This window comes from Pristiophorus japonicus, chromosome 7 (assembly GCF_044704955.1).
Source record: "Pristiophorus japonicus isolate sPriJap1 chromosome 7, sPriJap1.hap1, whole genome shotgun sequence".
Lineage (NCBI taxonomy): Eukaryota > Metazoa > Chordata > Chondrichthyes > Pristiophoridae > Pristiophorus > Pristiophorus japonicus.
In genome coordinates, this window is record NC_091983.1 from 190,900,630 (window position 1) to 190,972,718 (window position 72,089).

Below are 72,089 nucleotides of genomic sequence, written 5' to 3' on the forward strand. Positions count from 1 at the left end.
CCAACAACCACTACTTGTATTTATACAGCGCCTTTAACATAGTGAAACATCCCAAGAGGAGTATTATGCGATAAAAATTTGACACCGAGCCACATAACGAGAAATTAGCGCAGGTGACCAAAAGCTTGGTCAAAGAGGTAGGTTTTAAGGAGCGGCTTGAAGGAGGAAAGAGAGGTGGAGAGGTTAAGGCAGGGAGTTCCAGAGTTTGGGGCCTAGGCAACAGAAGGCATAGCCACCAATGGTTGAGCGATTATAATCAGGGATGCTCAGGAAGGCAGAATTAGGGGATCGATACTACCCCAGGGAGCAGCACGAGCTGGCGCAGGAGGGCTACGGCAGCAAAGAGGGACATCATCAAGGTCCAGGTCAGTGATTGGAGCATTGTCAGATACAGCAAGAGCGGTGAGAGACTGTGGAGGGATGTAATCGGGGTCCAGGGGAAGCGTGAGTTTGGGGCCAGGGGCCCAGGGACAGCACGGGCCAACCCACAGTGCGATATGTGAGTGCACTAGGTCCGTGCAGTCTAGCAGAGCAGGTTTCCAGTCGTCTTGGGTAATCCTTGCCACTGGACCAAGACCTAGCTCTGTCAAGCCCGTGTGGTGGCTGGTGTGCAACGGCCACCACACATTTTTAAAAAATCCACGCACAGGCATCTTCCACCCTTGAGGATGTAGTTCGGGTCCTTCATTGAAACACCTGTGAACTTATCCTTTTTTGGCGAGGAAGCAAGTCATCCTCATTTCGAAGGAGCGCCTATGACTGATTGATGGGTGAGCGGGACTTGGTGCGAGTTAGGACACAGACAGCCGAGTATTGGATCAACTCTAGTTTATGTAGGGTAGAATGTGGGAGGCCAGCCAGGAGTGCATTGGAATAGTCAAGTCTAGAGGTAATAAAGGCATGGATGAGGGCTTCAGCAGCAGATGAGCTGATGCAAGGGCTGAGATGGGCGATGTTACGGAGGTGGAAATAGGCATTCTTAGTTTTCCTTTTTCTCTCCAAAATCCTTGAACATGTTATCGCCTCACAAACCCTTTCCCATCTTTCCCGTAACTCCATGTTTGAACCTTTCAAATCAGGTTTCCATCCCCGACACTGTCACTGAAACAGCTCTAATCAAAGTAACAGATGACATCCTGTTACTGTGACCATGGTAAACTATCGATCCTCATCCTTCTCGATCTGTCTGCAGCCTTCGACATGGTTGACCACACCATCCTCTTCCAATGCCTTTTCTCCATTGTCCAGCTAGGTGGGACTGCCCTTGCCTGATTCCACTCATACCTTTCCAGTCGTAGCCAGAGAAATTTCTGCAATGACTTCTCTTCCCGTAACTCACCGTTGCTTCTAGAGTCCCCTATGGATCTATTCTTGGCCCCCTCCTATTTCTCATCTACATGCAGCCCCTCAAAGACATCATTCAAAAACATGTCAGGTTCAACATGCAGGCTGATAATATTCAGCTCTACCTTACAACCGCCTGTTCCAACCCCTCCATGACCTTTGTGTTATCAAGACTGATTGACCGACATCCAGTCCTGGATGAGCTGAAATTTCCTCCATTTAAATGTTGGGAAGACCAAAGCCATTGATTTCGGCCCCCACACAAACTCCCAGGCCACTGTTTGAGGCTGAACCAGACTATTCACAACCTTGGTGTTATACTTGATCCTAAGTTGACCATATAACCCTATATTTTTTCCATTACCAAGACGGCCTATTTCCACCTCGAACATTGCCTGTCTTCGCCCTGACCTCAGCCAATCTGCCGCTGATTCTATCATCCATGTTTTTGTTACTATTGTGTTCCTAACACAGATGAGGCTGCACACAGGGAGGTTAAAGTAACAGTGACCTCAGTCTTTAGTAAGACACTCCAGAGTGAGGAACAGGCTTTAGGGGCCGGCTTATATACAGTGCGCCCAAGGGATGCTCGGATCCCTTGGGACTTCAGGGGATGAGCTCCCTGGTGGCGGAACATGGGAGTGCATGCTTTACAGATACACAACATCACCCCACCCCACCGCCAAAGTCAAAATGAAAACTATTTACAAGGTGAGGCGGTCGGGAGCCTTTCTTTCCCTGGTGGACCGCCTCGGTACAAATGTCTGTTCTGGTGTGTTGGCTGTGCCCTCGCTGGACTGCCGTGTTGTTGGCCCTGCAGGGCTGCTGGGTGAGCCTGGCCTTGCTGGGCTGTTGGGCATGATGGGTTCGATTTCCTGGTCCGGCGTGGTGTCGTTGATCCTTTGGGTGTGTGTTGTGCGCTCGAAAAAGGTGGTGTCTGCTGTGGGTTGTTCAGGGCAGTCTGTGAACCGCAGCCTCGTTTGGTCCAGGTGCTTTCTGCAAATTTGTCCATTGTCTAGTTTGACTACAAACACCCTACTCCCTTCTTTAGCTATCACTGTGCCCGCGATCCACTTAGGACCATGTCCATAGTTTAGCACATACACAGGGTCATTCAGATCAATTTTCCATGACACAGTGGCGCGACCATCGTTTACATTTTGTTGCTGCCGCCTGCTCTCTACCTGATCGTGCAGGTTGGGGTAAACCAGCGAGAGTCTGGTTTTAAGTGTTCTTTTCATGAGTAGCTCAGCCGGGGGCACCCCTGTGAGTGAGTGGGGTCTCGTACGGTAGCTGAGCAGTACTTGGGACAGGCGAGTTTGGAGTGAGCCTTCTGGTGACTCGTTTAAGGCTCTGTTTGATGGTTTGTACTGCCCGCTTTGCCTTCCCATTGGAGGCTGGTTTAAACAGGGCCGAGGTGACATGTTTGATCCCATTGCGGGTCATGAATTCTTTAAATTCAGCACTGGTGAAACATGGCCCGTTGTCACTGACCAGTATGTCAGGCAGGCCGTGGGTGGCAAACATGGCCCTCAGGCTTTCAATGGTGGCAGTGCTTCCCGACATTATTTCACATTCAATCCATTTTGAAAAAGCATCCACCATCACCAAGAAAATTTTATCGAGATACGGGCCCGCATAGTCGACATGGATCCTCGACCATGGTCTGGAGGACCAGGCCCACAAACCTAGTGGTGCCTCTCTGGGCGTTGCTCAACTGAGCACATACACTGCATTGCCATATACAGGACTCTAAGTCAGAGTCGATACGGGGCCACCACATGTGGGATCTGCCTATCGCTTTCATCATTACTATACCCGGGTGTGTGCAGTGGAGATCTGAGATGAATGTCTCCCATGCCCTTTTTTGGTAGCACTATGCGGTTACCCCACAACAGGCAGTCTGCCTGAATGAACAGCTCGTCCTTTCACCACTGGAACAGCTTGATTGGCTCTTGCATTTCAACAGGGATGCTGGCCCAGCTCCCATGCAGTACACAGTTTTTTACTCGGGACAGAAGAAGATCTTGGCTGGTCCAAGTCCTAATCTGGCAGGCTGTGACAGGTGATTTATTATTTTCAAATGCTTCCATGACCATCAACAAATCTGGGGGCTGCACCACCATCAACAAGTGTGCAGGCTGCGCCATTTCCACCGCCGTGGTGGGCAATGGTAGCCGACAGAGCATCTGCACAGTTTTCGGTGCCTGGCCTGTGGCAGATGGTATAGTTATACGCTGATAGCACGAGTGCCCACCTTTGTATGCGGGCTGAGGCATTAGTATTTATCCCCTTGTTTTCAGCGAACAGGGATGTGAGGGGCTTGTGATCGGTTTCCAGCTCAAATTTGAGGTCAAACAGATACGGATGCATTTTCTTTACCCCAAACACACACGCTAATGCCTCTTTCTCAATCATGATGTAGGCCCTCTCGGCCTTAGACAAGCTCCTGGAAGCATAGGCAACAGGTTACAACTTCCCCGCAACGTTGTCCGGTTTGTATTACAACAAGCTTCCGTACGACGACGCGTCACATGCTAGCACAAGTCTTTTACACGGGTTATACAATACAAGCAGCTTGTTGGAGCATAAAATGTTTCTGGCTTTCTCAAAAGCAATTACTTGCTTTTTTCCCCATTCCCAGTTCTCACCGTTGCGCAATAACACATGTAGGGGCTCAAAAAGGGTGCTTAAACCCGGTAGGATGTTATCAAAATAGTTGAGGAGTCCAAGGAACGACCGCAGCTCCGTGATGTTCTGTGGCCTGGGTGCGTTCCTGATAGCCTCTGTCTTGGCGTCTGTGGGCCGAATGCTGTCCGCCGCGATCTTTCTCCCGAAAAACTCCACTTCTGTTGCCATGAAGACGCATTTCGACCACTTCAGCCGTCTAGTCGCTGGAGGGCCTCCTTCAGGTTTTGTAGGTGCTCGGCCGTGTCCCGACCCGTGACCAATATGTCGTCCTGAAAGACCACCGTGTGTGGTACCGACTTGAGTAGGCTCTCCATGTTTCTCTGGAAGATCGCTGCAGCTGACCAAATTCCAAACGGGCATCTGTTGTAGATGAACAGTCCCTTGTGCATGTTGATGCAGGTGAGGCCCTTCGAAGACTCCTCCAACTCCTGCATCATGTAGGCCGAAGTCAGGTCAAGCTTGGTGAATGTCACAAATAGGTCGTCTGCCTTAAGTAGAGGGTATTGATCCTGTAGCGAGAAACGATTAATACTAACTTTATAATTGCCACAAATCCTGACCGTGCCATCACTTTTGAGTACTGGAACAATCGGGCTGGCCCACTCGCTGAATTCCACTGGGGAGATGATGCCCTCGCATTCCAGCCTGTCCAGCTCGATTTCCACTCTCTCCCTCATCATGTGAGGTACCGCTCGCGCCTTGTGGTGAATGCGTCGTGCCTCTGGGACCAAGGGGATCTGCACTTTCGCCCCGGAAAAGTTTCCAATACCTGGCTCAAAAAGGGAAAGAAATTTGTTAAAAAGCTGGGTACATGAGGCCTCATCGACATGTGATAGCGCTTGGATGTCATCCCAGTTCCAGTGGATTTTGCCCAGCCAGCTCCTTCCAAGCAGTGTGGGGCCATCGCCCGGGACAATCCAGAATGGCAGTTCGTGCACCGTGCCCTCGTAGGTGACCTTGATCATGGCGTTGCCCAGGACAGTGATAAGCTCTTTGGTGTACGTTCTCAGTTTCGTGTGGATGGGGCTCAGGGCTGGTCTGAATGCCTTGTTGCACCACAGTCTCTCAAACATCTTTTTACTCATGATGGATTGGCTAGCGCCAGTGTCCAGTGCCATGGCTACAGGTAAGCCATTAAATTTTACATTTAGCATTATAGGTGGACATTTCGTCGAAAATGTGTGCACCCTATATACTTCAGCATCTGCCTCCTCTGCGGCTCGAAATTGCTTTGATCCACCATGGACCGATCTTCCTCTGCCACGTGGTGGTTAGCAGGTTTTGCAGAGCTTGCAGCTCGTTTGCAACCTCATTGGAGGTGCCCCATTGTTCCACAGCTCTTGCAAACATACGCTTTGAAGCAGCATGAATAGCCTGAATGGAAGCCTCCACAATGCCAACAAGGTGTGAATTGCCTTGCATTCATCCTTTGTTGGGGACTCTGAGTCATCTGGGTTACCTGAGGCCTGCTGGCAGTTGCAGACTCGTGGGTTCTGCCCTGGACATTTCTGCTTGCAAACACAGTTCCAGTTAATTTATGAACATTGCTAACGCTTGTGTGCTGAGAGATTTGTTTGATGTTATCACTGGTGGACATAAACGCCTGTGCTGTCGCAATGGCCTTACTGAGGGTCAGTGTCTCTAGTCAAAAGTTTTCGTAGGATGGTCACGTGGCCAATGCCCAGTACAAAAATGTCTCTGAGCATTTGTTCCTGGTAGCCATCAAACTCACATTGTCCTGCAAGTCGCCTTAGCTCGGCGACGTAGCTCGCCACTTCCTGACCTTCAGATCGCTGGCACGTGTAGAACCGATACCTCGCCATCAGCACGCTCTCCCTCGGGTTAAGATGCTCCCAAACCAGTGTACACAGCTCCTCATACGACTTATCTGTGGGTTTCACTGGAGCCAGAAGATTCTTCATGACGCTGTAGGTTGGTGCCCCGCAGACTGTGAGGAGGACTGCTCTCCTTTTTGCAGCGCTTCCTTCTCCATCCAGCTCATTGGCTACAAAATACTGGTCTAGCCATTCGACATAGGCTTCCCAGTCCTCACCCTCCGAGAACTTCTCCAGGATGCCCACAGTTTGCTGCATCTTTGCGTTGGATTCATATTCTCGTTGCCAGTTAGTTTTCCTAACACAGATGAAGCTGCACACAGGGAGGTTAAAGTAACAGTGACCTCAGTCTTTAATAAGAAACTTCAGAGTGAGGAACAGGCCTTAGGGGTTGGCTTATATACAGTGCTCCCAAGGGATGCTGGAATCCCTTGGGACTTCAGGGGATGAGCTCCTTGGTGGCAGAACATGCTTTACAGATACACAACAGTTACCTCCAGACTTGACTATTCCAAAGCTCTGTGGGCCACCCTCCCATCTTTCACCCTCCATAAATTTGAACTCATCCAAAAACTCTGCTCCCCCCCACCTAACTTGCACCAAGTCCCGTTCACCCATCACCCCTTTGCTCACTGACCTGTATTGGCTCCCAGACCGGCAACATCTTGATTTTAAATAGTAATTTCTCAGTCTGGAAGGAAATTATAGGGGAACAAACATTAGCGATTGGTCCTGGGATCAATCACTCTCCATAAAATACAAAATGGGTAATGTGTGCAAAATCTCCATGATATCAAAATGAGAGGTTGCTCAAATAATGGGGAACTATATAACCAGATTCAGAAGGATTTAGAGGGATAATCCCAGCAGGTCAAAGCTCCCTACTGGGAGTGTGGCATTACCTGGTAAATCTCAGAGAATCACAGCACAGAAAAAGACCTGTGTCAGTGCTTGTTCTTCAACTGCGCCTGACTCCTCCAGTCACATTCCCCAAAGAAATGACAGTGCAGAGGTAACTGATAACCTTTATGTAACTGGGCCGGTTGAGGACAGATGGAATTCAATTCGAGCATGTTTAAAATAATTAGCAACTAAGCATTAGCCAAATCCCATCTGGAGTGCAGTTACATAATCATTCATTCGTTTGTCCTTCCACATCGAAGAACAGAGCCAGAATATCATTTCATTTGCTGCAGTGAGATCTTTGATGTCTGATGAAACCGATTTTTGCTAGCAATGAGTATGCACAGAGTGCGCAGTGGATTCCAGATATACCAGGTTGGGGATCTTGATTTTTTTTACGCGAGACCTCCTCAGCAATGCAATGGGCCGCATAGTAAGGGGGTGCCTTCGTGGATGGGTTTTCATCATGCTTTCTTATTTTGAGCAATTTGTTCCCACTTATGGACGTCTATTTTGCAGTTTCAGACTACGCTTTTACGTAGTCTTTATATCTCTTTTGTTGACCACCACAAAATTGCTTCCCAGCTGTCAATGCGCATTAAAGATCTTGGGGATTCATTCATTAGACATAATCATACAAAGGATATTACTGCTCTTGAGCAGGTACAGAGACAGCAACAAAGTTGGGTTAATTTTTGGGGGAAAAATGGAAACTTTCAGATGATCTAATTAGAGTTTACACGATTAATAAGGGAACTGATGAAACTGATCTGGGCAAATTCTTTGCCATGCTGAAGTTCAAACACCAAGTTAAAAATGAGATCGTTAAGAATGAGAAGGGAAGTTAGGTGGTAATATTTAACCCAAAGGGTGATAAGAGTTGTAGAATAAATTGCCAAGAAGGATCACTGAAGCACATCATATAAAGGCGTTCAAAAGATAATTGGATGGATTTCTGGAGAGAGAAGGGATCGAAGGATTATGCTGAGAAGGTGGGTTGATGGGGTGTGCCCAGGTTTTACTGTAAAACAATGCAAAATACAAATTGTAGCCTACCACACAAATTGCAAAGAATGTCATCAACATTACAAGAGTTTAATCATTTCTATAAAGGAAAGTCATTCAATTTGACGTCAAGTTGAATGTGTTGTACTTTCGTACTGACACAACCATGAGGGACTTTGGCAGTAATATGTTCACAGTTCCAAGAGAAAGCATACAAATAAAACTTGTCCATTTTCAATACAAGTGGCTTTGTTAATGTAGGAAATAAATCTATTTAAAATATTATGTACATGAGTTGACAATAGATAATTAACTTATACACAAATATGCTGAAACAAGATACAGTATATCCAAGTCTCAAGTGATAATAAACCATAAAACTCGGGCTGGGTCCAGCAGTCAAATGCACAAACTAAAATGAATACAATTTGATTCAGATTACAAGTTTTTTTAAAGCACTAAAATCGAGAGTTCTTTCAGTATAAAATCTTTCAACTTGTCTCACAGATGTTGGCTTATCACTAGTAGCTTTGGTATATAATCATTTTTGTGTTTTTAATTGTTTCTAATACTCCTTCTGAGTAAAACCACTGCCACAAACCGAAGGACTATCAACTTGGAAAACATTCAAGTATCTCAGTAATTAGTTTCTTTCTCAAAATATTAGTTTTCCTACATTAGATATTGCATTTCAATGACAACGGTTAGGCAACATATAGGTGTCATCGACTAGTGATCAGTTAGATAGTTCATGAGAGACCAGTTCCAGTACTCATGGTTCTGACACCTAATGGTAAAGGAGTGGGATATTAAAATGGTTTTCAGCATAATGTCACCTCACCTTAGCCTCCAGGAGACTCGCATTTGCTTTGCAAAGCTACAACTTTTGAGTTGTACACTCCCAGTAGGGGAAAAGGTCATGCCTCTTGTTGTCTGCATGCAATTGAGAAGCTTTGACCAGCTTCTCTTACTGTTGTCTCCATAGAAACGAGCATTGCCAGACTAGCCTCTCATACTCACTATCATCTCCACGGAAACGAGCATTCCCAGACCAGCTAGCCACACTTATTCTCATGTCTCCACAGAAACAAGACTCTGTAAGCACATACATACAATCACATCACCGCTCACCATCAAAAACTGTTCTCCTATGAAAGAAGCTGTTTTTAAAAAAAAATTCTGCACTACAATAACAGACTGCATGTGCTGGGAGTGAAGAGCTGTTATTCCCTCAGCCTGTGCACAATGAGACAGCAGTCTGGGCAGAGGAGCAGCACCACTATTCCACATACAGTACATTAACCACAGGCTTTTATTTCTGGATGTGTTGGTCACTAACACACTGTGCCTCAGAGAGGTAAGCTACGTGCGATCCAGGTCTCAGTTTTTCCCATAGATTGAGCTGCAGTGTGGAAGCCCGTTCTCTTCCCCAGGGATAGTCAACCTCAGGCCGCTCTTGTGCAACCCATTCAGCAGCAGTCGCAAGGTTAGAGACCCGGGAGCTGGTCACTGGCCCACCTGCCCACACTCCTGGGGAGTAGGAAGTTTCATTTCATCTCTCTGGCATGGATTTGAAGCAAGACCTCGGAAATGAAACATCAATGCAACAAAAACATGACCACAGCCCATCCTACCATGTTGTGTGATATTCATTTTGCACACTTTAGGACCAACTTTACTACCCCACCCAGTCCCCATCCCATCCCAGCGAGAATAGTGTGGGTGGAGGGTTAAGATGGCAGGGGATTCACACCGTTTTCCCGAAGCATTCCTGCCACCCGCCATTTTTATTTGGCACAGGATGGCCGCCCGGCCCGAATGAATGGAGGCCTAATTTAAATGGAGGTGCCGTGTTCTTATGATGCCATTTTAACTGCAGGCCTGACTAATGCCCACATGGTCTTCGACCCGCCACTAAAGCATCCTAGCCATAGGAAGCCCAAATACGTAACTTTTTTTTTAAGTGCTATGCCTGGTCCCACAATGATACCTTGGGTCTCGCTAACCCTAAGGTACAATCTAAAGTAGTACTTCTAAATTGGAAGAGGGCTAACTTCAATGAGATACATGTTAGGTGAATTCTTCAAGTGAGAACTTGGCCAAATACAGTAAGTTGGGAGGGGCAGTGAAGAGGAAAATAAGACTGGCAAAGAAAGAATGAGAGAATAGAATGGCAGTTAACATAAAAGAGAATCCAAAAATCTTCTACTAGCATGTAAATAGTAAGCGGGTAGTAAGAGGCGGGGTGGGGACTATTAGGGACAAAGAAGGTGATATATGCTTAGAGGCGTAGGGCAAGGCTAGAATACTTAATGAGTACTTTGTATCGGTGTTTACTAAGGAAAAGGATGTTGACAAACTATCAGTAGAAGTAGAGATAGTAGAGATAATGGATGAGGTGAAAATTGGTAGGCAGGATGTACTGGAAAGGCTGGATATGGAGTGGATAAGTGGCCTGGTCCGGATTGCTTGCATCCCAAGTTGCTAAGGGAAGTGGGGGTGGAAATAGCGGAAAGGCTTGCCATAATCTTCCCTAGATGCGGGGGAGGTGCCAGAGGATTGGAAAGTGGCAAATATGATACCCATGTTCAAGAAAGGGTGCAAGCACAATCCTAGTAACTAAAGGCCGGTCAGTTTAACATCAGTGGTGGGTAAGGTTTTAGAAACAATAAGCAGAGAAAAAATTAACAGGCACTCAGAGGTTTAAGTTAATTAATGAGAGTCAGCATGGATTTGTAAAAGGCAGATCGTGTTTGACTAATCTAATTGAATTTTTTGATGAAGTAACAGAAAAGGTTGATGAAGGGAAGGCAGTGGATTTTGTCTATATGGATTTTAAGAAAGCGTTTGACAAAGTACCACATAAAATGCTGATTAACAAAATTGAGGCTCATGGAATAGGAGGGTCAGTGTCAGCTTGGATAAAAAATTGGCTTGACAGAAAACAGTGAGTCATAGTAAATGGTTGGTTTTCAGATGGAGGATGGTAGACAGTAGTGTTCCCCAAGGGTGAGTGCTAGGACCACTGCTTTTTTTGATATATATATAAATGACTTGGATATTGGAAGAGTAAAATTTCTAAATTTGCTGATACCAAACTTGTAAGTGTGGCAAACAGTGAGGATAAAACCAATCGACTGCAACAGGACATAGATAGGCTAGCAGAATGGGCAGACAAGTGTAGGAATTTAATACAGAGAAGTGTGAAATTATGCATTTTGGCAGAAGGGAGAGGCAATATAGACTTAATGGCACAGTTCTAAAGAGTGTGCAGGGAGAGAGGGACCTGGGGGGTGGTCATGTGCATATATCTTTGAAAATGGCAGGACATACTGAGAAAATAGTTAGCAAAGCATATGGGATCTTGGGCTTCATAAATAGAGGTATTGAGTACAAAAGCAGGGAAGCTATGCTGAACCTTTATAAAGCTCTTGTTAAGCAACAACTCGAGTATTGCATCCAGTTCTGGTCACCACACTTTTGGAAGGATGTGAAGGTCCTTTAGAGGGTGCAGAGGAGATTTACCAGAATGGTTTCAATAGCTACAAGGTTAGGTTGGAGAAGCTGTGGTTGTTCTCCTTGGAGCAAAAGAGGTCGAGAGGAGATTTGATTGAGGTGCACAGGATTATGACAGCTTGGATAAAGTAGACAGAGAAAGGCTGCTCCCATTAGCTGATGGTACAAGGACTAGGGGAAATAGATTTAAGGTTTTGGGCAAGAGATTTGGGGGGGATGTGAGGAAGAACTTTTGTACGCAGCGAGTAGTAATGACCTGGAACTCACTGCCGACAAGGGTGATGGAAGCAGAGACGATCAATGATTTCAAAAGGAAGTTGGATAGGCACTTGAGGGAAATAAACTTGCAGGGCTATGGGGATAAAGCTGGGGGATGGAATTGACTGGATTGCTCTACAGAGAGTCGGCATGGACTCGATGGGCCGAATGGCCTCCTTCTGTGCAGTAATGGTTCTATGACCTCCCACATCCTTGAACGAAAACTTGTCAAACCTCCACCCTGCACCCCCTCCCCTCCCCCCCCCGCTTCCAAATCCTAATTTATCTCGTTGGGGACCATTTTCATGAGTCCCCGGTGATGACCTGACCCCACTCATCAATCTTGACATCATTCATGCCGGCTTCAGACAAGAGTCAGTGTTGGGTTTAAAACTCCCGGGCATCAAGCCTCAGGTTAAAATTGTTCCTTGTTTAGAAGTTCACTACACATAGGGAAGGGCACAGAGGAAATCATTCCTCCTTGCGACAGAAACACAAAGTAGCAGGGCAGATTTTATTTCCTTTACATTTATGTTTTTTTCTCCAGTAGCAACATTATGGAGACTCTGCATGCTATCAAATAATTCATTCATTTGTTGTTAGGAATCGGAATTGCACGTGAAATATATAAGTGGTGAGAACTCCAAGGGGGTGTTCTTTTCTGAGCTGGCACTTTTGACTCTGTAAATTTTAAAACATATTTTTAGCTTATCTGTGCCTGTGGTACGCTTTACATATTCGCAACGACTTTGTGGTAAACCTCCTTAAAACCTAATTTAATGTTTCTAATGACATAAGAACGTAAGAAATAGGAGCAGGCCATTTGGCCCCTCGAGCCTGCTCCGTCATTCAATAAGATCATGGCTGATCTGATCATGGACTCAGCTCCACTTCCCTGCCCGCTCCCCATAACCCTTTATCCTTTATTCCCTTATCGCTCAAAAACCTGTCCATTTCCACCTGAAATATATTCAATGACCCAGCCTCCACAGCTCTCTGGGGCAGAGAATTCCATAGATTTACAACCCTCTGAGAAAAAATTCCTCCTCATCTCAGTTTTAAATAGCAGTTTTAAATGGGTGGCCCCTTATTCTGAGACTATGCCCCCTAGTTTTGGTTTCCCCCATTAGTGGAAATATCCTCTCTGCATCCACCTTGTCGAGCCCCCTCATTATCTTATAAGTTTCGATAAGATCACCTCTCATTCTTCTGAACTCCAATGAGTATAGGCCCAACCTACTCAACCTATCTTCGTAAGTCAACCCCCTCATTTCCGGAATCAACCTAGTGAACCTTCTCTGAACTGCCTCCAATGCAAGTATATCCTTCCTTAAATACCGAGCCTAAAACTGTACACAGTACTCCAGGTGTGGTCTCACCAATACCCGGTACAGTTGTAGCAGGACTTCTCTGCATTTATACTCTATCCCCCTTGCAATAAAGGCCAACATTCCATTTGTCTCCTGATTGCTTGCTGTACCTGCATATAACTTTTTGTGTTTCATGCACAAGGACCCCCAGGTCCCTCTGTACTGCAGCATTTTGCATTTTTTCTCCATTTAAATTATAATTTGCTTTTCTATTTTTCCTGCCAAAGTGGATAACCTCACATTTTCCCACATTATAATCCAGCTGCCAAATTTTTGCCCACTTACATAGCCTGTCTATATCCCTTTGCAGATTTTTTGTGTCCTCCTCACAATTTGCTTTCCCACCCATCTTTGTATCATCAGCAAACTTGGCCACATTACACTCAGTCCCTTCATCCAAGTCATTAATATAGATTGTAAATAGTTGAGGACCCAGCACCGATCCCTGCGGCACCCCACTAGTTACTGTTTGCCAACCGGAAAATGACCCATTTATCCCGAATCTCTGTTTTCTGTTAGTTAGCCAATCCTCTGTCCATGCTAATATATTACCCCCAACCCCGTGAACATTTATCTTGTGCAATAACCTTTTATGTGGCACCTTATCAAATGCCATCTGGAAATCCAAACACACCACATTCACTGGTTCCCCCTTTATCCACCCTGCCCGTTACATCCTCAAAGAACTCCAGTAAATTTGTCAAACATGATTTTCCTTTCATAAAACCACGTTGACTCTGCCTGATTGAATGACGGCGAAGAGAACGTTTCACTTTTCTCATCCTTGGCCCTGCCCACCATCTTGGACTTCCTCCTGTCTGGCCGCCTGCACCTCTCATCAATGCTCGGTATGCACTCGAGGTGCCAGACCTGATCGCTTCTGGCCCGAGGATAAACCGCTTCTACGTAGTGCCGAATGAGCCTTAAGCGGACTGGATCCAGTTGCTTCTTGTTACACGCGCCTGAATGGTTGTACTGTAGCCGGAGACTTTCAGATGTAAATAGCTCTGGGAAGATCCTGACGAGAAGTCGGGCAGCAAAGTTCCCAATTGACAGACTGTCCTGCACTATTTCTTTTAACTCCTTAGTGGACAGCAGGTGCTTATTCGGGACTGAGAAATCAAGAGCAGGGACGGTTAGTTCATCGAGTGCCACTTTGCAAAAATTCCTATTGTACCGGTCAGTTCTCTCCGGTGCTAGCAGTACTGCTTCCTTTTTGACTTGCTCTGGCTGCACTGCTGAAGTTGTAGGCTCTTCCCTCTCAGTGCCGATGATAGTTTTCTTTCTCTGTTGTTGATAAACACGCCTTTGCTCGGTGTCTCTGCGGCGGCACCTCTCGTCCAGCTTCGATACGAACTCCTGGTTCCACACCTTGTCGCACTTGGCTCTGGGGTACATCAGCTGCACATAGTGCCTGATGAGCTTGATCCGGACTGGGTCCAGCTGCTTTTTGCCCAGGGAGCCACTGCAGTTGTACTGCTTCCTCAGGTTCTCCGGCGTAAAGAGCTCTGGAAACAACCTCACTAACAGCCGAGAGGCAAAGTTTCCAATGGACAGGCTGCTTTCGTAAATGTTTTTTAACTGGTGTTTGCTGAGCACGTGGTCAGGGCAAGGTACTTCAAAATCTGGAGGGGGTATCACGAGGCTGTTAAAATCGATCGGCATGAGCCAGATCTTTTTGGGCTTCTGCGTGGATTTATCAAGCTCGAAGCTATCGTTGCTTCCGACCATGGAGACATTCGAAGAACAGTGACTTTCATTTCTGAGCATATCGCACTCGCTTCCGTCGGAATTGATACTCGCTAGTTCTTCATCCATCTTGTGGATGACCTGCTGCAGCCACACCTCGTCTTCTTGCACATCGGGAAAATAGAGTTCAGTGTACTTGCGGACAATCTTCAGCCTCTGCAGATCAAGGGCCTGCTTTTCAGACGAACCGTAACAGCTGGATTGTGACGCCAAACTTCTTAAGTCAAAGAGCTCTGGGAACAGTCGGTGGACTAGCAAAATGGCAAACTCTCCAGGAGACGAAGCTTCATCCAAGTACTCGCTTATCTCCTGGGGTTCCAAAATCAAGTCCGAGGTCACACTGCTGGAGGAATCCAAGGACAGTCCTTCATCTTGCGTGTTGTCGTCGGCGTAGCAGTTAGACTGCGACTGCTCCACTGCCCGCTCTGCCTCACAAAAGCTGGTCACCTTGGCGTTCTGCTGACTGCTCTCCATTTCTCTCTGCGCCCAAAACCTGTTGAAAAAGTCGCTTACTTGTGGCAGGCATTCTAGCTGCCAGATGTTGCCATTTCTGGCCGATGGATAACAGACCTCGACGTAGTTTCTGATGAGCTGGAGATGGAGTGAGTCCAGCTTCTGCTCCGACGTGGAGCCGCAAGCATTGCAACCCCTGCTGACCTCGTCTTCAGTGAAGAGCTCCGGAAAGAGCTGCACGAGTAACCGGCAGGCAAAGTCTCCAGGAGAGGAGCTCTGATCTAGGACCTGCTTCAGTTCTGCGTTGTTGAGCTGGTACTCTGCTGGTGGCAAGAACTCCACCACCGACCCACCGGGGTTCACGTGCTTTTTAATTCTGCTCACCTCCAATGACAGCAAATCGATTTTACTGTGCAGTTGGGTCATTGTAGAGTTCAAAGTGTTGAGAGTGAAAAACATTTTATGGATTAACGAGTATAGGGTTGACTCGCCCTCGACCGTATGGGCCGGCAAGGGGCAAGAGTAATTCTTGTGGGCGTCAGTAAGGTTTCGCTGTTGTAAGAGATTGTTGAGGTAAACTCTCTCCGAAGCCTCAGCTGACGTGTGCTGGTCCACAGCTTGTACGTTTCGACGGTCTGATATTTTGTGTGTGATGCTATACAGTGGCTTCCTATATGAGGGCTTGTCCTGAGAAGCTTCTTCATTTTCCATCAACAAAGCTGTACTGTCATCCTTGACTTTGCTTGCACCATCCGAGTTTGTGTGGTAAGATACTACAGAGTTCGTGCCCTTCAGACTTGCAAGCATGTCCTTAAAATACAAAGTGACACATTTTTAGTGAATATTGCGCAATGGAAGGAAGACTTACATAAGAATACAAGAAATAGGAGCAGGAGTAGGCCATATGGGCCCTTGAACCTGCTCCGCCATTTAATACGGTCATGGCTGATCCGATCCCCCTGCCCGCTCCCCATAGCCCCTTATTCCCTTATCAGTTAAGACTTGCATTTATATAGTGCCTTTCACAACCACTGGACATCTCAAAGCGCTTTCCAGCCAATGAAGTACTTTTTGGAGTGTTGTCACTGTTGTAATGTGTGAAGTCCAGCAGCCAATTTGCGCACAGCAAGCTCCCATAAACAGCAATGTGATAATGACCGGATAATTTGTTTTTAGTATGTTGACTGAGGGATAAATATCGGCCAGGATACCGGGGAGAACTCCCCTGTTCTTCTTCGAAATAGTGCTATGGGATCTTTTACGTCCACCTGAGAGAGCAGAAGGGCCTCGGTTTATCGTCTCATCCAAAAGATGGCACCTCCAACAGTGCAGTATTCCCTCAGCACGCACTAGAATGTCAGCCTATATTTATGTGCTCTAGACCCTGGAGTGGGACTTGAACCCACATCCTTCTGACTCAGAGGCGAGGGGGCTATCCACTGGGTCACAGATGACACTACAATGAGATTACAAGCAAATGTAACTGCTCTCCATAAAACTGAACATAGATTTTAGACCAGCTCTATAACGTAGACCAAATGTTTTCATACATTTTTTCCACTTACTTTCTTTAAATGATACTCATAGCATAGTTTGAATAGATTGGGTGCAAGCTCTGCCATTGCTAAATTGGTATGATTCACGCCCACTTTATGCCTGAAGAAAGGGCACAACGTGTACCAATTTCTATCCCATTGAATAACAATCCAATTACACTAATCACAAAGAGGGAACGAACTTTGTAGCTCGCTCAGTATTTCTCTAAAATAACTTAGCCAACATGTACTCTTTCAGGGTTGAGACAGAGTAGTGGAAGCTGCACCTGACCTATGACTACTGAAATGGGAAGAGTTCCATTTCCACAATGAACATTCTCCACCTTGATGAGAACAAAAATAAAAGAGGAATTGATATTGGATGGGAGTGTTAGCATTTATTTTGAATAAAATGCAATCCCTCTGTTTTCCCAGTGTCTCACTGATGCTGGGCAACCTGTCCAGTAGTGTTGCTCTGAGCCAGCCGCTGAGAGGTGCATAACAGTGGCCCATGAAAACCAGAGCTGGGTTGTCCAATTCCAGTCTGTATTTGCCCACACTCAGTGACAGCAACACAACTGAGATCAAGAACTTAGTAAAGAGGGGAATCAAACCTGCGTTCTACCACAGCACATTGCAGGGCATCAAGGGGCCAAAGTTGCCCCTTCCCTTAAGGCCCGTTACCGTCGGAAATCAGCAGCCACGCTGTGGAGTGCCATGCTCTGCTGCTGCCGATCCATCCTAAGTGCATCATCAGAGTGTGCACCACCCATGATCCCCCCCCCCCCCCCCCACCCTCCCCGGATCGTGAAATTCCACCGAAAAAAATCTTGTTCCCGCCGTGCGGTGCCAAAAGCTGCTTTTTTCTGTCGGTGCAGGGAGGTTGTAATCCTTGCAAAATGGCGGTGTGGCTCCCATTAAAGGGGAGGACCTACTGTCGCTGCCGCCATGTTTTTTTGTCTGTCGGCCGACTGCCATGTTGGGTCGACAATTATGCCCCTGGATCCGGCCGGGCCACCAACAGGCAACTCGGCACCCCCTCTTCGGTGGCAGGCCGCTGGCCCGGCCGAAACCCTCCCTGGACCGAAACAATCGCGCAGGCTCTCCCCTTTAAGTGAAGGGGAGAGCGGTGGTGACACCGCCCCCATTATGACCGACTTCCGGTCCGCCAAAAAAAAAGGCAAAGAGCAGAATTTTGCTCAAGAGGCCACTGCATCCACTGCGCCGGTAAAGTCAACAGAAACGGGGTAGGTGCGCTCCGTTTCCAGCGGTGGGCAATTTCGGCCCCCAGTACTCTAAAGCACAGCCCTACCAAACCCCCAGTGGCCCTAGTTAAAGCACATTAAAATATAACTGCATATAGACCAGTAACATTTGAACAGTGTATTTCTTTGTAGTAAAAAATGACAAGGCATTATTCCAAACAAAGACTAAAAGATCTTTGTTCAGTTGGAATACACTGCAGTGCCGGCGATATTTACCTCACAGATAACCCTTCTCCTTTTAAGGATGATGGGACTCTTGTGTTCTGTAGTCATCTCATCAGAACCATTCTGTAACTGTTTTCGTTTTGCTACATCCTGTACACTGCTGGTCTCTGCAGCTCTCTCTGGACTGGAGCCGCCCACATCATCATCTTTGGCGCTTATTTCTGCTTTGACCCCATCAATATTGACCTTTGTCTCTGTGAGGGGAGAACAAAACATAAAGCGATCAAATTATTTTTTTCCCACAATACGATAATAGCATTCATTGATTTCTCACAGTTGTATTTATTCTTGAATTCAAACTTTATTTTGCTGTAGCTCTTTCCTGTGAACAAAATTGTAGCTGACTTGGACACCAGAGCTAAAGCAGAAAGATGTCCAGAGAGTTTCAGTACCTTAGATATTTCCGGATTTAGCCAACTGATAACTATGGCTCTTTAGTCTGACAGGAAAGCAAACACTAGGTTTCAAATAGGATACGGCTTATACAAACTCTGTTTGATAATGAACCTAAGGCTGTAAGAATGGCAAGGTGCACTGACCAAGGATACAGTTTTGAATGCATGAGATGAAGGTAGGTCTGTGCTGCTGTGTTAAGGGCTACACTCCTCCAGTTCAAAATCCTTGGAAAGTTTTAATGTTCACACAGAATATCTTAGATTGGGGCTAAGAACTTGCTCAGTCTCTGGAAAAACAGTGATTCCGAAGGAACTCTTGAGATTGCCCTTGATTATGATCAATCTGGTTTGATGTATTGGACTTCCTTAAAGTGCATATTTGAGCCAGACCTGCATGGTATTTACTGGGGGACGCCCACACCCCCACAACCAGTGTGTGGCTTCTCAACAGCCTAAAAGTGGATTTCGGAGGACCTCCAAAATTAGTTTTCAGATAATGGAAGTGCTAGATCAGATTTTCGAAGTCTTATTTACAGATGTAGGGGCCATCCTGATAGCTGAATGGCTAAATACCCCACAAGTGGTGGTACTGAGCCAAGCAGAGCAGGAGGATTTCAAGTTCCATCGCTGCCTGTGCTGAGTTAGCTGATCTCGGCTGGGACAGCACTAAACTTTTGTTCCCAGAATGGGAAGGAAAAGTCCTGACAGCTATCAGGTGACTCCAGCTGGAGTTAGCTCCATGGCTGAATATCCTACACACTGTCTACGCTCATATGAGAAGAACATCTAAACAGGTGAGGTACTGAAGCCAAAAATACCCATGGGAATGTAATCGACGAGTCACTGTTTTCTATTGGTATTGCAACAATGACACCAACTTGCACTTACATAGCACGATAATCCAAATGAGCTCCACAGAGGCAAAGGAGACTGCACATCAACCTATGCAGGGAGAAGGGTTGGGGTAGTGACCGAAGGTAAAATTAAAGAAGTAGGTTTTGAGGACATTTTTGAAAGAGGGGAGACAGGAAGAAAGAGACAGCTTTGGGGAGAACTTTTTTTCCAGAATGTGGGATTGAAAAGACTGAAGGCTGTGGCTGAAAGTGGATGCAAGTAAAGAGCAGAAAGCATATTGATGGAGGGTGCAGAAGTAGGGAGAGACTTGGATCTTACGGATGTTGAATTGAAGGAAGTGCTTACTCATCCAGGCTGTGGTATCAACTTGACTGTCAGACAATGGAGTGCAGCGTCAGAGAAGAGGAGCTAGGCATTACCATGCCAGCAGACACGTGAAAGCTGACCCCATGCTTACAAGTGATGCTACTGAAGGGGTGCATGTAGATGAAGAAAAGAGCACCAAGGATGGAGCTGGAAAATGCACCTCTGGTAACCAAGTGGGGGTGGGAGCAAAAGCCATCATAGGAGATGGGATGTTTTCTGTCTTACAGGTAGGAATGGAACCATGCAGAGCAGTGCAATGGAGGTAGATCACAGTGAAGAGTTGGTGATGCCAATTGCATTGAATGCTGTGCAGAGGTCAAGGAGGGGTCACCTACCGGGATCAGCATCACAAAAGTTTTTATTGGTAACTTACCAGAGTGGAAACAGATTGAAGGGATTGAACAATAGTAATGGGAGAGGAGTTTGAGGAATTAGTTTGTCACTGAGAAGGATAGCCTGGCATTGTCGATAACCTCCAGGATAAACCTGACCACTGGGAGGATTTGGACTTTGTGAAGGAAGCATTTTTTTTTTTTACAGAGAGGGGAAAGGGAAACAAAACAAGAATTTAAAAAAATGCAAAAACCTTACAACCAATAAAAACCTCCTGAGGTCACCTTAGCGAGGCTGTGATAAAGTCGGGCTTTCCTACTGTACAGGTACTTAGTGTAGCATTACTTCTCTTGTTTTGTTCAGGAGAGGGAGTATGTTTCTACATTTCCAGGATTGATTTTTATACAGTTCTTTTAACACGACTATTTAACAACAGTGGGATTCATCCTACCACTGACTGATTTACGAAAGGGAAATCATGTTGAGAGTTTTTTTGAGGTTGGAACTAGCAGAATAGATAAGTGGATGTGGTGTATTTAGGTTTTTAGAAGACATTCGATAAGGTGCAACACAAGAGGTTATTAAACAATATTAGGGCTCATTGGATTGGTGTTAATATACTAACATGGATTGAGGATTGGTTAACGGACAGAAAAGAGAGAGTAGGAATAAACGGGTCATTTTCAGGTTGGCAGGCTGTAACTAGTGGGGACCGCAAGGATCAGTGCTTGGGCCCCAGTTATTCACAATCTGTATCAATGATTTGGATGAGACCACCAAATGTAATATATCCAAGTTTGCTGATGTTAAAAAGCTAGTTGGGAATGTAAGTTGTGAGGAGGATGCAAAGAGGCTTCAAGGGGATATAGACAGGCTAAGTGAGTGGGCAAGAACATGGCAAATAGAATATAATGTGGAGAAACCTGAAGTTATACTTTGGTAAGAAAAATAGAAAAACAGGATATTTTTTAAATGATGAGTGATTGAGAAATGTTCATGTTAAGAGAGACCTAGGTGTTCTTGTACATGAATCATTGAAAGTTAACATGCAGATACAGCAAGCAATTGAGAAACAAAATGGTATGTTGGCCTTTAACATAAGAACATAAGAATTAGGAACAAGAGTAGGCCATCTAGCCCCTCGAGCCTGCTCCGCCATTCAACAAGATCATGGCTGATCTGGCCGTGGACTCAGCTCCACTTACCCGCCCGCTCCCCATAACCGTTAATTCCCTGATTGGTTAAAAATCTATCTATCTGTGACTTGAATACATTCAATGAGCTAGCCTCAACTGCTTCCTTGGGCAGAGAATTCCACAGATTCACAACCCTCTGGGAGAAGAAATTCCTTCTCAACTCTGTTTTAAATTGGTTCCCCCGTATTTTGAGGCTCTGCCCCTTGTTCGAGTCTCCCCGACCAGTGGAAACAACCTCTCTGCCTCTATCTTGTCTATCCCTTTCATTATTTTAAATGTTTCTATAAGATCACCCCTCATCCTTCTGAACTCCAACGAGTAAAGACCCAGTCTACTCAATCTATCATCATAAGGTAACCCACTCATCTCCGGAATCAGCCTCGTGAATCGTCTCTGTACCCCCTCCAAAGCTAGTATATCCTTCCTGAAGTAAGGTGACCAAAACTGCATGCAGTACTCCAGGTGCAGCCTCACTAATACCCTATACAGTTGCAGCAAGACCTCCCTGCTTTTGTACTCCATCCCTCTCGCAATGAAGGCCAACACTCCATTCGCCTTCCTGATTACCTGCTGCACTTGCAAACTAACTTTTTGGGATTCATGCACAAGGACCCCCAGGTCCCTCTGCACCGCAGCATGTTGTAATTTCTCCCCATTCAAATAATATTCCCTTTTACTGTTTTTTTTTCCCCCCAAGGTGGATGACCTCACACTTTCCGACATTGTATTCCATCTGCCAAACCTTAGCCCATTCGCTTAACCTATCTAAATCTCTTTGCAGCCTCTCTGTGTCCTCTACACAACCCGCTTTCCCACTAATCTTTGTGTCATCTGCAAATTTTGTTACACTACACTCTGTCCCCTCTTCCAGGTCATCTATGTATATTGTAAACAGTTGTGGTCCCAGCACCGATCCCTGTGGCACACCACTAACCACCGATTTCCAACCCGAAAAGGACCCATTTATCCCGACTCTCTGCTTTCTGTTAGCCAGCCAATTCTCTATCCATGCTAATACATTTCCTCTGACTCCGCGTACCTTTATCTTCTGCAGTAACCTTTTGTGTGGCACCTTATCGAATGCCTTTTGAAAATCTAAATACACCACATCCATCGGTACACCTCTATCCCCCATGCTCGTTACATCCTCAAAGAATTCCAGTAAATTAGTTAAACATGATTTCCCCTTCATGAATCCATGCTGCGTCTGCTTGATTGCACTATTCCTATCTAGATGTCCCACTATTTCTTCCTTAATGATAGTTTCAAGCATTTTCCCCACTACAGATGTTAAACTAACCGGCCTATAGTTATCTGCCTTTTGTCTGCCCCCTTTTTTAAACAGAGGTGTTACATTAGCTGCTTTCCAATCCGCTGGTACCTCCCCAGAGTCCATAGAATTTTGGTAGATTATAACGAATGCATCTGCTATAATTTCCGTCATCTCTTTTAAGGAGCTAGGAGCTAAATTAAAAAGTAGGACCTCAAAAGTAGTAATCTCGGGATTGCTACCAGTGCCACGTGATAGTCAGAGTAGGAATCGCAGGATAGCGCAGATGAATACGTGGCTTGAGCAGTGGTGCAGCAGGGAGGGATTCAAATTCCTGGGGCATTGGGACCGGTTCTGGGGGAGGTGAGACCAGTACAAACCGGACGGTCTGCACCTGGGCAGGACCGGAACCAATGTCCTAGGGGGAGTGTTTGCTAGTGCTGTTGGGGAGGATTTAAACTAATATGGCAGGGGGATGGGAACCAATGCAGGGAGACAGAGGGAAACAAAAAGGAGGCAAAAGCAAAAGACAGAAAGGAGATGAGGAAAAGTGGAGGGCGGAGAAACCCAAGGCAAAGAACAAAAAGGGCCACTGTACAGCAAAATTCTAAAAGGACAAAGGGTGTTAAAAAAACAAGCCTGAAGGCTTTGTGTCTTAATGCAAGGAGTATCCGCAATAAGGTGGATGAATTAATTGTGCAAATAGATGTTAATAAATATGATGTGATTGGGATTACGGAGACGTGGCTCCAGGATGATCAGGGCTGGGAACTCAACATTCAGGGGTATTCAACATTCAGGAAGGATAGAATAAAAGGAAAAGGAGGTGGGGTAGCATTGTTGGTTAAAGAGGAGATTAATGCAATAGTTAGGAAAGACATTAGCTTGGATGATGTGGAATCTATATGGGTAGAGCTGCAGAACACCAAAGGGCAAAAAACGTTAGTAGGAGTTGTGTACAGACCTCCAAACAGTAATAGGGATGTTGGGGAGGGCATCAAACAGGAAATTAGGGGTGCATGCAATAAAGGTGTAGCAGTTATAATGGGTGACTTTAATATGCACATAGATTGGGCTAGCCAAACTGGAAGCAATACGGTGGAGGAGGATTTCCTGGAGTGCATAAGGGATGGTTTTCTAGACCAATATGTTGAGGAACCAACTAGGGGGGAGGCCATCTTAGACTGGGTGTTGTGTAATGAGAGAGGATTAATTAGCAATCTCATTGTGCGAGGCCCCTTGGGGAAGAGTGACCATAATATGGTGGAATTCTGCATTAGGATGGAGAATGAAACAGTAAATTCAGAGACCATGGTCCAGAACTTAAAGAAGGGTAACTTTGAAGGTATGAGGCGTGAATTGGCTAGGATAGATTGGCGAATGATACTTAGGGGGTTGACTGTGGATGGGCAATGGCAGACATTTAGAAACCGCATGGATGAATTACAACAATTGTACATTCCTGTCTGTTGTAAAAATAAAAAAGGGAAGGTGGCTCAACCGTGGCTATCTAGGGAAATCAGGGATAGTATTAAAGCCAAGGAAGTGGCATACAAATTGGCCAGAAATAGCAGCGAACCTGGGGACTGGGAGAAATTTAGAACTCAGCAGAGGAGGACAAAGGGTTTGATTAGGGCAGGGAAAATGGAGTACGAGAAGAAGCTTGCAGGGAACATTAAGGTGGATTGCAAAAGTTTCTATAGGTATGTAAAGAGAAAAAGGTTAGTAAAGACAAACGTAGGTCCCCTGCAGTCAGAATCAGGGGAAGTCATAACGGGGAACAAAGAAATGGCAGACCAATTGAACAAGTACTTTGGTTCGGTATTCACTAAGGAGGATACAAACAACCTTCCGGATATAAAAGGGGTCAGAGGGTCTAGTAAGGAGGGGGAACTGAGGGAAATCTTTATTAGTCGGGAAATTGTGTTGGGGAAATTGATGGGATTGAAGGCCGATAAATCCCCAGGGCCTGATGGACTGCATCCCAGAGTACTTAAAGAGGTGGCCTTGGAAATAGCGGATGCATTGACAGTCATTTTCCAACATTCCATTGACTCTGGATCAGTTCCTATGGAGTGGAGGGTAGCCAATGTAACCCCACTTTTTAAAAAAGGAGGGAGAGAAAACAGGGAATTATAGACCGGTCAGCCTGACCTCAGTAGTGGGTAAAATGATGGAATCAATTATTAAGGATGTCATAGCAGTGCATCTGGAAAATGGTGACATGATAGGTCCAAGTCAGCATGGATTTGTGAAAGGGAAATCATGCTTGACAAATCTTCTGGAATTTTTTTGAGGATGTTTCCAGTAAAGTGGACAAAGGAGAACCAGTTGATGTGGTATATTTGGACTTTCAGAAGGCTTTCGACAAGGTCCCACACAAGAGATTAATGTGCAAAGTTAAAGCACATGGGATTGGGGGTAGTGTGCTGACGTGGATTGAGAACTGGTTGTCAGACAGGAAGCAAAGAGTAGGAGTAAATGGGTACTTTTCAGAATGGCAGGCAGTGACTAGTGGGGTGCCGCAAGGTTCTGTGCTGGGGCCCCAGCTGTTTACATTGTACATTAATGATTTAGACGAGGGGATTAAATGCAGTATCTCCAAATTTGCGGATGACACTAAGTTGGGTGGCAGTGTGAGCTGCGAGGAGGATGCTATGAGGCTGCAGAGTGACTTGGATAGGTTAGGTGAGTGGGAAAATGCATGGCAGATGAAGTATAATGTGGATGAATGTGAGGTTATCCACTTTGGTGGTAAAAACAGAGAGACAGACTATTATCTGAATGGTGACAGATTAGGAAAAGGGAAGGTGCAACGAGACCTGGGTGTCATGGTACATCAGTCATTGAAGGTTAGCATGCAGGTACAGCAGGCGGTTAAGAAAACAAATGGCATGTTGGCCTTCATAGCGAGGGGATTTGAATACAGGGGCAGGGAGGTGTTGCTACAGTTGTACAGGGCCTTGGTGAGGCCACACCTGGAGTATTGTGTACAGTTTTGGTCTCCTAACTTGAGGAAGGACATTCTTGCTATTGAGGGAGTGCAGCGAAGATTCACCAGACTGATTCCCGGGATGGCGGGACTGACCTATCAAGAAAGACTGGATCAACTGGGCTTGTATTCACTGGAGTTCAGAAGAATGAGAGGGGACCTCATAGAAACGTTTACAATTCTGACGGGTTTAGACAGGTTAGATGCAGGAAGAATGTTCCCAATGTTGGGGAAGTCCAGAACCAGGGGTCACAGTCTGAGGATAAGGGGTAAGCCATTTAGGACCGAGATGAGGAGAAACCTCTTCACCCAGAGAGTGGTGAATCTGTGGAATTCTCTACCACAGAAAGTAGTTGAGGCCAATTCACTAAATATATTCAAAAGGGAGTTAGATGAAGTCCTTACTACTCGGGGGATCAAGGGTTATGGCGAGAAAGCAGGAAGGGGGTACTGAAGTTTCATGTTCAGCCATGAACTCATTGAATGGCCTGCTCCTGCACCTATTTTCTATGTTTCTATGTTTAATACCCTGGGATGCATTTCAACAGGACCAGGGGACTTGTCTACCTTCAGTCCCATTAGCCTGTCCAGCACTACCCCCCTAGTGATAGTGATTGTCTCAAGGTCCTCCCTTCCCACATTCCTGTGACCAGCAATTTTTGGCATGGTTTTTGTGTCTTCCACTGTGAAGACCGAAGCAAAATAATTGTTTAAGGTCTCAGCCATTTCCACATTTCCCATTATTAAATCCCCCTTCTCATCTTCTAAGGGACCAACATTTACTTTAGTCACTCTTTTCCGTTTTATATATCTGTAAAAGCTTTTACTATCTGTTTTTATGTTTTGCGCAAGTTTACCTTCGTAATCTATCTTCCCTTTCTTTATTGTTTTCTTAGTCATTCCTTGCTGTTGTTTAAAATTTTCCCAATCTTCTAGTTTCCCACTAACCTTGGCCACCTTATATGCATTGGTTTTTAATTTGATACTCTCCTTTATTTCCTTGGTTATCCACGGCTGGTTATCCCTTCTCTTGCCGCCCTTCTTTTTCACTGGAATATATTTTTGTTGAGCACTATGAAAGAGCTCCTTGAAAGTCCTCCACTGTTCCTCAATTGTGCCACCGTTTATTCTGTGTTTCCAGTCTACTTTAGCCAACTCTGCCCTCATCCCACTGTAGTCCCCTTTGTTTAAGCATCGTACGCTCGTTTGAGACACTACTTCCTCACCCTCAATCTGTATTACAAATTCAACCATACTGTGATCACTCATTCCGAGAGGATCTTTTACGAGGAGATCGTTTATTATTCCTGTCTCATTACACAGGACCAGATCGAAGATAGCTTGCTCCCTTGTAGGTTCTGTAACATACTGTTCTAAGAAACAATCCCGTATGCATTCTTGGAATTCCTCCTCCAGGCTACCCTTGATTTGACCAATCGATATGTAGGTTAAAATCCCCCATGATTACTGCCGTTCCTTTTCCACATGCCTCCATTATTCCCTTGATTATTGCCCGCCCCACCGTGAAGTTATTATTTGGGGGTCTATAAACTACGCCCACCAGTGACTTTTTCCCCTTACTATCTCTAATCTCTACCCACAATGATTCAACATTTTGTTCATTAGAGCCAATATCGTCTCTCACAACTGCCCTGATATCATCCTTTATTAACAGAGCTGCCCCACCTCCTTTCCCTTCTTGTCTATCTTTCCGAATCGTCAGATACCCCTGTATGTTTAATTCCCAGTCTTGGCCACCCTGCAACCACGTTTCTGTAATGGCTACCAAATCATACCCATTTGTAATGATTTGTGCCGTCAACTCATTTACTTTATTTCGAATGCTGCGTGCGTTTAGGTAGAGTGTTTTAATACTAGTTTTTAAACCATGATTTTTAGTTTTGACCCCTCCTGCAGCCCCTTTATATTCAGTGGCCCTTTTTGTTTTTTGCCTTGGGTTTCTCAGCCCTCCACTTTTACTCATTTCCTTTCTGTCTTTTGCTTTTGTCTCCTTTTTGTTTCCCTCTGTCTCCCTGCATTGGTTCCCATCCCCCTGCCATATTAGTTTAACTCCTCCCCAACAGCACTAGCAAACACTCCCCCTAGGACATTGGTTCCAGTCCTGCCCAGGTGCAGACCGTTACAAGAGGTTTTGAGTATAAGAGTAAATATGTCTTACTGCAATTATATACGGCCCTGGTGAGACCACATCTGGAGTATTGTGTACAGTTTTTGTCTATTTACCAAAGAAAGGATATATTGCCATATGAGGAGAGATTGAGTAGACTAGGCCTATATTCGCTAGAGATTAGAAGAATGAGAGGTGATCTCATTGAAACATACAGAATTTGACAAGGTAGATGCAGGGTGGATGTTTCCTCTGGCTGGGGAGTCTAGAACCAGGGGTCACAGTCTCAGAATAAGGGGTCAGCCATTTATGACTGAGATGAGGAGAAATTTCTTCACTCAGAGGGTGGTGAATCTTTGGAATTCTCTACCCCAGAGGGCTGTGGAGGCTCAGTCATTGAGTATATTCAAGACAGAGATCAATAGATTTTTGGATATTAAGGGAATCAAGGGATAAGGGGACAGTGCAGGAAAGTGGAGTTGATGTAGAAGATCAGCCATGATCTTACTGAATGGCAGAGCAGGCTCGAAGGGCCGAAAGAGCTGCTCCTGCTCTAATTCTTTTGTTCTTATAATGAAAAAGGGAACGTTGAAAAGTGGTTTACTCCACAGCAACATACCGGCCCTGAAATTCCGATGTCCCGGGTCCACACGAAGTTCCTACGGACCCGGGAAGGCATTGGAAAAGCCGGTTTTCAGCACATGCGCAAGATATTTACGAATATCTTGCCCTTCAGATGTCCTTTAAAATCTTGCGCCTGAAAAAGCAGGCGTATAGCCTACTTTTACAGGTGCAAGTGACTAAAAATACATAAAAACATTAAAATTAAATTAAACACATATGAAAACATACTTTATTGTTAAAAACCCTCCCCACTACGGTAAGTTATTTTAAGGCATCTTTTTTAAAAAGTTGGGAAAATATTATTTTTTATAAGAACGTTAATTTAAATGATTCTTAAATATGTTGTGTATTTTTCTATTTTTTTATTGATTTTTTGTGTGTTTGGCTGGATGGGGGGGTGGTGGAGGTGGTTTCTCATTCATAATAATGGGAACTCTAACTTACGGAGTTCCCATTATTATGAATGAGAAAATACTGTACCTTGATTGGCTGCCCAGTCATGTGACTACAGCTTCAGCCTTGCGCACATCCCAACATGCACGCGCTCCGATGCGTAGGAGTGAAGGCCTCAGGCTCGGAGGTTCGAGCGGGTGCAGCAGTAACAGGTAAGTGCGGAGTTTTTTTTTTAACCTTTTTTCTTTAGTTTGCCCATGGGAAGACCTCTAGCAGAATTTCAGGCCAATGTTTAGAACACTTGCCAGAGGATTTTTTTAATAAGTAACGTATTAACATATACCTGAAGGAAAAACAGGATGGGTATACCCTTTAATTGGATAAAGTTAATCTCCTTTAATTACTTAATTGGTAATTATGGCCCAGTCTTCTTTCTCTAGTTTACTCCAGTCTCCTCTCGACCTCTCCATGCTCATCTTGTCCATGAGACCCACTTCCTGCTCCATTGACTATTTCCACTAAACTGCTGACCACTCAGCTTTCTTTTCTGGCTCCCTGCTAGCTGACATTGTTAACAGTTTGCTCTCCTCAGGCTCGAAGGGCCGAATAGAAACATAGAAAATAGGTGCAGGAGTAGGCCATTCGGCCCTTCGAGCCTGCACCACCATTCAGTAAGATCATGGCTGATCATTCCCTCAGTACCCCTTTCCTGCTTTCTCTCCATACCCCTTGATCCCTTTAGCCGCAAGGGCCATATCTAACTTCCTCTTGAATATATCCAATGAACTGGCATCAACAACTCTCTGTTGCAGGGAATTCCACAGGTTAACAACTCTGAGTGAAGAAGTTTCTCCTCATTTCAGTCCTAAATGGCCTACCCCTTATCCTAAGACTGTGTCCCCTGGTTCTGGACTTCCCCATCATCGGCAACATTCTTCCCGTATCTAACCTACTCCTACACCTATTTTCTATGTTTCTATGTTTCCCTCAAATGTGCGGTCATCACCCCTCTCAAAAAAACAAACCTTGTCCCTTCCGTTCTTGCAAACTGCTACCCCATCTCCAACCTCCCTTCCCTCTCCAAGGTCTTTGAACGTGTTGTCGCCTCCCAAAATCGGTACCCATCTTTCCCGGAACTCCACATTTGAATCCCTCCAATCAGGTTTCCGCCCCTGCCACAGTCCCACAATGGCTTTCGTCAAAGTTACGATGGCTTCTCTTCCCCCTCCCACATCGTTACCTCTGGGGTCCCCCAGTGATCTGTTTGGCCCCCCCTTCTATTTCTCATTTATATGCTGCTCTTGGCGACATCATCCGAAAACACAGCATCAGTTTCCATATGTACGCTGACGACACCCAGCTCTACCTCACTACCACTTCTCCCAATTCCTCCACGGTCTCTCAATTGTCAGACTGCTTGTCCGACATCCAGTTCTGGATGAGCAGAAACTCTGTTATAAGAACATATGAAATAGGAGCACAAGTAGGCCATTTGGCCCCTCGAGCCTGCTCCGCTATTTAATAAGATCATGGCTGATCTGATTCTGGTCTCAACACCACTTCCCTGACTGTTCCCCATAATCCTCGACTCTCATCATTCAAAAAACTCTCTATCTCCACCTTAAATATATTCAATGACCCAGCCTCCTCAGCTCTCTGGGGTAGAGAATTCCAAAGATTCACGACCCTCAGAGAAGAAATTCCTCCTCATTTCTGTTTTAAATGGGCGACCCATTATTCTGAAACTATGCCCCCTAGTTCTAGATTCCATGAGGGGAAACATCCTCTTTGCATCTACCCTGTCTAGCCTTATCTAACCACCGACTCCATCCCTCTCCCGAGCATCTGTCTGAGGCTGAACCTGACTGTTCACAACCTTGGTGTCATATTTGATCCTGAAATGAGCTTCCGACCACATATCCGCAGCATAACTAAGACCGCCTATTTCTACCTCGGTAGCTTTGCCTGTCTCCGCCCCTGACTCAGCTCATCCGCTGCTGAAGCCCTCATCCATACCTTTGTTACCTCCAGATTTGACTATTCCATTGCACTCCTGGCTGGCCTCCCACATTCTACCCTCTTGAGGTCATCCAAAACTCAGCTGCCCGTGTCCTAACTCGCACCAAGTTCCGTTCAACCTGTGCTCGCTGACCTCCATTGGCTCCCGATTCAGCAACACCTCGATTTCAAAATTCTCACCCTTATTTTCAAATCCCTCCATGGCCTCGTCCCTCCCTATCTCTGTAACCTCCTTCAGCCCCCCAACCCCCGAGATGTCTGCACTCCTCAAATTCTGCCCTCTTGAGCATCCATCTTGATCATATTTTAGCAGTTTATTTAGTAGTTGTGCCCATATGGAAAACAAAAACAGTATAAAGTTCCGATAATGCAGGAAACTGTAACAAAAATGTTAATTATGTACAAAGAGCATCTTTACAATTTTGATACAAATAATGAACAGGGGAAATTATTGCCCAACAGTTTTGGAGTAGCCAAACCCTAAGCTACACGAGTTACATTTTAAAGGAAGTACATTAGTATATTGGACGAGCAGAGCCCAGAACATCATGGACACAATCATGGAAATTACAACACATGAGGAAGCCATTTGGCTCACTGTGCCTGTACTAGCTCTCAACAGGAATTATCTACTTTAATCCAAGTTCCCTGCTTCTTTTGTTTTATATCCTCTTATATTCTTCCTTTTCTGCCTGAATAGCCACATGTTTTAAAGAACTCAATGTTTCAATAACCCTTTTGTGTAAAATATTCTTCTAACTATTCGCTATTTTTCTTCTGTTGTTGGTAATATTGACATGGTCACTTCGGATTTACTGTCGGTAATACTGGCAGATGAAAGCTTAGCACCATGGCATTCCTCCTTTGTTATTTTGAGCACAGCCATTAACCTGTTTATTTTAAATAGGTTAACACCTTTGTTAAATTAACAGATAGTGGAACATCATACAAATAATCTGAGTGTTTGTTCGCTAATAACACCAACAGTAATTTTCTAGGGATATGCTTCAGCTCAGCCCATTTCCCTAACTCTTTATCATGAATAAAATGATTCTTGTACATAGGATAGCTTCGCCCTGCCTAAACAACAAGAGATATTCAAGAGCAAGTGGTAGAACTTTCTTACCCACATTCCTTGGTGCAGGTGAAAGTACGTATACAATAATTTAGCCCATTGTACAAGCATGAGTAAAATCAACAGTTTTTGGACTGCATACCACATGAGAGAGCACTTTTACCTCCATCACAGCTTTAGGTAATGGTTGGGCTGGGAAGTATAAGGCTTAGTAGAGACTGAAATCCAATGGTACAACAGAAAACAGAGAGTCGGGATAAATGGGCCATTTTCCAGTTGGCAGTGACTAGTGGGGTGCCGCAGGGATCAGTGCTGGGTCCTCAACTATTTACAATCTATATTAATGACTTGGATGAAGGGACCGAGTGTACTGTAGCCAAGTTTGCTGATGATACAAAGATGGGTGGGAAAGCAAATTGTGAGGACACAAAAAATCTACAAAGGGATATAGACAGGCAAAGTGAGTGGGCAAAAATTTGCCAGATGGAGTATAATGTGAGAAAATGTGAGGTTATCCACTTTGGTAGAAATAATAGAAAAGCAAATTATAATTTAAATGGAGAAAAATTGCCAAGTGCTGCAGTACAGAGAGACCTGGGGGTCCTTGTGCATGAAACACAAAAAGTTAGTATGCAGGTACAGCAAGTAATCAGGAAGGCAAATGGAATGTTGGCCTTTATTGCAAGGGGAACAGAGTATAAGAACATAAGAAATAGGAGCAGGAGTAGGCCATATGGCCCCTCGAGCCATTTAATACGATCATGCTTGATCCGATCATGGACTCAGGTCCACTTCCCTGCCCGTTCCCGATAATTCCTTATCGGTTAAGAAGCTGTCTATCTCTGCCGTAAATTTATTCAATGTCCTGGCTTTCACAGCTCTCAGAGGCAACGAATTCCACAGATTTCCTCCTCATCTCAGTTTTAATGGGCAGCCCCTTATTCCAAGATTATGACCCTAGTTCTAGTCTCCCCCATCAGTGGAAACATCCTCTCTGCATCCACCTTGTCAAGCCCCCTCATAATCTTATACGTTTTGATAAGATCATCTCTCATTCTTCTGAATTCCAATGAGTAGAGGCCCAACCTACTCAACCTTTTCTCATAAGTCAACCCCCTCATCTCCGGAATCAACCTAGTGAAGCTTCTCTGAATTGCCTCCAAAGCAAGTATATCCTTTCATAAATATGGAAACCAAAACTGGACGCATATTCCAGGTGTGGCCTCACCAATACCTGTATAACTGTAGCAAGACTTCCCTGCTTTTATACTCCATCCCTTTTGCAATAAAGGCCAAGATTCCATTGGCCTTCCTGATCACTTGCTGTACCTGCATACTAACCTTTTGTGTTTCATGCACAAGTAACCCCAGGTCCCACTGTACTGCACCACTTTGCAATTTTTCTCCATTTAAATAATAACATGCTCTTTGATTTTTTTTTTCTGCCAAAGTGCATGACCTCGCACTTTCCAACATTATACTCCATCTGCCAAATTTTTGCCCACTCACTTAGCCTGTCTGTGTCCTTTTGCAGATTTTTTGTGTCCTCCTCACACATTGCTTTTCCTCCCATCTTTGTATTGTCAGCAAACTTGGCTACGTTACACGCGGTCCTTTCTTCCAAGTCGTTAATATAGATTGTAAATAGTTGGGGTCCCAGCACTGATCCCTGCGGCACCCCACTAATTACTGATTGCCAACCCGAAAATGACCCATTTATCCTGACTCTCTGTTTTCTGTTAGTTAGCCAATCCTCTATCCATGCTAATATAGTATCCCAACCCCGTGAACTTTTATCTTGTGCAGTAACCTTTTATGTGGCACCTTATCAAATGCCTTCTGGAAGTACAAATACACCACATCCACTGGTCTGCTACAACTGTACAGGGTATTGGTGAGACCACACCTAGAGTACTGTGTACAGTTTTGGTCATCGTATTTAAGGAAGGATATACTTGCATTGGCGGCTGTTCAGAGAAGGTTCACTAGGTTGATCCCGGAGATGAGGGGGTTGACTTATAAAGATAGGTTGAGCCTATACACATTGGAGTTCAGAAGAATGAGAGGTGATCTTATTGAAACATATAAGATAATGAGGGGGCTCGACAAGGTGGATGCAGTGAGGATATTTCCACTCATAGGGGAATCTAAAACTAGGAGACATAGTCTCTGAATAAGGGATCGCCCATTTAATTTAAAACTGATGAGAAGGAATTTCATCTCTCAGAGGGTTGTAAATCTATGGAATTCTCTGCCCCAGAGAGCTGTGGAGGCTGAGTCATTGAATATATTTAAGGCTGAGCTAGACAGATTTTTGAGCAATAAGGGAATAAAGGGTAATGGGGAGCAGGCAGGGAAATGGAGCTGAGTCCATGATCAGATCAGCCACGATCATATTAAATGGCGGAGCAGGTTCGAGGGGCCAGATGACCTACTCCTGCTCCTATTGCTTACGTTCTTATACTGACCCAATTCAAGATTTGAAGTATTAAGGAAGATTTTCACCTTACTGAAAACTGCTGGAACATCTCAGTTGTATATGCTATGGTAACATTACATACTTGGGATTGTGGGGGGGGTGGGGGTGGGGGTGGGGGGGGGGGTCGGTGATGCTTGCTAGGTGTCCAACATTTACCCAGTTCTAGACCGAGACCGTAAGCATGAGGAACAGCTACTTAGTCAAGAAGGGCTACCGGCACTCATGAAACAAATGTGGCAGGAGATAATGCCATCTGGGAATGAGAAAGGGAAATATAGTTAAGACATAGTAAGCTTTTGTGTTTACTGTGGAAAATTTACAATGTGACCGTAAAGAACACACATCCTTTCACATACAATGTCAAGATAAAATGGGTTTTAATCTTTGAGGTTAAACTGACAGGCAACTGTGCAATATAAGCAGATGTCCAATGCTACATTGCAGATTTATAGTTATTTTACTCAGTCTTATATAAATGTCTCAGGGACTTCCTTTGTAGATTGTAAATCTGATGCTGGGTGACTTCCAATAAAATAAGCTTGTCTTGCAGCCAGAATTGAAGATGTGCAAAAGTATATTTTGTCTACAAAGTATTTCCAATGCTGTCTGCCAATTGCAAGTTTTTAAATTATAGGCTGCTTTTTAGCCATCAAAGTGCTACTACACCATTGATCCATCTGGCAGGCACTGGGTAGTCAATTTGTACGAGGAAACCTTAGTCAAGCTGCAGAAGCTACCAGGAGTCACTAAAAAAAAGGAAGCAGAAAATAAAGCCATTCAAGTTCCTGCCACAGAGTAAGGCAGTGCCTCTCTCATAATCCTTGCCCATATATTGCTGAGTCGCATTTGTTGAGATCATCTGCAAATCTGTGTTTTCTTTATATCTGGGTGTGGCATGAGTCCCATTACATCAAGAAGGTCTATTCTCCCCCAAAAAAGTTAATATAAAGGAATTTACCATGTACTTCATCTTCTAACTCTTCATCCTTACTGACTGAAGGGTTTAGAACTATGAATGGTGCTCTGGGTGCAGGCTCTTCATTTTGTTCTGCAATGTTCATTGTCTACCTGTAATAAAGAATTCTACAGTTAAAGACAAATAAATGGTACATTAAATCTCTGTGAATAGCAGCCAATAAAGCTATATGGATTAACAGCTAACAAAGCTATACATTCAGACACTCTTTCCTTACATAAACCCTTTAGATTTATCAGCTTCCTGGAGATAATTCATTCATTGGTTAACTTGGCCGAGGGATTAAGCACACCCTTTCAGGTTTTAGTCTGCCGAGGTGAATTACAAATGCCTGAGAAAGAAATGCAACACTTATTTCTTTCTATTTTCCAGACTAATTATTTTTTTTTTTAAGTTTTATGTTAACTCATCAGTTACTTTTGAATAAACTTCCAAAAATTACCTTTTTCATTTTCTCTATATAAACAAAAATGAAACTGTTAACATTTAGGGAATATCTACTGTTATAGGAAGTTTCTGCTCACATTGTGATTATTCCAAGAAGTTGCGTGGAGAGAAGCACTTTTAGGAATTCAAGTTCAGATACAGTGATGCTTTGAACAGAAATAAATCAACAGGAATCAGCACTCTAAGGAGCTGAGGTCGAGTGCAATAGGCTTCCCACCCATATCTTTTTTCAATATTTTCGCAAAGCAAAAGAAACAACTGCATTGAGAAAAGTGGAAAAAATGTAGAGGTCACCACCAAATCTGATAAGGAACATTAACACTTCCAAAGAAAACAATATGACTTGACAGAAACTTTTTAATGTAGGAAATACTATATGGCCTTTAATATGATGCGTGTCATCTTATCTAACCACAATACTTGGTGTGGATTATGTGTAAAGGGAATGGAAGGGGTGGAAAAAAATCAGCAGCGTCTCATGAAGTTGACGGGTGGACTTTGACTACTGGGATGAGTTGTGCCTTCCATGTGCCCAGGGCCCAGGCCAGTGATCCTGGGGAGGCGCTGTGACTCCATACAACTCACCCAAAGACACAACTCGCCAAAGCCCCTCTCCACTTCCTTATTGCACTAAATTCACAGCCTCTCCAGCCTGAAAGACAAGGAGGAGAGGCTGCAAATTACTGTCAAGTCAGCAATAATTCCGGTAAACTTATTAGTGAGAGAAGGAAAAAGCGAATTCCTTCAGCCAGCAACATGCAGCTGCGGTCAGAGGGAGAGCCACCGCGCCGGGCTCTGGACACGTAGTGCGTGGCGCCATGACCCTCCTCCAGAGTTTGTCCTTGGTTGCTGATAAATATCTCTGCAGATTAGATCTTGTTTTTTCTCCCCAAACCTCCCGAAAAGCTGCTTTATTATTTCTGAGAGAGCGCGCTGTGTGGCCCTTACCTGCCTTGCTGGAGGTGGCTGTGTCAGTGTGTGGGGTGGGTGGCGCTGTGCTACCTGAGCGGCCAGGAGGCTCAGCTCGGCGCCCTCTGTGGAAAATGGTGCCGTGTTTATTTCTCTCGGTGTCCGCTCCGTGACGTGACTTTGTGTCATTTCCGCAGCCAGGCGAGAGAGGGAGGGAAGAGAAACACGAGAGGGAAGGAAAGACAGGAGAGAGAGAGAAAAAAAAGACGGGGGGTGAGAAAGAGAAAGACAGGGGAGCGAGAGAGAAAGACAGGGGAAAGAGAGAGAGACAGGGGAGAGAGAGAGAAAGACAGGGGAAAGAGAGAGAGAAAGACAGGGGGGAGAGAGAGAGAAAGACAGGGGAGAGAGAGAAAGAGAAAGACAGGGGAGAGAAAGAGAAAGACAGGGGAGAGAGAGAAAGAGAAAGACAGGGGAGAGAGAGAGAAAGACAGGGGAGAGAGAGAAAGAGAAAGACAGGGGAGAGAGAGAGAGAGAGAGAGAGAAAGACAGGGGAAAGAAAGAGAAAGACAGGGGAGAGAGAGAGAGAGAAAGACAGGGGAAAGAAAGAGAAAGACAGGGGAGAGAGAGAGAGAGAAAGACAGGAGAGAGAGAAAGAAAGACGGGGGAGAGAGAGGAAAGACAGGAGAGAAAGACGGGGCGAGGGAGAGGGGGAGAAAGAAAGACAGGAGAGATAGAAAGTAGAGGAGAGAAAGGACACAGAGAAAAGGGAGAAAGAGAGGAGGAAGAAAGGGGACAGAGAACATAGGGAGTAAGAAAGAAACGAGAGAACAGATAGGAAGAAATAAATAAAGACTAGAGGACAGAGAGAGAGGGAGGGAGAGAGAAAGAAAGAGAAAAGAGAAACACAAAAGGTCAGAGATAAAGAGAGAGACAGAAAGGAGAGAGGGGTGGGGAGCAGACACGGAGCTGGCGGAGTGCATTAGAGACAGCAAGAAGGATGTGTTAAATATTATTTTCATAGATTCACTCTTCAGGGGGAAATGGGAGCCTGTTTAAAACAAGCGGAAGGCAACCCTCTAGTGCAGTGGGGCAGTGCAGAGCGGGCACTGCGGTGACACACACAAAGCTGTTAGCTAAACACTGGACAAGGCGGCGGCGCGGGTTCCAGTGCAATACACCTTTCCCCAATAAGCCCCAGCTAATATTTGGCGGCCGGTGGGTATCTAGATGTTTACTTTTCTGTCGCTCTTACCCGGGGCTTCCTAAAAGAAACGTTGTTGTTGTTTTATATTTTAAACAGCAGAAAGACGAGGGAGAGGAGAAAGTTGACGAGAGAAAGGAAATCAAACCACGGAGAAATCCGACAATTGGTTTGATCAAAAAGTGAAGGGGAGAGAAAAAAATATAATACAATCATGGTTAATGATGAAAGAGATTCGAACGGAACAAAATCATTTTAAAAAAAACGTTATCAAAGCCTACACATATTTAAAAACCTGGAAAATTGACCCCTCCGTTTGTAGACACAATATAAAATGCCGTGTGTAAATGTTTGGGGAGAAGTGTGCGGGGAAGACCGAGCAATGAGAGCAGCAGTCAGGGACAGAACCACTGCAGCAGGAGATAGTCAGTGACTGTCAGGGGCACAGTTACACAGTAGTCGGATATTGGCATATTTCCTTAAGTGTATAAAATGGCATGTTGTACCCTAGATATATATTCTCTACGCGCATTTTAAAAAAACATTCAATAAAGACTGTTGGGAAAAGCAGGATTTTTAATTCAAAATGTTTGCTGTATAGAGAATTTGCATTTTCTCATTACATCAAACAACAACAACAAAATAGGAATGCAATTTTTTACATATTGTATACAAAAAAGTGATGGTTTGACAGGTAAATTCAAGTCTGTATGGTAGTGAGCGTCTTAGGCAGTCCCTCGGAGTCGAGGATGACTTGTTTCCACTGTCACAGGTGGGGCAGATGGTGGTTAGAGGGACGGGTGGGTGGGGTGCTTGGATTGTTGTGCGCTCCTTCCACTGTTTGCTTCCACGTGCTCCCAGCGAAGAGAGTTGAGGTGTTCGGCGCCTTCCCAGATGCTTCTCCTCCATTTTGAGCAGTCTTGGGCCAGGGATTCCCAGGTATCGGTGGGGATGTTGAACTTTTCCAAGGAGGCTTTGAGGATATCCTTGCAGTGTTTTCACTACCCACCTGGGGCTCGCTTGTCGTGTCGGAGCTCTGAGTAGAGCACTTGTTTTTGGGAGGACACTTCATAATCCCTCCCGGTTGACAGTGTCGAAGGCATTTGTGAGGTCAAAGAAGGCCATGTACAGAGGCTGGTGCTGCTCCCTGCATTTTTCTTGATATTGCCACATGGTGGTGAGCTACAGGAATGATTAATCTCAGTGCTGCGTGGGGGCATCATGGATGGCAAATGCTCCATGGGCTAGGAAAAAGAAGAAAAAAAAGACTTGCATTTATATAGTGCCTTTCATGACTACTGAACATCCCAAAATGCTTTACAGCCAATGAAGTACATTTTGAAGTGTAGTCACCGTTGTAATGTAGGAAACAACAGCCAATTTGCACACAGCAAGCTCCCACATGACCAGATCAGCTGTTTTAGTGAAGGGGAAAAATCAATCATGCTATGAATGTTTACATTCCATAAGTAAGGAAAGGGGGTAGGGGAATGACCCAGGATTCATGCTTCTAATCACTACTGTGTCCCGGCTGGAAGGTGTGAACATAAGAATAGGGTTCATCTCAGCTGTGATGTCTTCAATGGTGAAAATAGCCTCTTTGCACTTAACTGTTTAGGCCCACAGGTGTTGAATGATCAGTTGGATGAGGAACCAAGAGGCAGGTGTCCATTGAATTGTACCCCAAACATCAGTTACCGCCTGCAGAAGAGTGGAGAAAACTAGTGTGGGGTGGGTGAATTCTATTTTAAAAAATAAATTAAATCTGACCCAATTTTCTAAATTTGCAGCACAGGAAATTATCCCAAGAACTAATTTGCACCTCTTAGTATAACTAACCAGTTTTAAATAGTGGAACAATTGCTCGCCTTGCACATAACTCATATCGGATGCACAACTTCTTTGTCACATAACTCAGATGAGAAATGTACAGTACATATATATTTTTGTTTTCCTGAAAACAAGATTGATTTCTGTGATGGCTGACCTCAAAATGCAGATGAAGGGAAACACAGTGCTATATCTACAGTAATATTTTCTACCTACCACTCCAACAACCTCAACCGATATCACCAAAGTATCTATAGTATTTAGAAATTCAGCACTGGTGTGTGCATAAATGTCAGAGAAAAGGTGGAACCAGAAAAGATCACTGTGGTCCATTTAGCTAGTTCCATTGCAACCAGCCCTCTGCAGTAATGATGTAAACAATCAGCACTAGCCGTCTTTACAAACCTTAGTTATTGCAACACTAAATCTTTCTCAACCACAACTACACATATGTGTTTTTATCTTGTTCTAGATCTTAGATACTTAAGTTTAAAATCACTGCACTGATGGCAGTTTGATGCATATGTCAATGTGAAACGTCTCTACCTGACAGGATGTGTTTCGGCTGTAATTAATCCTATGGAATTGAAGTAGCCTCCTGGTGCTCACTGCCCACGCTCAAATACGACTAATAGTCTCTTGGACAAGATATGGAAGGTGACTAGTGCTCGTGGAGCTGTAGCCCAGCACATCTTTAAAGAACGGTAGGGGAGAAAACTGAGAAGAACGTCCCCCACTGAAACTGTGATTATTTCCCTCTTCTATTTCTCACACCAGGAATCCTCATGGCTGAATCTTGTCAATTCATAAGAAATTGTGGATAGTTTGTGTTACGTCCAGAATAAAGCAATGTAACTGAGTACTGTAGACGTGAGTAAGTGTGACCTTAGTCTCTTTATTCTAACTCCAGAGTGTTGGTACAGCATGGGAGGCCTGCTTATATACAGTGCTCCCAAGGGATGCTGGGATCCCTTGGGACTCCAACAGATACGCCCTCTGGTGACGGTAGAATGCTGGCTGCATAGGGTTGCATACATAACATCACTCCCTCCCAAAGTCAATAGTACACTTATTTACAGGGTGAGACGATCTGGGGCTTTTCGCTCCCAAGTCGATTGTCTCGGTACAAATACAGGTGTAGGTGAGTTGGTTGGTTCTTCGCTGGGCTGCTGCGCAGCTGGCCTTGCTGAGCTGCTGGGGATGATGAGTTCAGCTTCGTGGTCAAACCGTGATGTCGGTTGCCACTTGTGTGTGTGTCGGAGGGTCGAAGTTGGTGGTGTCCTCTTCAGGTTGCTCATGGCTGTCTGTGAATCGCAGTTTGGTTTGGTCCAAATGCTTTCTGCAAGTTAGTCCATTTGCAAGTTTGACCTGAAACACCCTACTCCCTTCTTTGGCTATGACAGTGCCAGCAAGCCATTTGGGACCATGTCCATAGTTGAGTACAAATACAGGGTTATTGACTTCAATATCGCGTGACAAATTTGCACGATCATGGTACATGCGTTGTTGATGTCGCCTGCCCTTGACGTGATCATGGAGATTAGGGTGGACGAGAGAGAGCACCTTGTTTTGAGCACCCTGTTCATGAGCTGGTCAGCTGGGGGAACCCCGGCGAGCGAGTGGGGTCTGGTGCAGTAGCTGAGCAGGACTCGGGACAGGCGGGTCTGCAGGGAGCCTTCAGACACGCGTTTCAAGCTTTGCTTGATGGTTTGGACTGCCCGTTCTGCCTGGACATTGGATGTGGGCTTGAACGGGGCAGATGTGACGTGCTTGATCCCACTGCGGATCATGAACTCTTTGAATTCAGCGCCGGTGAAGCACGGCCCATTGTCGCTGACAAGGACATCAGGCAGGCCATGCGTGGCAAACATGGCTCATAGGTTTTCGATGGTGGCAGTGGACATGCTTACAGATACTATTACACACTCAATCCACTTAGAATAAGCATCCACAACAACCAAGAACATTTTGCCTAGAAACGGGCCAGCGAAGTCAGCGTGGATCCTAGACCACGGTTTGGAGGGCCATGACCACAAACTGAGCGGTGCCTCCCTGGGTGCATTGCTCAGTTGAGAGCAAGTGTTGCATTGGCGCACACAAGACTCCAAATCTGAGTCGATGCCGGGCCACCACAAATGGGATCTGGCTATAGCTTTCATTATTACTATGCCTGGGTGGGTACTGTGTAGGTTGCGTATGAACATTTCCCTGCCTTTCTTGGGCAAAACCACACGATTACCCCACAAAAGACAGCCCGCCTGTATGGACATTTCGTCTTTACGCCGCTGGAACGGCTTGATTTCTTTATGCATCTCCGCTGGGATGCTGGACCAACTCCCATGGAGGACACAGTTTTTTACAAGGGACAGTAAAGGATCCTGGATGGTCCAGGTCCTGATCTGGTGGGTCATAATGGGTGACTTTTCGTTTTCAAATGCATCCATCACCAAGAGCAAGTCTGCAGGCTGTGCCATTTCCACCCCGGTGGTGGGCAATGGTAGCTGACTGAGGGCATCAGCGCAGTTCTCTGTGCCTGGCCTGTGGCGAATTACATAGTTATATGCAGACAGCGTGAGCGCCCATCTTTGGATGCGAGCAGAGGCATTGGTATTGATACTTTTGCTCTCTGAGAATGGCGATACGAATGGCTTATGGTCAGCTTCTAACTCGAATTTAAGCCCAAACAGATACTGATGCATTTTTTTTACCCCATAAACGCATGCCAGAGCTTCTTTTTCAATCATGCTGTAGGCCCTTTCGGCCTTGGACAAGCTCCTGGATGCATAAGCGATCGACTGCAATGTTCCCGATTTGTTAGCTTGTTGTAACACACACCCGACCCCGTACGAAGCTAGCACTAAATGTTTACAAGGATCATACAGGACAAGCAGTTTGTTGGAACATAACAGATTTTGGGCTTTCTCAAAAGCTGTCTCTTGTGATTTTCCCCATACCCAGTCATCTCCCTTGCGTAGCAACACGTGTAGAGGTTGTAGTAAGGTGCTTAACCCGGGTAGGAAATCACCAAAATAATTGAGGATTCTCAGGAACTACCGCAGTTCCATCACGTTCTGTGGTCTCGGCGCGTTCTTGATGGCCTCCATCTTGGCGTCGGTGGGTCTGATGCCGTCTGCTGCGATTCTTCTCCCTCAGAACTCAACCTTTGGTGCCAGGAAAACACACTTCGAGCATTTCAACCTGAGTCCCACACAATCTAGCCGACTTAGAACCTCTTCCAGGTTCTGCAAGTGTTCGATGGTATCCCGGCCTGTGACCAGTATGTCGTCCTGGAAAACCACGGTGCGCGGAACCGACTTTAGCAGACTCTCCATGTTCCTTTGAAAAATAGCCATGGCCAATTAAATGCCAAACAGGCATCTATTGTAGATGAACAGACCTTTGTGCGTGTTGATGCAGGTGAGGCCTTTCGAAGTTACCGCCAGCTCCTGCGTCATGTAGGCCGAGGTCAGGTCCAACTTGGTGAATGTCTTTCCTCCTGCCAGCGTCGCAAATAGGTCGTCTGCCTTGGGTAGCGGGTACTGGTCCTGCAGCGAAAAATGGTTAATCGTTACTTTATAGTCCCCACAAATTCTGACCGTGCCATCGCCCTTGAGAACCGGAACAATCGGACTGACTCACTCGTTGAACTCCACCGGCGCGATGATGCCCTCTCGTTGCAGCTTGTCCAGCTCAATCTCCACTTTCACTCGCATCATGTATGGCACCGCCCGTGCCTTGTGGTGGATGGATCGTGTACCGGGAATCAAGTGAATCTGCACCTTCGCCCCCGAGAAACTTCCGGTGCCTGGTTCAAACAACGAAGGAAACTTGCTCAGAACCTGGGCACATGAGGCGTCATCGACGGACGAAAGCGCTCAGATGTCATCCCAGATCCAGTGGATTTTTCCCAGCCAGCTTCTGCCAAACAGTGTGGGTCCATCTCCTGGTACTATCCATAGTGGTAGTTCGTGCACTGCTCCATCATAGGAGACTTTTACTGCTGCACTGCCAATTACAGGGATCAGCTCTTTAGTGTAAGTTCTCAGCTTGGTATGAATGGGGCTCAGCTTGGGCCTGTGTGCCTTGTTGCACCACAGCCTCTCGAAGGCCTTTTTGCTGCTGATGGACTGACTTGCAGCCGTGTCCAATTCCATGGATACTGGAACTCCGTTCAGTTCAACTTTTAACATGATCGGTGGACATTTCGTGGTGAAGGTGTGTACCCCATACACTTCTGCCTCCTTGATTTGAGTCTCTAGTTCAGTTTGATCCGCCATGGATCGGTCTTCCTCAGCAATATGGTGGTTTGCAGGGTTTGCAGCTCGTCTGCACATTCGCTGAAGGTGTCCCACTGTTCCACAGCCTTTGCACACATAGTGTTTGAAGCGACATTGATGGGCTCGATGATCACCTCCGCAGCATCAACAAGGTGTTAACTGCCTCGCATTAACGTTTGATGGCAGACTCTGGGTCATCTGAGGTCGTGCAGCTGTAGGTGTGTACGTTCTGCCATATGCATTCCTGCCTGAAAACGATGTTATTTTGTGTACAGTACTTGCCAAAACATCTTTATGCTGCAAAATTTATTTGGTGTTATTGCTGGTGGACATAAATGCCTGGGCTATCATTATGGCTTTGCTCAGGTTCAGTGCTTCAACAATCAATAGTTTGCAAAGGATAACCTCATGGCCAATGCTAAGCACAAAATTACCTCTTAGCATTTGCTCCAGGAATGCATCAAATTCGCAATGTCCTGCAAGGCGCCTTAGTTCGGCGATGTAGCTCGCCACTTCCTGGCCTTCAGACCTTCAATATGTATAAAATCGATACCTTGCCATCAGAATGCTCTCTTTCAGATTTAGGTGCTCCCGGACCAGCATACACAGTTCTTCATACAATTTGGTTGCTGGTTTCACCGGAGCAAGAAGATTCTTCGTGAGGCAATAGGTTGTTGCCCCGCAGACAGTGAGGAGGATCGCCCTTTGTTTGGCAGCGTTCACACTTCCTTCCAGCTCGTTAGCCACGAAGTATTGGTCGAGTCGCTCCACAACCGCCTCCCAATCGTCTCCTTCTGAGAATTTCTCCAGGATACAACAGTTCTCTGCATTTTCACGTGATGGTTTGTTATCTCGTCGCCAGTTGTTACATCCAGAATAAAGTAACGTGATTGAGTACTGTAGACGTGAGTAAGTGTGACTTTTGCCTCTTTATTCTAACTCCAGAGTGTTGGTACAGCATGGGAGGCCTGCTTATATACAGTGCTCCCAAGGGATGCTGGGATCCCTTGGGACTCCAACAGATATGCCCTCTGGTGGTGGTAGAATGCTGGTTACATAGGGTTGCATACATAACAGTTTGTTTGGCCATTCAGAACTGGGTTGAGGCTGGTCAAGTTTGTTTTACATATTAGTCTTACAGCTAGGAGAGAGAGAGCAAGGAGACTTTCACCCTCTTATTCTGAGGTTGATCTAATCCACACCCGAGAGGTGGAAGGATCATATGCTAATGTTAATCAGCATTTCTTAATTTTTCAAATGTTAAAGGCACTTGCCACAATGTGAATGTCTTAATTCCCTTTTAAGACATTCTGCAGCCTTTTCATGGAATCATTGAAATTGCAACTGTGAGTGAAGAATGCAGGGTATTGGTATTATGACAAATATACACTGAAGAACCAGACAAATCTTTAACAACCTCGCTAGGAACTGTCTGGGCTTTACCTCCCAGCATAGGTCTAGGTGTGAGAGATACCTAAGTTGGCTTGCCGAACTGTCATTATGTTAATAAGTTTGGATTAAATTTAAGTTTTAGTTCAAAACTTAATAGATGCCTATAAGCTACTGAGTGAATGAATTAACCCTTTCTTGCGGAATCATGAAGGATGACGTCAGACAACCTGCACTATAGACTGTTTATTAGTTAAAAAATCACAATTTAAGATTAAAATTGAATGAACAAAAACTTCGATATGAATAGCTATAGTCAGAGTTTTCTAGCAGACTGAATAGCAAATTAGAATGAATAGAGTTAGGGCCCGAAATTCATCGCCCACTTATCGCCCACTTATCGCCCACCTACCATCCAAAAATGATGTACTTTTGATTTTAAAAAATCAATTACTGCCCACTTACCGCCCATATTCCCGCTGGCAATAAATTTATCAGATATTTACCGTCGGCGGTGGTCGATACTGCCCACCCAGTGGAGAAGGCCTAAAAATGCAAATTTGATCACTAAGATCCATTTACCGCCCGTCCCCAAATACCGTCCTGAAAAGTAAGGCCTTACCTGATCTTAGCCGATCTTAAGCGGACAGTACGATCTTTAGTACATCTTGAACAATTATACATATTTTTCTTACACTCTCTCTCCACTCTCTTCTCACCTATCTGTAAACTGACTTTCCCTGCTATGTCCTTTGTCTTTTGTACTTTCTGTTTTCTCTCTCTCTCTCTCTCAAATCTCCTGACTGTCTTCTCTCTCTTTCGAACTCCCTGTTCCTCCCAAGCTGTTTTGCGCATGCGCGGGCGACCGCCAATCGCAAGAAAAATTATGTTAAAAAAAAAATGCGCATGCGCAGAACTCGGTCTCCGATGTCTGCCAAGTCTAATGCCCGCCACCACTAGCCACCGCCTGCTACACCCCGCTCTCGGCTGCTAAATAATAATGAAATTCGCACTCCTCGATCTCAGCGATATGCAGGCGGTAAAAAAACTAAGAACCGCCCGGATACCGCCGAGAAATGGGCGGCAGCGGGTCTTCATGAATTTTGGGTCCCAGGAGTTATAAAAAAAATGAATAATTATAAATCAGCATTAACTGATATTAATTATAGCAGTGATGAGAATCTGAGAGTATTATAGTTGGTACGGTTATTTCAGGGTTAAACCCTAGATACCTGACAACTTAACAGTTTTGACAGCCAGTCTATAACCTTTCGTCAGAAAGATTGAACTTAATCTGTGGGACTCAATACCAAACCATGCAGTTCATTTACCCATTGAGCCGCTGGGCCAGCTAAGCCTGATTGGGCCCTGATTGGGTGGGGACAGGGAGGTAAATATCAACATTCGACCATGAAAACTAACAGCTACCTTAAAACAGAGAATATTTTTCTGCAGGAAGGTACAGTGATAAGGGACAGTTGCACCGATGGTTTAACCTGGCGGGGCTGTAATTAAAAACTGGCCCGAATCCAGTGATTGATTGGCTTTGCAAAATTCAGAATGATACTGTACATTGGATAAAACTTGCAAATGCATTGAAAAGGAGACCGTGGATCTTTAATTACATAAATTGATCAGGTAAATTGATCATGTTTTTCGGATAAGACATTAAACTGAGGCCCATCTTCTCTCTCAGGTGGACGTAAAAGATCACTTGGCACTATTTCAAAGATGAGCAGGGGAGTTCGCCTTGGTGTCCTGGCCAATATTTAGCCCCAATCAATATAATTTTAAAAAATCTGGTCATTTATCATATTGCATTTTTTAACTCCTTGCTGTGCGCAATTGACTATTGCATTTCCTACATTACAACAGTGACTACACTTCAAAAGTACTTCATTGGCCGTAAAGTGCTTTGGGAAGTCCTAAAGTTGTAAAATAAGTCATATAAATGCAAGTTGTTCTTTCTTTTTGGAAAGCAAAGATACAAAAGAAAATTTTCAAGTAGCAATAATATCAATTGGCAATTCATTCTATAAAGCTTCATGTGTAAGCATCACTACAGGCCCGTTTACAGCTCCTTCCAGAAGATGAGAGCACTGAGCCTGCTGTTCTCTCCAGTCTCCCAGTTTTATTTTAGTCAACCTTAGCTTATAGGTTAAGTCCACTGGCTCCAATAATAAATGCATTGTCAAGTCGATCACCTGTGGCATACTCCGCCTCAAAAGAACCTGTTCAACAAGTACTTCCACAGTCGCTTAAGCAGCACAATGACAAGTAGGAATAGCTTTGACCCGTAAAGTGAAAAAATCAACACTAACTAGAAGATAATGGGGCAGAAATTCCAATGTTCCAATGGGCCTGTACGAAGTTTCTACGGAACGGGAAGGCATCGGAAAAGCCGATTTTCAGCGCGCAATGCGCATGCTCGGAAAACCAGTTTTTCCGATCTGTCAAGTTGGAGCATGACACATCGTAGACATCTCGGGAGTGAGGACATTTGTACGAGCAGGATTGCGGGATTTATGCATATCTTGCCCAGCAAATATCCTCAGAGCTCTTGCGCCTGATAGAAGCAGGCGCATAGCCTACTTTTACAGGTGTAAGAGTTTAAAAACCTATCAAAAACATGATTAAAATAAAATTTAAAAAAAACATATTTATGTTAAAACCCTGCCCACTCAGGTAATGTTATTTTAAACCCTAACCCTAACTTTTTTCAAAAATCTGCAAATTTTTTTCTTTAAAAAACATGTATAACATCTTTAATTTCTATTAGTGTATTGTGTGAAGTGTTTTTTAAATGTTTGATGTAGTGTTTGTGCGCTTTGGGGTTTTTCTCATTCATAGTAATAGACGATTTGTACGAATCTCCTATTACTACGAATGAGAAAATACTTACCTGTGATTGGGTGTCCAGGCCCACGTGACTCCTGTGGACACCCCGACGTGAACGCACTGCGACGCGCAGTCATGAGAGGCCTCCGGACCGGGATCTTCAGCGGGCACAGCAGCTTAAGGTGAGTGCGCATTTTATTTCTATTCTACAGTGCGTTGCCCGTGGGAAGTCCTCCCGAGGAACTGTATATGCTCTTGCAATCCGAGGCAGCTTGCCGGTGTAGTCGATTTGCAATCGTTCCCAAGGTCCCTAAGAGATCTGTTAATTCTTCACACACATGAGTGTAGAATTTTCCCCAAATTAACCTGTCATCACTTACAAAGAATTAAAAGTGAGAATTGCTTTTCTGTCACAGTGCAGAATGACCTGTGTTGCTTGTTTCTAACACTGTGGAGTGGTGCCTGAATGTACTGATGTGCGTTTGCCTGCAGAGTGCACTCTCAGTTTGTTTGTCAACTGCACCTGGCTGTATGGGAGGTCAGTGTCAGGTCAGCTAGTGCTACTGCCAGAAGCTGTAACCTGTCATTCTGCAGGTGTACTGCATACACTTGCTGTTTATCCTCAACAAGCACAGGCCTGATTCCAGCTTAGCAGCAAGGGACAGTTGGACATGTTTTACCTAGCCAGGGCTGTAACTCGAAACTATCCCAAATCCAGTCATGTCACCAAGATGCTAATTATAATGCTTCAGCCTTTTAGAAAGAACACAATAGCAGTAATGAAAAAAGTAAGTCTTGATTGTTGCTACACCAATATGTTTATGGCCATAGAAACCGAGATCGTGATTATTGTCCACAGTAGAGTTTGTATTCTGCAATCAGAATTTTAAACAAAGTGAACACAGATGAGCAAAGTCATTCAGCCCATCTTGATTCATCCTTTTACAAACACCTACTGTCCCTCACCACACCATCCACCTGTCTCTTAAAAATGACTCTGGGGTTTTTGCCACTAATCTCCCCTGAAGCTCATTCCGAATGTTCAATCAGTCTTTGTGTGAAGAACTTCCTGGCGTTAATCCTAAGTTTGTCATAGCAGTTTGAACCCGTGCCCCTTGTCCAACTGTCACAGTTTGTCTTAAAGTAGTGCTCTAGGTTTAGTCTTTTTTATACTCGTTAGGGTCTTATAAATCTCTGGAAAGTCCCTGCTCCGTCCCCTTATTTTAAGGCTGAAGAGGCTGGCTTTTTTCATAGCCCAACAATAACGATCCATCCCTTCTCTCCACCACTTTCAGTGCTGAATGTGCCTCAGGATCTGCGCACACACATTTCTTAAAAAGTGTGGCCTGAGCTGAGCACTTCACAGTTACAGCATACAGCTTTTAAAAGAAAAGACTGTGGCCTAGAAATTACTGTCAGTGTAAACGTGAAGCTCAGCAGTAATTCATGGAAATGCAGCAGAGTGCGCAGAGTTGCATGTTTCCCAATCACTGTCTATGTAAAGAGGCTTCTGTGTGCTACAAGCACGCAATGAAAACATAAGAGCAATTAGGCAGTTATGCCACATAATTGCCAGTTACCTAGGCAATGAACAATATTGCGGAGTCTCCCTATTGCACATGCATTGCTGCCAGCCTTATAACTCGGGCGTTGGGGCTGTGCCGTATAATCTGCAGCGGGTTCACCAGAAAGCGATGATGTTATGTGTTTGTTCAGATTACATTGCTCTGTATACACAGCAATATGGTATTTGCACTCAGTTTGGCTGAGGAAATTCAGCAGGAGCAGCAATGGGCGGGCAGAGCTATAAGGCGAGCACCCTTCAGCTTTCACTGAAGAGCACTGTGTCAATAGGCCAATGTTTAACAGGGAGGCAGTGACCAAGTTGTGTCCTCTTCTACATGAAGTCCTCCAGGTACATCTGCAGTCAGTACAGCACTGCTGGTGGCCAGCAAATAAACCACTGCCCTGGCTCCTTCCAGGTTAGTGTAGGGGATAGCTGCAGTGTCAGCCCAGCCAAAACTTAAAAGTGCATCAAAAATGCGGCTGACCCTTTATCCAGGACCGCCACCTTCATAACATTCACATCAGAGAAGCAGCAGTACGACATGACGACACAACGCGATCGCAACCCTGCCTTTCCACAAGTGCGAGAGGTAATTGATTGCATCCATAACCACAGATTGGGCCCCAGCCCATAACTCTGCGAATCATATAAACGGAAAGAGCAACTCCTGTCACAATGTCCAGCTGGTCTGTGATAACCAGAACAGAGTCATGCAGGGTAATCCTAGGAATTTACAGCACGGAAGGAGGCCATTTCGGCCCATCGTGTCCGGTGCTTGCCGTGCCGTGTCATGCCACATTTCAGGACGGCTCCCACATGCTTTCAGCTTGTGTCAATCATCTGTGCCAGCCTTATCTGAAGGGAAAGTTAGTGTGGCAGAATGATTCCACCAAGGCTACCCTCGTCACCTCCGGCAAATCATTCTGTCGTGGCAGATATGGATAGGAACCGATCACCGATTCGATAAGACCCGTGCAAGCATCAGAATCATTACTGTTAACACCACTTAAAGCAGTGCTTTAGATATGTGGGCAGATCAGGGGCCGTGTTAAGGTGCACCCTCCCTCAGGAAACCCAGGGTTGAACTTCACTCTGCATATCTTTGCTCTGTGAAGTTACCTAATCTTGGAAGAAGAAAAGCAAAATCCGGAGGAGTGGCAGTGCAGGAAGGGCAGTGACAATAAGAATGTAGCTTCTGATACACCGGTGCAACCTGGAAAACTGGCATGCCAGCTGTTAATAAAAGAAACATTTAGCTAAGTGAATGACGCCCCCTTTAAGGAACCTTCCTTTCCACAAGCACCAAAGAAACTGGCACAACACACCATCAGCAGCACTGACCCCAGCACTGCCTCCATTTCCATCAGTGCCCATCTTTTGATACTGTGCTGCATTATTACAAAGATAATCTCAGCACAATGTGCAAGTCAAATGCATCAGATGTATTGAATAAATTGAGTGATATGTGAATGGCGTCAGTACATTTTGCCATTGTGTTTCCGTTTTGTGCTGGGGGAATGTGTGTGGCATCTAACCTTCAACTTTTCTTCTAAGTGATTTCCTCATGGAATCTGATTTCCGTCCCACCACAGCACTGAAACGGCCCTAATCAGAGTCACAACTGACATCCCCTTTTTGTCGTCTGTCACCGGTCGCATGTCCTATTGTCATTTTCTTCGGCTTAGTTACAAATTTTGTTTATAACACTCATGTGAAGCACCTTGGAATGTTTTACTACATTAAAGCCGCTATATAAATGCAAGTTGTTATTGTACAAAGGTACAACAATATATGTGTGTGTTGGTGCAGTATATTGGTTACAGAGGTATAGCGTTACGTCCGAAATCCGAAAATCTCGGGACCGAGGCCGTTCCGGATTTTGTGTATTTCTGGATTTTGGAATGTCTTTGCCTAGGCCGAGGTAGGTGGGGTCAGGGGGGATCGTGCGGCCGAGGTAAGGCGGTGGGGGGGGTGGGGGGAGAGGCGAGGTCAGGCCGCCAAGGGCCGGGGAGAAGTCGGGCTGCTGAGGCGGGGGAGTCCGGATTTCGGAAAATTTTCCGGTTTCAGGATGACCCCACCATGGATCAGCCCGGTGTCCAGATTCCGGAACATTCTGAATTTTGGAACTCCAAATTTCGGACGCTCAACCTGTACAACACTTTGTGTTGGTACAGTGCACTGGTTACAGAAGTACAACAGTGTGTGTTGGTACAGTGTATCATAAAATCATAGACATTTACAGCACAGAAGGAGGCCATTTGTGTCTGTGCCGGCCGACAAAGAGCTATCCAGCCTAATCCCATTTTCCAGCTTTTTGTCCATAGCCTTTTAGGATACAGCACTTCAAGTGCATATCCAAGACGGGAGGCCTATAAAGGCCAGCAGGGAGTTCGTGAGGCAGTCGGAGAGGTCGACCGGTGCAGTTGCAGCAGGGAGAGAAGGCAAAAAAGTAGTAGAAAGAAATCGAAAGGTGATGTCACAGCCAAGGGGGTAAGTGATTGGCTGGTGATTGGTGAGTAGTTTTCTTTTCTTTATCAATAAGTAACCTTTTAGCATTGTTGTTGCCAAATTAAGTCAATCTAAGGGTTAAGTCATGGCAGGAGAGCTCGGACACATGTTATGCTCCTCCTGTAATAAATGGGAAGTCAGGGACGCTTCCAGTGTCCCTGATGACTACATGTGTGGGAAGTGCATCCATCTGCAGCTCCTGACAGACCGCATTGCGACACTGGAACTGCGGGTGGATTTACTCTGGAGCATCCACAATACTGAGAATGAAGTGAATAGCACGTTTAATGCGTTGGTCTTACCGTAGGTAAAGGGTACACAGCCAGATAGGGAATGGGTGACCAACAGGAAGAGCAGTGCAAGGAAGGTAGTGGAGGGGTCCCCTGCGGTCATCCCACTGCAAAGCAGATACACAGCTTTGGGTACTGTTGGGGGGGATGACTCATCAGGGGAGAGCAGCAGCACCCAAGTTCATGGCACCGTGGGTGGTTCTGCTGCACAGGAGGGCAGGAAAAAGAGTGGGAGAGCAATAGTGGTAGGGGATTCTATTGTAAGGGGAATAGATAGGGTGACGTTTCTGCGGTCGCAACCGAGACTCCAGGATGTTATGTTGCCTCCCTGGTGCAAGGGTCAAGGATGTCTCCGAGCGGGTGCAGGACAAAGGGAGGGTGAATAGCCAGTTGTCATAATGCATATAGGTTCCAACGATATAGGTAAAAAACGGGTTGAGGTCCTACGAGACGAATTTAGGGAGCTAGGAGCTAAATTAAAAAGACCTCAAAAGTAGTAATCTCAGGATTGCTACCAGTGCCACCTGCTAGTCAGAGTAGCAATTGCAGGATAGCTCAGATGAATATGTGGTTTGAGGAGTGGAGCAGAAGGGAGGGATTCAAATTCCTGGGGCATTGGAACCAGTTCTGGGGGAGGTGGGACCAGTACAAACCGGACGATCTGCACCTGGGCAGGATCGGAACCAATGTCCAAGGGGAAGTGTTTGCTGGTGCTGTTGGGGAGGAGTTAAACTAATATGGCAAGGGGATGGGACCCTATGCAGGGAGACAGAGGGAAGTAGAATGGGGGCAGAAGCAAAAGATAGAAATAAGAAAAATAAAAGTGGAGGGCAAAAAGCAAAACGGGCCACATTACACCAAAATTCTAAAGGGGCAAAGTGCGTTAGAAAGACAAGCCTGAAGGCTCTGTGCCTCAATGCGAGGAGTATTCGGATAAGGTGGACGAATTAACTGCGCAAATAGCAGTTAACAGTTATGATGTAATTGACATCACAGAGACATGGCTCCAGGGTGACCAAGGCTGGCAACTCAACATTCAGGGGTATTCAACATTTAAGAAGGATAGACAGAAAGGAAAAGGAGGCGGGGTGGCATTGCTGGTTAAAGAGAAAATTAATGCAATAGTAAGGAAGGACATTAGCTTGGATGATGTGGAATTGGTATGGGTGGAGCTGCGGAATACCAAAGAGCAGAAAACGCTAGTGGGAGTTGTGTACAGACCACCAAACAGTAGTAGTGAGGTTGGGGACAGTATCAAACAAGAAATAAGGGATGCGTGCAATAAAGGTACAGCAGTTATCATGGGTGACTTTAATCTACATATTGATTGGGCTAACCAAGCTGGTAGCAATGCGGTGGAGGAGGATTTCCTGCAGTGTATTAGGGATGATTTTCTAGAACAATATATCGAGGAACCAACTAGAGAGCTGGCCATCCTAGACTGGGTGATGTGTAATGAGAATGGACTAATTAGCAATCTTGTTGTGCAAGGCCCCTTGGGGCAGAGTGACCATAATATGGTAGAGTTCTTTATGAAGATGGAGAGTGACACAGTTAATTCAGAAACTAGGGTCCTGAACTTAAGGAAAGGTTACTTCGATGGTATGAGGCGTGAATTGGCTAGAATTGAGTGGCAAATGATACTTAAAGGGTTGATGGTGGATAGGCAATGGCAAACATTTAAAAATCACATGGATGAACTTCAGCTATTGTCCATCCCGATCTGGAGTAAAAATAAAACGGGGAAGGTGGCTCAACCGTGGCTAACAAGGGAAATTAGGGATAGTGCTAAATCCAAGGAAGAGGCATATAAATTGGCCAGAAAAATCAGCAAACCTGAGGACTGGGAGAAATTTAGAATTCAGCAGAGGAGGACTAAGGGTTTAATTAGGAGGGGGGAAATAGAGTATGAGAGGAAGCTTGCAGGCAACATAAAAACTGACTGCAAAAGCTTCTATAGATATGTGAAGAGAAAAAGATTAGTGAAGACAAACGTAGGTCCCTTGCAGTCGGATTCAGGTGAATTTATAATGCGGAACAAAGAAATGGTAGATCAATTGAACAAATACTTTGGTTCTGTCTTCATGAAGGAAGACACAAATAACCTTCTAGAAGTACTAGGGGACCGAGGGTCTAGTGAGCAGGAGGAACTGAAGGATGTTTTTAGAATTCAGCAGAGGAGGACAAAAGGTTTAATTAGGAGGGGGAAAATAGAGTACAAGAGGAGGCTTGCCGGGAACATAAAAACTGACTACAAAAGCTTCTATAGCTATGTGAAGAGAAAAAGATTAGTGAAGACAAACGTAGGTCCCTTGCAGTCAGGTTCAGGTGAATTTATACTGGGGAACAAAGAAATGGCAGACCAATTGAGCAAATACTTTGGTTCTGTCTTCACGAAGGAAGACACAAATAACCTTCCAGAAGTACGAGGGGACCGAGGGTCTAGTGAGAAGGAGGAAGGCGGGAAATTGTGCTAGGGAAATTGATGGGATTGAAGGCCGATAAATCCCCGGGGCCTGATAGTCTGCATCCCAGAGTACTTAAGGAAGTGGCCCGAGAAATAGTTATAATCGTTATAATCTACCAAAATTCTCTGGACTCTGGGGTGGTACCATCGGATTGGAAAGCAGCTAATGTAACGCCTCTGTTTAAAAAAGGGGGCAGACAAAAGGCAGGTAACTATAGGCCGGTTAGTTTAACATCTGTAGTGGGGAAATGCTTGAATCTATCATTAAGGAAGAAATAGCGGGACATCTAGATAGAAATCGTGCAATCAAGCAGACGCAACATGGATTCATGAAGGGGAAATCATGTTTAACTAACTTACTGGAATTCTTTGAGGATATAATGAGCATGGTGGATAGAGGTGTACCGATGGATGTGGTGTATTTAGATTTCCAAAAGGCATTCGATAAGGTGCCACACAAAAGGTTACTGCAGAAGATAAAGGTACGCGGAGTCAGAGGAAATGTATTAGCATGGATCGAGAATTGGCTGGCGAACAGAAAGTAGAGAGTCGGGATAAATGGGTCCTTTTCGGGTTGGAAATCGGTGGTTAGTGGTGTGCCACAAGGATCGGTGCTGGGACCACAACTGTTTACAATATACATAGATGACCTAGAAGAGGGCACAGAGTGTAGTGCAACAAAATTTGCAGATGACACAAAGATTAGTGGGAAAGCGGGTTATATAGAGGACACAGAAAGGCTGAAAAGAGATTTAGATAGGTTAAGCGAATGGGCTAAGATTTGGCAGATGGAATACAATGTCGGAAAATGTGAGGTCATCCACCTTGGAAAAAAAAACAATAAAAGGGAATATTATTTGAATGGGGAGAAATTACAACATGCTGCGGTGCAGAGGGACCTGGGGGTCCTTGTGCATGAATCCCAAAAAGTTAGTTTGCAAGTGCAGCAGATAATCAGGAAGGCGAATGGAATGTTGGCCTTCATTGCAAGAGGGATGGAGTACAAAAGCAGGGAGGTCCTGCTGCAACTGTACAGGGTATTGGTGAGGCTGCACCTGGAGTACTGCGTGCAGTTTTGGTCACCTTACTAAAGGAAGGATATACTAGCTTTGGAGGGGGTACAGAGACGATTCACTAGGTTGATTCCGGAGATGAGGGGGTTACCTTATGATGATAGATTGAGTAGACTGGGTCTTTACTCGTTGGAGTTCAGAAGGATGAGGGGTGATCTTATAGAAACATTTAAAATAATGAAAGGGATGGACAAGATAGAGGCAGAGAGGTTATTTCCACTGGTCGGGGAGACTAGAACTAGGGGGCACAGCCTCAAAATACGGGTGAGCCCATTTAAAATCGAGTTGAGAGGAATTTCTTCTCCCAGAGGGTTGTGAATCTGTGGAATTCTCTGCCCAGGGAAGCAGTTGAGGCTAGCTCATTGAATGTATTCAAATCACAGATAGATAGATTTTTAAGCAATAAGGGAATTAAGGGTTATGGGGAGCGGGCGGGTAAATGGAGCTGAGTCCATGGCCAGATCAGCCATAATCTTGTTGAGTGGCGGAGCAGGCTCGAGGGGCTAGATGGCCTACTCCTGTTCCTAATTCTTATGTTACGTTATGCTTTGGTGATCATTTTCCAACAGTCTATCGACTCTGGATCAGTTCCTATGGACTGGAGGGTAGCTAATGTAACACCACTTTTTAAAAAGGGATGTGAGAGAGAAAACGGGTAATTATAGACCAGTTAGCCTGACATCAGTAGTGGGGAAAATGTTGGAATCAATTATTAAGGATGAAATAGCAGTGCATTTGGAAAGCAGTGACAGAATCGGTCCAAGTCAACATGCATTTATGAAAGGGAAATCATGCTTGACAAATCTTCTGGAATTTTTTGAGGATGTAACTAGTAGAGTGGACAAGATAGAACCAGTGGATGTGGTGTATTTGAACTTTCAAAAGGCTTTTGACAAGGTTCCACACAAGAGCTTGGTTTGCAAAATCAAAGCACATGGTATTGGGGGTAATATACTGACGTGGATAGAGAACTGGTTGGCAGACAGGAAGCAGAGAGTCAGGATAAACGGATCCTTTTCAGAATGGCAGACAGTGACTAGTGGAGTGCCGCAGGGCTCAGTGCTGGGTCCCCAGCTCTTTACAATATACATTAATGATTTAGATGAAGGAATTGAGTTAATATCTCCAAGTTTGCAGATGACACTAAACTGGGTGGTGGTGTAAGCTGTGAGAAGGACACTAAGAGGCTGCAGGGTGACTTGGACAGGTTAGGTGAGTGGGCAAATGCATGGCAGATGCAGTATAATGTGGATAAATGTGAGGTTATCCACTTTGGTGGCAAAAACACGAAGGCAGAACATTATCTGAATGGCGGCAGATTAGGAAAAGGGGAGATGCAACGAGACCTGGGTGTCATGGTTCATCAGTCATTGAAAGTTGGCATGCAGATACAGCAGGCGGTGAAGAAGGCAAATGGTATGTTGGCATTCATAGCTAGGCGATTTGAGTATAGGAGCAGTGAGTTCTTACTGCAGTTGTACAGGGCCTTGATGAGGCCTCACCTGGAATATTGTGTTCAGTTTTGGTCTCCTAATCTGAGGAAGGACGTTCTTGCTATTGAGGGAATACAGCGAAGGTTCACCAGACTGATTCCCAGGATGGCTGGACTGACATATGAGGAGAGACTGGATCAACTGGGCCTTTATTCACTGGAGTTTAGAAGGATGAGAGGGGATCTTATAGAGATATATAAGATTCTGACGGGACTGGACAAGTTAGATGCGGGAAGAATGTTCCCGATGTTGGGGAAGTCCAGAACCAGTGGACACAGTCTTTGGATAAGGGGTAGGCCATTTAGGACTGAGATGAGGAGAAACTTCTTCACTCAAAGAGTTGTTAACCTGTGGAATTCCCTACCGCAGAGAGTTGTTGATGCCAGTTCATTGGATATATTCAAGAGGGAGTTAGATATGGCCCTTACGGTTAAAGGGATCAAGGGGTATTGGGAGAAAGCAGGAAAAGGATACTGAGGGAATGATCAGCTATGATCTTATTCAGTGGCGGTGCAGGCTCGAAGGGCCGAATGGCCTACTCCTGCACCTATTTTCTATGTTTCTATGTTTCTATGTTTCCTACCGTCTACAGCTTTCTTCTTCATTATCAACCACACGGCCAATTTTAGTGTCATCTGCAAACTTCTTAATCATACCCCCTACATTCAAGTCTAAATCATTGATATATATACCACAAAAAGCAACGGACCTAGTAATAAGCCCTGCGAAACCCCACTGGAAACAGCCTTCCCGTCAAAAAACATCCAGCGACCATTACCCTTTGCTTCCTGCCTCTGAGCCAATTTTGGATCCAATTTGCCACTTTGCGTTGGATCCCATGGGCCATTACATTTGTGACCAGTCTGCCATGTTGGGCCTTATCAAAAGTTTTGCTAAAATCCATATCGACTACTTCAAATGCACTACCCTCATCGACCCTCCTGGTTACCTCCTCAAAATATTCAATCAAATTAGTCAGACATAAACTTTTTTAACAAATCCATGCTGACTGTCCTTGATTAATCCGTGTCTTTCTAAATAAAGATTTATCCTGTCTCTCAGAATTTGTAAAAATAATGTTCCCACCAACGCGGTTCAGCTGACTGGTCTGTAATTACTCGGTCGATCCCTTTCTCCCTTTTAAACAATGGTACAATGTTAGCAGTCCTCCTGCACCACGCCTGTAGCCAGAGAGAATTGGTTACAGAGGTATAACAGCTATAGTGAAGGAGCGGGAAGGTTGCGCGGATGAGCGGCGAGAGATCGTTGCGGAGGTGCGGCGAATGATTGAGGCGGAGGAACGGTGAGAGATTGTGGCTGAGGTGTGACAAGAGATGAGCGGCAAGAGATTGTGACAGATGCAACGAATGTTTGGTGCGGAGGTGCGGTGAGAGATCGTGGCGGAAGTGCGGCGAATGTTTGTGGCGGAGGAGCAGCGAGAGATCATGTTGGTACACTGCACTGGTTACAGAGGTACAACACTGTGTGTTGGTACAGTGCACAAGTTGTACCATTTCTACATTCCCCACTGGGAGTACTCTTCACTCAGAGAAGTATCCTGTTGTATTTGTGATTAGAATGCCTCTAGTGGGTTTTCCTAGTATAACAAGTGGAGAATGTGATCTAATTTGAGAGAACAAGCAGTTGTACTGTATATAATGGTTTGTAAATAAACTTTGTTACAGGTAGGGACTAATTGTCTTGAGAAATAAGTCTGTTGCTTTAATTGATGTGCAATATTGTTGTAACAGTCTTTAAGAGATGGTAAAATGAAATCTATTACAACATTTACTGTAACCAAAGATAGATTTTTTTCCAGTTCTAATGAAAGTTCATCGACCTGAAACATTAACTCTGTTTCGCTGTCCATAGATGCGGCCTAATGTGGTGAGTATTTCCAGCATTTTCTGTTTTTATTTAGGATAGATTTTTAAATGAAAGAACTGCAGTCATCAATATAGAGTTGCTGAATTCTACTCTCATTGTAACTGCAAAGCACAGATATAATGTTTTGATTTGATGCTGTCCAGTAAAATAAATGCCTTTATATAAAAGGACCAAACCTTTCAGCAAGTGCACCCAGACCTGTGTGTGAATGTTCCTTGTTTTTCTTTTTCTTTCTTAGTTGCTCTCTTCACTTCATCCGCTCCCCCCTGTTCACCCCAACTTCATGCCCACAGCTGGGAAAGCCGACAGCCAATTCCTGAAGTGCGGACAGAAAAGTTAGGTCTCCTTAGACATGTCCCATGGTTGTGTTTGGGTTGGATTACAGAATTCCTGGTCACACAAGATGTATGAGGTGCAACCGCACTTGCCAATCTCCCCTCTGCGGGAACTCCTCGAGATCCAGGACAGCGATTGCCAGGCTCAGTGGAACACATGACTTTTCTCCACTTCTCCTTCACTTCATTTTCTCTTCCCTCGCTTCGAGAGACTCTGGATCAGTTCCTATGGACTGGAGGGTAGCTAATGTAACCCCACTTTTTAAAAAAGGAGGGAGAGAGAAAACAGGGAATTATAGACCAGTTAGCCTGACATCAGTAGTGGGGAAAATGTTGGAATCAATTATTAAAGATGAAATAGCAGTGCATTTGGAAAGCAGTGACAGGATCGGTCCAAGTCAGCATGGATTTATGAAAGGGAAATCATGCTTGACAAATCCTCTGGAATTTTTTGAGGATGTAACTACTAGAGTGGACAAGGGGGAGCCAGTGATGTGGTGTATTTAGACTTTCAAAATGCTTTTGACAAGGTCCCACACAAGAGATTAGTGTGCAAAATTAAAGCACATGGTATTGGGGGTAATGTACTGACGTGGATAGAGAACTGATTGGCAGACAGGAAGCAAAGAGTAGGAATAAATGGGTCCTTTTCAGAATGGCAGGCAGTGAATAGTGGAGTGCCGCAAGGTTCAGTGCTGGGACTCCAGCAATTTACAATATATATTAATGATTTAGACAAAGGAATTGAGTGTAATATCTCCAAGCTTGCAGATGACACTAAACTGGGTGGCGGTGTGAGCTGTGAGGAGGATGCTAAGAGGCTGCAGGGTGACTTGGATAGGTTAGGTGCGCGTGGGCAAATACATGGCAGATGCAGTATAATGTGGATAAATGTGAGGTTATCCACTTTGGTGGTAAAAACAGGAAGGCAGATTATTATCTGAATGGTGACAGATTAGGAAAAGGGGAGGTGCAACGAGACCTGGGTGTCATGGTACATCAGTCATTGAAAGTTGGCATACAGGTACAGCAGGCGGTGAAGGCGGCAAATGGCATGTTGGCCTTCATAGCAAGAGGATTTGAGTATAGAAGCAGGGAGGTTTTACTACAGTTGTATAGGGCCTTGGTGAGGCCACATCTTGAATATTGTGTACAGATTTGGTCTCCTAATCTGAGGAAGGACATTCTTACTATTGAGGGAGTGCAGCGAAGGTTCACCAGACTGAATCCTGGGATGACAGGACCGACATATGAAGAAAGATGATCGACTAGGCTTATATTCACTGGAATTTAGAAGAAGGAGAGGGGATCTCATAAACATATAAAATTCTGACGGGATTGGACAGGTTAGATGCAGGAAGAATGTTCCCGATGTTGGGGAAGTTCAGAACCAGGGGTCACAGTCTAAGGATAAGGGGTAAGCCATTTAGGACCGAGATGAGGAGAAACTTCTTCACTCAGAGAGTTGTGAGCATGTGGAATTCTCTATCACAGAAAGTTGTTGAGGACAGTTCGTTAGATATGTTTAAAAGGGAGTTAGATGTGGCCCTTACGGCTAAAGGGATCAAGGGGTATGGAGAGAAATGGGGTACTGAAGTGCATGATCAGCCATGATCATATTGAATGGTGGTGCAGGTTTGAAGAGCCGAATGGCCTATTCCTGCACCTATTTTCTATGTTTCTATGTATGCACCTATGAATATGCTCACAGGTTTATAGAGCTGTTGCATTGTGAATGGCTTAGTCAGACACGTGATGTTCACAAGACTCAATAAAACCCCAGTCAGTTGGGTCTGGGTGATCCACGATGAGGTATGCAGTAATGAGCCTAGTAGACAAACTGGTAATGTGTAGTGTGATTGTTAAACATTTATTAATAAACCTTCTTAATAGCAATGTGTTGTTATGAATTCTTAAGCAAAGAACCCATGAAGCAAATATATTACAGCTACCACAATCCCACACGAATTCTATCTACTCCTGGCGTGGGAGTTATCACAATATATGAGCCTTGACTTAACCATTTCCCATTTAGATGTTTTAGCAATTTGCTGCACTTTTCAATGGGAGCGGAACGGATGTTTTTAGCTCTTTTGTTTGAGGCAGGGGCAGGGTGGTGCTTGAAATCCCTGTTTCTTAGCAATTTTACAGAGCAGGGATTTCAAGATGAAATTTCCGTTTCAATTGCAAATAAATAGAGCAGCCGCTAGCTTACGAGGGCGCAAATAATTCTGCACAGGGGCGGCACCGGTCCATGTTTTTCCCCTCCATTAAACTCTCTGCGAAAGCTGTCATTGATAATTAATTCCTGTTCCTATAATTTATCTATCACTGTCAATCTGGTGCATTTGGTAAATCGGTTCTCTTTATTCATTTATTACCGTTCTAGTCCAGAAACCTCTGCACTTAATAAAGGACAATGAAATTGGAGGACAAACTGCCACCATGCAAAATAATAATATTTCCATTTATATATTGTCTTATCATGTTGAAATGCCTCAAAGCATTTCACGCAATAAATTATTTTTGGAAGCGCATTAACTGCTGTTATGTAGGTAAAGTTGACAGTCATTCTATGTCAGCTGTGTCCCACAAACTGCACTGAGATGAATAATCAGTTAATCTGTTTTTTTAGTGGTATTGACTGAGGGAAGAATGTTGACCAGGACACCAGGAAAACTCCCTGCTCTTCTCTGAATAATGCTAAAGCAAGCAGATGAGACCTCAGTTTAATTTCTCATCTGAGAGACAGGTACTAATGATAAGCTTGTGAACAAACTGGATACTTCAATTCCAGTTCTCCTGGATCAGACGGTGTGCTCTTCCACAATGCTGGATATACAGTCACGAGGAAGAACCGAGGTCTTTTACAGGTAAGACCAAAAAGAGAATATTACACATTATGTGGCCCTAATCTTCCCAATAAGTGAATGGGCAGTTGCATTGTGTGGAGCGGGGTCGAAGGTCCTAGGTAATTAGCTGCCATCACCCAGGGAGGTTCTGGGATGCTTCAACTGGCTTCAAAGCTCCAATTCACTTCAGTGTCCCGATCGCTATCCAGTCAATGTGGCCATCAGATGATGATGGAATCAGCTTGGCCATAATGCCACCCACAAGGCAATAATCTGCCAGAGCTCACTGAGTTTACATGAGAAGAGAAAGCCACTTAGTCAAATTTGAAGGCTTCTTCTATTGTGGACTTACACCCTAGAATAAGACAACATATTCAGGAGAGGATGGAGTAAGGGGAGCAAATCAAAGTGAAAATGATAGACGAACAAAAAATGAATACTACATCCTACCAATATCCTGCATGAGAGCTGCTTTGGAGGCTCAACTTAGTCCTTACTTTGTGGATAGGCAATTTCCACTAAAACGGTGATTAAGCAAACTGCCCTATTTTAACTAACAGTACCGTGTTACATATGCTGCTGGATATGAGATTGAGCAAGCATGCCAAGTTATAACTCATTCTATAATCAGTTGCAGAGCTGGTGGTGGAGAGGAGGAATTTGTTCCGTTATATGAAGTACCTGTCGTCAATTGAAACCAGAGGATTATTCATGCCTGATTATTTGTTCTGACGGATGCTTTGTGACGATACTAAAGTTTATTTGTGGCCATGGGTATCAATCATTCTACAGTTAACTGTTCAAATGTTTACTGAAAAATAACTGATATAGAGAGCTGTGAATTGGAAGTAATGGCTTGCCCTAATTTGAGTTATTATTGCTGAGGCTTGCTGGGAAGACAGGCCACCATTTGGTTGGATTCCGTGCCCTCCACAGGGGAAATAGCCCTGATGCTGTTTGGAGACATTAGCCTAGCTACACTTCAGGCCAGTTGTAAACCAGTTTATCCCGAGTGAAGACTGACAGCGCTTTTCTGTCAACATGCCTGTGCTTGCAAGTTTTCTGAGTCTTAGACAAACCACTATTTGTTCTTAGGATGTGGGTGTGGTGGCAAGGACATATTTATTGACCATCTCTAGGTGGTGATGTAAGAAGCAGGTTTCTGAAGCCTGACTGCTTAGAAATGGGACCTTTCGATTGTGATCGTCCTCTAGGTATAAATGAGTCATTTTCCATTGTAGGGTAGAAGCTCACCAGCTAAACAACCATCCTGATGGCAGGAGAATGATCAATGTAGTGCCTCAGACAGAATGCACTATAGGAGTATCGGGAGGACGATAGGCACAGGAGCAGACCATTCAGTCCCTCGAACCTGTTCCGCCATTCAATTAGATCATGGCTGATCTCTATCTTAACGGCATCTAGTTGCCTTGGTTTCATAATCCTCGATACCCTTGCTTAACAAAAATCTATCAAACTCAGTTTTTGACATTTTTAATTGATCCCCACCCTCAACAGCTACTTGGAGAGAGAGTTCCAGATTTCCACTACCCTTTGTGTGAAAAAGTGCTTTCTGACATCACTCCTGAACGGCCTGGTTCTTATTTTAAAGTTATGCCCCCATTGTTCTGGACTTCCCCATAGAGGAAATAGTTTCTCGCTATCTACCCTATCAACTGTTTTAATCATCTTAAAAACCTCAATTAGATCACCCCTTAATCTTCTATATTCACACAGGAACACAAGCCTGGTCTATGCAACTATGAAAGTGGATTGGTCAAACAAGGTTTGCTGCAACCCTCTATAATTGATTTCAAAATAAAAAGCACAAACACAAGGTGGATGTTTTCAACCTGCAGCATGTGCAAAGGGATTCTGAGTTGATTGCAACAAATGGGTGTTCAGGAAAGATGCACATACCCCAGAGTGTACATTGGTTGAAGCAGCACTATAAATGTCAAAGGCCCAATTGATAGACCTGACCATCATCACAGTCCGTTAGTAAATGGAATCTTTTCATTTAAAACTGAGCAGCTCTGGAGAAAAGAAGCGAGAAGCTATAGTTAAGGTCTGTATGTGGCAAGAAATCAACTCCGAAAACCACCACCAGGTTGTTCATCATTAAACGTCTCCTGATTAATTTATTAAGAGGTTTCAAGTTTAGTACAGGATGGTATTGATCCAAATATTTTGGGACCACTGCAATCAAAAACCTTAACCAACCTTTTAAGGTTGTACTTTGCCATATGTGTGACTCTGAGAGTGCACAGCATTATATCATTGTGTGTACACGAGACACTTTAGGAACAGGAAAATGACTTTAAACCTAAAAAACCCATCCTTTTTTGACAGAAAGAATAACAGAGACTGATCTTGTTCAAAGGCTTTGGAAAGTGGTAGAATTTAGATCGAGCTGTAGTATGGATTAAGGCTGGCTTAAATTTCACTTTTTCATAAATGATTTTTGGTAACTATAAGAATGGCTTGTTGTAAAAAATGGAATGGAAGGTGGAATTAATAGAAAGCATTAGGGAATATATTATAATGTAGCCTGGGATTAAAGATGAGATAAAGGTGACAAGGTCTTTCTGATTCTATGATGTGTTTTAGCATGTGTGTGAATGTGTTTGTTGGAAGGGAATTTATCACAATATATGCCACATGTCTCGGGTCAAAACTAGAGGTTTATTCATGAGTGATTGTTTTTTGTCACTGTCAAATGATTAGTGATGTTACTAGACCTCGGGTTATTTGGGGTTTAACTGTCAATCATTCTAAAGTAACATGTTTTTCATTCAAGTATTTACTGAAAAATACCTCCCATTGATAGTTTAGATTACATTATATTTAAGATTGCATAACCCCCTCACCTTGCTGTTAGGGCATGTGGTTGCAATGTTACTTGGGAATTTATTGTTTATCCTTTATAGAACTGTTAATCCAAGTTGGAATGCATGAGATAAAATTAGAATAGGCTCTGGAATTATGTGTAGACATCAAAACCTTAAACAAAAATAGGGAAAGCAGTAAATAATGTTGTTAAAGGAATTAGATTGGTTATGCAACTGGGCAAATTAAAAAGAGGAATAGAATATAAAAGCAATCATTTAGAAATCACTGGTTAGGCCTTAGCTGGAGTATTGAGGACAATTCTGGGCACCACATTTCAGAAAGATGTAAAGGCCTTAGAAAGGGTACCGAGGAGGTTTACCAAGATGTTACCAGGGATGAGAGACTTTCGTTATGAGAAGAGGGCTGTTCTCCTTAGAACAGAGAAGGTGAAGAGGTGACCTAATAGAGGTTTTCAAGATGATGAGAGGTATTGATAGAGTAGGTAGAGAAAAACTACTCTCTCTGGTGAGTGGGTCAATAACCAGAGGTCATAGATTTAAAATCATTGGCAAAAGATCGAGAGGGGAGATGAGGAGAATGTTTTTCAGTCAGAGAGTTGTTGGGATCTGGTACACTCTACCTGAAAAGGCCGTGGAAGCTGATTCCATAAATAATTTTAAAAGGGAGTTGGACAGGTTCTTGAAGATGAGGAACTTACAGGGTTACGGACAGGGAGTGGGGATGTGGGACTAAGCACGGCTGCTCTTTCAAAGCACCAGCAGTGTCACGATGGGCTGAATGACCTCCTTCTGTGCTGCAAGTTTCTATGATGCTATGATTCTGTGAAATGTAATACTGTATGTAAAGCATTGCTTATCGGATAAAGAATATGTGACATAAGCACGCAATGAATAGAATATAATTAGCACAGAAAGGGACAAGTGAATAATGACAAACTTGACATTTTCAAAATTTAAACAATGTGGGAAATACAAAAGCAAATAGAATGCTGGGCTATACAGCCAGAATAGTAGATGACATGGCTTCAACAGTTATGTTAAAACTTTACAATGCATGGGTCAGACCACACTTAATGCACTGTATTCACTTTTAGTTATCACACCATATGAAGGATGTACGTGCATTGAAGTAGGTGCAGAGAAGCATAAGAATGATACCAAATGTAAAAGGGAAGGGTCTATAAGGAAACATTAGATAAACTCAGGCTCTACAGTCTAGAGAAAAGGCAGTTAAAGGGGAAAACCTCCATGAGTTAATTAAAACACGAAATGGAAAAAATAAGGTAAGTCCCAAAAATTGCTTCAAAGTAAGCCCTGCTAGGTGGAGCAGAGGACAAGGTTAATGAAGAGTAAATTTAAAACAGGTATTAGAAAGAACAGGTATTAGAAGGCTTCTGACAAAGGGTCATCGACCTGAAACGTTAACTCTGTTTCTCTCTCCACAGATGCTGCCTTTTTTTCCTGTTTTTATTTCAGATTTCCAGCATCCGCAGCATTTTGCTTTTGTGTTAGGAAGAACTTCTCTGCTCGGAGTGATGTATGTTTGGAATATCTGCCAAGTAAGGTAGGAAATTCAAAGTCAATGGTGGCATTTGAAACGTAGTTGGACACCAGGCCGGGAGAGTTAGATACTGGAGAGTCAGGCTTCCATGGACCAAATGGTCTTTTCTCATCCTTGCTTATTCTTATATCCATGAAGCATCATTTTAAAACACTGCAACACTAGCTCATCTGAAGGGGGTTATGTTACCACACTGATGGCAGTAAGTGCCCTGCATGATGTGATATCAAGTCACATAGAACAGAAAGTCTCACTTATGATCTCTGGCCTGTGTCGAGTTAGATAACTTTAGCTGCGGCAGCGTGTGGGGCTCTACAAGTGTCCTCAGCATCCTTCAGCTCAGGAAGAGGAAATATCTGCCAAGGCTCTCACCTATCATTATTTTCCCATGACCTCCCTCCTCCCTTGCTGGAAAGTGTGGATATGTGGAACCGATAGGATGAGGTATCAAATGGCTGCAAAATTACACAAGAATTAATATGATTTGAATTACTGGGCACAGCTGCTCATCAATTCAAGGTAAATCTACTCTGATGGACCTTTGGCGCTATGGTCTTTTCGAAAATGATTCTGTAGGTCATTTTTACATATCACCTTTAATGTAGCACAATGTCCCAGGGCACTTCACGAGAGGGACGCCAAGAAGGAATTAGGAGAGCGATTAAGGCAGGAGACTGGAGATGTGGTCAAAGAGGCAGATGTTCAGTAACTTTTGAAGATGGGCGAGAGGTATACAAAGGACAGGGATTAACAACCTGCTTCATCAAGCCCCCTCAGGTACGATGCAGCCATATGCGTCATTTACCTACACCTCCAAACATACAATTTCCTGGGAGAGGCAAAAAAATCCCCAGGCCCAATTTAGGAAAAGCTCTAGGAAATTCTTCTACGACTCCCTAAGACAATGAAGCAATGCTCCAGGAGACCAGTGTAATCCATCAATCCTTCTAATCCCAACTAACCCTCTATAACTGGAAATGTCCTCTTCTCTCAGGAACATGTCCAACTCCCTTATGAAAGACTAGGTAGTTCATACTCACTGCATACTTTGGTAATCTGTTCCAGAGGGCAGTAACTCTGTGAAAAGGAATCCTTCCTGATATCTAATTTAAATCTTTGCCTAAAGATTTAATATGCATGTCCCTTAATCCTACCATCCCTACCTATCTCAAAACATCTATCAAGCTCGACTGACTATCATTTTAAACACCCAATCATATAAAGAAAGAACTTGCATTTATATAGTGCCTCTCATGACCTCAGGATGTCCCAAAGTGCATCACAGCCACTGAATTACTTCTGAATTGTAATCACAACATCCAATTTATGTATAACAAGGTTCCACGAACATAAATGAGATGAATGACCATATGACACAAAAGCAAAATACTGTGGATGCTGGAAATCTGAAATAAAAACAGAAAATGCTGGAAATACTCAGCAGGTCTAGCAGCATCTGTGGAGAGAGAAATGGAGTTAACGTTTCAGGTCAATGACCCTTCATCAGAACTGGAAAAAGTTAGAGATGTAACAGGTTGTAAGCAAGTGTAAGAGCAGGGAAAGGGGGGAGGGGAGGAAAGAACAAAAGGGAAAGTTTTCCTCGGTTTCGTGATTTAAATTGATTGCTGGCTCCGGGGAGTTCAACAGCGCCCCCTATGGAGGAGCGGGAAATGACTGACAGCAACTTCTGGATTTCCGGGTTTAACTGCACATGTGCGGACGCCAGAAGTTGCTGTCAGATTAACAGTTGTAATGAGGGCGAACATTGACAGTTTCACCATAATTACAACCACAAATTCTGGGCCATTATGTTTTCAGCTTAAAAGATCAACTTTAAAGTTAGCAATTTTACGTCAAGATTGCAGAAGTTTAAGACCAACAAAATAAATATTCTATTAAAGCTGGGGTTGTTCTCCTTAGAGCAGAGGAGACTTAATGGAGTTGTTCAAAATAATGAAGGGTCTGAACAGAGTAGATAGAGAGAAACTGTTCCCATTGGCAGGACGGTCGAGAACCAGAGGACATAGATTTAAGGTGATTGGCAAAATAACAAAGGTGACATGAGGAAAAACTTTTTTACGCAGCGAGTGGTTAGGATCTGGAATCCGGGTGGTGAAGGCAGATTCAATCATGCGTTTCAAAAGGGAGTTGGATAAGTACCTTAAGAAAAAAAAATTACAGGGCTACGGGGAAAGGGCAGGGAGGGGGAGTGAGACTAGCTGAAGTGCTCTTGCACTCGACGGGTCGAATAGCCTCCTTCTGTGCCATGACCATTCTATGATTCGAAAAAAAATCCCACTCTCAATTAGTTTAATCCTTTTTGTCTTTAGATCTTGATGGGCTAAGTCCCATTGTTCAGGTAAGAGGGTGGGTGGCCTGTTCCGAGCTGTGAATTGGCTCCCAATAACCCTCCGCAAGTGGCTGTCAGGATGTGGATCAAAGGAAAGTAGGTAAAATGAAACTGAGGCAGAGAGGTTCCTCCCTCTTTCAGTGTGTGAAATATTGAGTTGTTGCCCAGTCCCTCCCCCGCCCCCTCAGTGGCCCAGTAATCATGGGGAACGGGGCCTGTGGACCCACTCTGCGGTCCAACACATCAGCACAGCGATGAGCTGGTCTGCCTACGAGAAAGCCTTTATGTTGAAAATAAAAAAGTACAATATCGTAAAACTATTTTTTTTAATTAAAAAATAAAGTAGCTTTTAATTATCAGATTACTATTTGTACTAAGTCTGCCTTCTGCGAATGTGTCTCCCGATGCACGGGCAGAAGCGAGAGTTAGGACAAATATCACCGACTTCACTCCCCACACCCCCCCCCGCCAGCGCAATTCCCACTAACCCTATTCTGCGCATGCGTCCTTCTCCCCTCACCCTTGCCCCATCGACGCCTGATCCGAAACCATCCGGAAGCGGCCCCACAGGTTGCCTCCACTGCCTCCGATCCATCAGCAGCCCCGAGCCTCCGATCAGTCAGCGGGCGGCCAGGGCCAGTTCAAGCGGTGGAGAGAGTGGGGCAGTGGGGAGAGCGGGGCGGTGGGGAGAGAGAGAAAAGGGGAGAGAGAGAAAAGGGGAGAGAGAGAAACGGGTTGGCGGGGAGAATGGGGCGGTGGGGAGAGAGAGAATGGGGCGGTGGGGAGAGTGGGGTGTTGGGGAGAGAGGGAATGGGGCGGTGGGGAGAGTGGGGTGTTGGGGAGAGAGGGAATGGGGCGGTGGGGAGAGTGGGGTGTTGGGGAGAGAGGGAATGGGGCGGTGGGGAGAGTGGGGTGTTGGGGAGAGAGGGAATGGGGCGGTGGGGAGAGTGGGGTGGTGGGGAGAGAGGGAATGGGGCGGTGGGGAGAGTGGGGTGGTGGGGAGAGAGGGAATGGGGCGGTGGGGAGAGTGGGGTGTTGGGGAGAGAGGGAATGGGGCGGTGGGGAGAGTGGGGTGTTGGGGAGAGAGGGAATGGGGCGGTGGGGAGAGTGGGGTGGTGGGGAGAGAGGGAATGGGGCGGTGGGGAGAGTGAGACGGTAGGGAGAGAGAGAATGGGGCGGTGGGGAGAGTGGGGTGTTGGGGAGAGAGGGAATGGGGCGGTGGGGAGAATGGGGAGAGAGAGAAACGGGTCGGCGGGGAGAGCGAGAGGCAGTGAAAGAGAGAAACGGGCTGGCGGGGAGAATGGGGCGGCAGAGAGAGAGAGAGAGAAAGGGGTCGGTGGGGAGAGTGGGCGGTGGGGAGAGAGAGAATGGGGCGGTGGGGAGAGCGAGAAGAGGGTCGGCAAGGAGCGGTTCATTTCTCATTCACCGCCAGTTTGAGTGAAGAGTCAATGCAGCACCATAAAGTGCTCCATGAGAGAGATACTGGGAGGGAGAGGTGGGGGGCAGATAGAGCTTTGGCGGGCGGGGCAGAGAGAGGTTGAGGGGGGCAGAGAGAGCTTGGGGGTGGGAAGAGCGAGCTTGGGGTGGTGGTGGGGGGGGAGAGAGAGCTTGGGGGGAGGAGGAGAGAGACACAGGTGGGGGGCGGAAGGGGAGAGGGAATCGGAGGAGAGAGAGTGAACTCAGAGAAGACGGATCACATTCTTCCACCCCCCTTGTGCGTGCAAGCTCGGTGCGTATGTTACAAGGGACATCATTGGGGTCGATGAAATCCAGAAGTCACAACACTGTCACTATTCACTTCATACCCAGTAAACATGTTAACAATCTGCACACAATGCCCGAGCTATGCAGGGGTGGGGGTAAGGTCTTGCGCTGGGATAAGGGACTTCGGCTGGAACCTAGCTGGGGGAGGCAGCACATGTGCTGGGATAAGAACATAAGAAAAGGAGCAGGAATAGGCCACCAGGCCCCTCGAGCATGCTCTGCCATTTAATAAGATCATGGCTGATCTGATCATGGACTCAGCTCCACTTCCCTGCCCGCTCCCCATAACCCCTTATCACTCAAAAATCTGTCTATCTCCGCCTTAAATATATTCAATGACCCAACCTCCACAGCTCTCTGGGGCAGAGAATTCCATAGATTTACAACCCTCTGAGAGAAGAAATTCCTCCTCATCTCAGTTTTAAATAGGCAGCCCCTTATTCTGAGACTATGTCCCCTCGTTTTAGTTTCCCCTGTGAGTGGAAATATCCTCTCTGCATCCACCTTGTCGAGCCCCCTCATTATCTTATACGTTTCGATAAGATTACCTCTCATTCTTCTGAACTCCAACCTACCTCCTCCTCACATGTCAACCCCCTCATCTCCGGAATCAACCTAGTGAACCTTCTCTGAACAGCCTCCAATGCAAGGATATCCTTCCTTAAATACAGAGACCAAAACTGTACACAGTACTCCAGGTGTGGCCTCACCAATACCCTGTACAACTGTAGCAGGACTTCTCTGCTTTTATACTCCATCCCCCTTGCAATAAAGGGCCAACATTCCATTTGCCTTCCTGATTACTTGCTGTACTTGCATACTAACTTTTTGTGTTTCATGCACAAGGACCCCCACGACCTTCTGTACAGCAGCACTTTACAATTTTTCTCCATTTAAATTATAATTTGCTGTTCTATTTTTCTGCCAAAGTGGATAACCTCACATTTTC

General features: G+C 44.8%; 1 protein-coding gene across 1 annotated transcript; it reads right to left on the reverse strand.

The window, feature by feature from the left end:
- Positions 1-12,748: 12,748 nt before the first annotated feature.
- On the reverse strand, positions 12,749-36,726 carry bend3 (BEN domain containing 3). Its single transcript, XM_070885628.1, has 4 exons — positions 36,646-36,726; positions 35,233-35,342; positions 18,141-18,343; positions 12,749-15,934 (listed from the first exon to the last, which is right to left on the reverse strand). The coding sequence occupies exons 2-4, from the start codon at positions 35,333-35,335 to the stop codon at positions 13,601-13,603; spliced, it is 2,640 nt and encodes an 879-aa protein (XP_070741729.1). The 5' UTR covers positions 35,336-35,342; positions 36,646-36,726; the 3' UTR covers positions 12,749-13,600.
- Positions 36,727-72,089: the final 35,363 nt, after the last annotated feature.

Bases quoted from the DNA above. Each gene is read 5' to 3' on its own strand.
- bend3 (XM_070885628.1), bottom strand. From the start codon at position 35,335: ATGAACATTGCAGAACAAAATGAAGAGCCTGCACCCAGAGCACCATTC. The intron at 18,344-35,232 runs GTAAATTCCTTT...CTCCCCTCACAG, and splicing joins GTTAGAAGATGAAGTACATG to AGACAAAGGTCAATATTGAT. The intron at 15,935-18,140 runs GTAAATATCGCC...TTGTATTTTAAG, and splicing joins GGAGAAGGGTTATCTGTGAG to GACATGCTTGCAAGTCTGAA.